The sequence below is a fragment of the Pyxicephalus adspersus genome, chromosome 2 (assembly GCF_032062135.1).
Source record: "Pyxicephalus adspersus chromosome 2, UCB_Pads_2.0, whole genome shotgun sequence".
Lineage (NCBI taxonomy): Eukaryota > Metazoa > Chordata > Amphibia > Anura > Pyxicephalidae > Pyxicephalus > Pyxicephalus adspersus.
The window spans coordinates 4,729,323-4,801,411 of record NC_092859.1 but is presented as its reverse complement, the minus strand read 5'-3'; the positions used below and the strand labels follow the sequence as shown (position 1 = coordinate 4,801,411).

At 39.5% G+C, this 72,089-nt stretch overlaps 3 protein-coding genes across 3 annotated transcripts; 2 read left to right on the top strand and 1 right to left on the bottom strand.

Moving 5' to 3' along the window:
* Window positions 1–34,958: 34,958 nt before the first annotated feature.
* Window positions 34,959–35,888, bottom strand: LOC140322254 (olfactory receptor 5G29-like). The gene has a single exon (XM_072398838.1). It carries the CDS (start codon window positions 35,886–35,888, stop codon window positions 34,959–34,961), a length of 930 nt encoding a protein of 309 aa, XP_072254939.1.
* A 15,530-nt stretch (window positions 35,889–51,418) lies between these two features.
* Window positions 51,419–52,354, top strand: LOC140322253 (olfactory receptor 10A7-like). The gene has a single exon (XM_072398837.1). It carries the CDS (start codon window positions 51,419–51,421, stop codon window positions 52,352–52,354), a length of 936 nt encoding a protein of 311 aa, XP_072254938.1.
* A 5,950-nt stretch (window positions 52,355–58,304) lies between these two features.
* LOC140322252 (olfactory receptor 5G9-like) lies at window positions 58,305–59,249 on the top strand. Its single transcript, XM_072398836.1, has one exon. The coding sequence runs from the start codon at window positions 58,305–58,307 to the stop codon at window positions 59,247–59,249; it is 945 nt and encodes a 314-aa protein (XP_072254937.1).
* The last annotated feature ends 12,840 nt before the right edge of the window (window positions 59,250–72,089 follow it).

Below are 72,089 nucleotides of genomic sequence, written 5' to 3'. Positions count from 1 at the left end.
GAGCATCCTAATCATTTTTAGTTAGTAGTGTGAATCTAAATTTATAGAAAAAGATGACTTATGAAAATATGTCAACGATGAATGATATATTTTTTCTGGGGTTCCCTGGACTTGGTGGGTTCAGATATCTTTTCTTCATTCTCATATTGCTAGCATGTACCATGACGGTGTTCCTTGATACTATTATTGTTATATTAGTGTCAACCAGAAGAAGTCTACATTCCCCCATGTACTTGTTCCTCAAAAATTTCCTAATATCAGAAATGTGTTTAGTGATTGTTATTGCCCCTAATATGTTACGTATTGTATGGTTGGATGGAGCTGACATATCTGTCAATGGATGCATCATACAAAGCTACTTGTTTGTATCTTCAGGTACTTCTGAATGTTATTTTCTTACTGCGATGTCCTATGACCGATACTTGGCCATATGTAAACCTTTACACTATACCACCATAATGAACCGCACACTTCAATATTTCCTGGTTATCTTTTGTTGGATGTTAGGCTTCTGTTTGACATTGGTAACACTGAGTTTTGTGGCTTTACTCAAGTTCTGTGGTCGGAATGTCATTGACCATTTTTTCTGTGATCTTGCTCCTTTGTTGGATATTGCATGTTCAGATACTACTGCTCTTCAAATTGATATATTTGTTTTATCTATCCCATCGGTTGCTGTGCCATTTTTATTAACTATTGTAAGTTATATGTGTATTTCTGTAGCCATCCTCAGAATGCCAACAATCGGCAGCAGGAAGAAAGCTTTCTCTACCTGTAGCTCCCACCTGTTGGTGGTGAGTATGTTTTATGGAGCCGTGTTAGTAAATTATTTCACTCCAGTAAAAGGACATTCCATGGCCATCAACAAGATGTTATCAGTTATATTTACTGTAGTAACTCCATTGTTCAATCCCATTATATACAGCCTGAGGAATCAGGAAATGCATGCTGCCATAAAAAGTTACAAACAGTGGTGGAAACAAAAATCTAAACACTTGTAAATAATAATAGAAATATGGGAAAAAAAGAGATGGAAATACAGCTATGGACCCTGCTGGAGTGCAAAACATGTTGTATAAAATGAGCACTGAATTCATCATCTTCAAAAAGGATTATGTATAAAACTGACTGTTGGCAAACCTTGATGGTGGTTGACTTTAAAATGCCTCTGAGGACCAGCAGGATTATTTCAGCTGGAGGTTGGAGCCAAGGGACCAGAAGGGAAGATAACATCACCTTGAGCAGAAAGATCACACCATACCAGATGTTAGGTATGGGGTTTGTATGTTGAAAAATCTACTTCAAAGACTTCTCCAATTATTCTGCCAGATGTATAAACATTACTGCTATCTGATAACACCCAATGGAGTTTGAACTAGCTGGACAGCTGAGTCAGGGGACTTGCCCCCCAGTGAAACAGTGACCTCCACTGGAGAATACTGGCAGGCACATATGTTCAGTGTATTTCCTGAAGTGCAGTTGGAAGGACACATGAGTAAGGTTGTAGCTGAATGTGATATACAGTCCTGGCTATGGTAAAAGGGACAACAGACCCCAATCTCTCTCTCTTCCTTTAAATCCTGTAACCAAGCTGTGGTCCAGAGGATACACACTTTGCGTAACGTATCGTTTTACTTTGTCTTTGTAACCATTCTACAGCTTCTATGGCTTTTCTTAAATAATTATTGTGTATTTGTTAATTATTTACTCTGTTAATAAATATCGTATTACTTTAGATCTGTGTGATTATTAAACTAATAGAGACATAGTAAAAATATTCTGTTTCTTTTATATTATCTACTTTCTTGAGAGCAGAACCTTTCTTTCAGACTCTTACAGAAGAGTCATAAAGCATTAATCCACATATACATTTTTTCTAAACTCAATTTATTGCATGCAATTTCAAGACATACTTCATAAAAGGACTGAGGCTTATTTATTGCATATTTCAGAATAAGAATACATTATCTGCAGAATATTCACTGTACAAAATTATTCCAAGGTTATTTAACTAAGGTGTTTATATATTATGACATAATAGATTAATGTTAAGTTTAACAATATTTAAAAAGATTATAATTGTCAGCACTTAATAAATACCTTGTGATAAAGTTTTTGCACATCCAAAACCAGTAGATACACCGTCCACAGGTGGCACAAGACAAACGTTTCTCTAAGCTGCAGCAAACTCTAAACATAAAAACCCAGAACAAGTTGTGGTAATGTTGGATTTCTACATTTAGAGAATACAAGTGTTACTAGGGGTGGTCTGATAGTCAATCCCAAATCAGGTTTGAGTTATTCCAACTTTAGATCAAAACTTGGAATGTGAGCAAGCCAAAGAAGAATTCCAAGATTGGATATCCCACTCCCCAGGGGAAAATAATCCAGTGACAAGCTGTCACATTGATGTGCCTGTCTCTTGTCTTCTACAGAGGGCTGACTTCAGGTCTAGACGGGACTAATAGGTAAATGTAGGTGCTAATGGGACACACAGTGCTTGCCAAGGTGCATTTTCTTGTAAATTTGTAAATCTTTATCACTAGTAGTTCAATAGTGGGTGATAGTGTAATCAGATCATCGATCCTCACTCAGGTTTGAATTATTCCAGCCTCAGGTCAGAACTCGAAATATGAGCAGTCTGTGGTCAACTTTCAAATTTTGATATCCCACTCATGGTAAAATAATCATAATCCATTGACAAGCTGCCACAGTAATATGGCTGTTTTCATCTTCTACAGAGGGCTTGACAGAGCGTGGAGCTAATAAACACTTAAATTAAAGGGTGTGTGCTTGCTGAGGGGTAATTTTGTGGCCATATGTAAAAGCTTACCCAAAAATGAATTACTAGTGCTAATCAGATAACCCATGCCAGCTCAGGTTTGAATTATTTCAGCCTCAGATCAGAACTTGGAATATGGGCAGTCAAAGGTCAAATTCCAAATCTAGATATTCCACTCAGGTGAATATAATTTGTTGCCAAGCTGCCACAGTGGTCTGGCTGTTTCCATCTTCTACAAAAAGCCGACATCGCTGCAACACTATAAAAGTGCACAGCTAGCTAAGGTGCCGCTTTATGCTAGTGAACTACGGATGTTGGAGCTAATAGGCAAAGGTAGGTGTTAAAGGGACCCACAGTGCTTGCCAAGGTGCAATGTTTTGTCCATATGTAATATTTAATCACCCAATAATGAACTACGAGTTGTAATCAGATAATCAATGTATAATTCACCTTACACTCTTATTGCTGGCTCTATTCCCTCTCCTATTCCCTCTCCTCCCCAGACGTCTTGTCTGATTGCTTCTTCGCTCTCCTGCTTACTCCCCTTCCCCCCACAGCTTCTCTCTTCCCTACCCTTTCAGCAAGATATACATTCCTCCTAATGTCATTCCCATACAGATTACCCATAAGTTCTCACCCCCTTTCCCTGGCAGTCCATGGAATTCCAGATCTGTTGGCAATAAATTAACCGCTATCCACAGCCTTCTCCTCTCTAAGGCCCTTATTTATTAAAGTTCTTCAAGGCTGGAGAGGATATACTTTCCAAAGTGAAGCTGGGTGATCCAACAAACCTTGAATAGGTTTCTTAAAAGTAATTTGCTATTTGTTAGCAAATGTTTTCAATCCTGGACCAGATCCATTCCAGGTATGCTGGATCACCCAGCTTCACTGTGGAAAGTGTATCCTCTCCAGCCTTGGAGAACTTTAATAAATCAGGCCTAAATATCTAAGCTTCTTGGCTGTCACTGAAACTTGGCTCACCTCCTCTGACTCTGCCTCTGCTGAGACACTTTCCTATGGAGGCCTGCACTTCACATATACACCTGGCAATAGAGTAGGGGTGGTATTGGTCTCATTCTCACCCCTAATTGTACATTCAGAAGCTTTCCTACCCCGTCCGCTCTCATTTTCACCTCTTTTGAAGTCCACTCTGTCCGTCTTTTCCACCCCCTACCCCTCATTTTTGTAGTTGTCTACCGCCCCCCGCCCAGTTTCACAATTTTTAAATTAACTTTGCCTCCTGGTTCCCACACATTCTTTCCCATGACTTGGTAAAAAAACTAGCCGCTCTCTTTACTCCTCCAATGACCTACTAATGACTTCCTCACTCATAACCTCATCACAAGCACGGCTCCAAGACATTTCTAGAGCTGCTCCAACTCTCTGGAATGGTCTTCCTCATCCTATTCGGCTTGCTCCTACTTTCTGCTCATTTAAAAGAGCACTTAAAACCAATTTTTTTCAAACTTGCCTACCCGTCTTTTTCTGTCTTTTGAAACCCTGACTACTCTCCCACCACTACATATCCCCCATCCTATTGTGTGATACTTCCCCTACATCCTAGATTGTAAGCTCTTTGGGGCAGAGTCCTCTCCTCCTCCTGTATCACTGTCCGTATCTGTCTGTCATTTGCAACCCCTATTTAATGTACAGCGCTGCATAATATGTGATAATATATAAATCCTGTTTATTATTAATAATAATAATAATAATAATAATAATCAATTATGTATTATTCATAATAATTAATAATATTATTAATATAATTATTCAATAATTAATTAACTAATATTAATAATCATATTCCATCCTCAAATCAGATGTGAGCAATCAGAGGTCAAATTTCAAATTTGGAAGCGTGGAGCTAATAGAGACCGATGAGTGGTAAAAATAGAGACATACAGTGCTTGCCAAGGTGCAATTTTCTTCTATTGATAGTCAGTGACAGAGCATGAAGCTAACAAGGAGAGACATAATTAAAAAAATGATAGGGGGAGGGGGGGTCACACTGTGCTTGCTAAGGTGCCATTTCCTGCAACTGCTAAAACTGGGAAAGATTATCGGGACTATTGTGGGACAAAAAGGCATTTTATTTTAATCCTCGCCATGGATCATGTTTGTCTCATATTGTGACTGTAACCCAAGCAAAATCTCAGCAATTACTTCAGTAATTCAGGCATTTTTCTCCCATTGTTGATAACTTTCAAAGGATACTTTTCTACACCCCTGATCTATTTTTAACCAATCACAACTCCCACCCACCTAAAAAATGGTCTATTCATATTGGTTGGCTGCTGAATTACCTTTAGAAGTTTTTCCTCCGGTCTGATAATCTTTATCTAATCAGGAATTGGATGGGAAATGATGTCTCAAGATATATTCTAGTTACAAATAATAAAAGTTTTCAAATGTTTCTTCCAGCACTTTGAAAAATCACACACAGAAACACACTGAACATTTGTTGTGGGGGAATCTAGGTGAAGCTTTTGTGTAAAGCAGAAGTTTGGGCAGTTTGCTGGTCTGTAGCATTCAGGTGTGTGTTAACACAAACCCAAGGAAGAAACTATCAGCAATATTCTTAGAGAAACAAATGTTTCTGCCCATTCATCTTGGAAGGGTAATAAGCCAGTTTCCAAACCAAAGTTCATCATTCTACAGTGAGAAAGACTGACATAAAGAAAATGTGTAATACAGATGGCAATTGTTTCAGGAGTGGATGTCCCAGCAAATTCAAGCCAAGGCAAGACCTAGCAATAAAAATTGCAAAAAACCCACAAGCTCCATATCTGACTCTACAGGCCTTAGCATGTTGAATGTTAAAACTCAAGACAGTATTTTTAGAAAAATACTGTGTCATGCATGGGGTGACAGAGCTACCTAGGGGCCCTGCTGCTTGCACAGAAATGGTGTGAGTCTAAGTAGAAACCAGGTCTTCTCAAGAGCCTCTAGTGGTGAGGATGTTGCACTTCTGGTTACCACCAGGTTGTGGTCCTTGGGCACACCAGAGTGGGCAGGAACATACACGGTACCAAATCACCAAGAAGAAAAATTAGAGAGCTGTATTTGGGAGACAAGGGGTTAATTAGGGCACTACATCCCTGATTATTTGAGACACATTTATAAAAAAAGGAGAAATTTCTTGTAATGGGACTTTGTAGGTGCTTGTACGAAAATGTGCATAAAGAAACAAAATGCTAATGCTAAATTTTTTTTTGTTTAAAAGAGAATATTTTAATAGAATTTTGTTATGGTAATACACAAATATTTATTTTAAAAGATCTTGCAAAACATTACAAATTGTCCATGTTTTCTTGCTAAGGTACAGAAGAAATGTCAAGGAAGACCGTGGTAAAGGCAGGCAGCAAGCAAAAGAGGTCAGGTCACAAGCCAGGGGTCAAATACCAGGAAATAGACACCAGTGACACAGGGGCCACATCAGACTCAGGGAACACAGGAGACACTGGAAGCTACAGGAGGCACAAGGATATCCACAGACAGAGAGGAGCACTGGAACAGCACAAGGGAATGATCTGAGAAACAACAGACTGGGCAACAAGGAGTTAACACAAGAGCTACATAAAGAAAACACAATTAGGCAACCGGTGTACAGGAACTGCTCAGCAGAGCTAGGGGGCTTGGCACTAGTGGAGTTATGCTGCACAAATTCTGAATGCTGAGTGCTGTGTCTGAGCTAGCTAAATAGCCAGGGATGATTAAGAGCCTATTTCCTGATTGGCCTGTGGGATGAGCGAAACTGATAAAACTTGGAAGAGCAGGCACGTCCAGCATCAGAACTACTTGCATACACAGGAAAGAGGCGCCTGCACTTCAGTGAGGAAGAGGTAAGTGTGACAGACTGAAGAATGGCTTGTTTAGAGGGGTTGACAGGAGAAAGTCTTTTCCCTTTGCTAAGCTAACCCATGCTGCCATGTTTTTTTTTAAAGATGAATCTGGATTAACCATGACTTTTGGAATATTTTCCTTTGAATAGATGAAACCAATAGACATATTTGCCCATAATGTACAGCCCCGCATTTGCCAAAAACCAAGAATATTAGCAATCACACCTCTTACCAACTGTCAAAGACGGCGATGAAGAAGGTATGATTTGGGTTTGTGTTGCTGCTAATGGACCTGAGCACCTTGGCGTCTTTTGACTCTGGAATAATTTGGTATACAGAAGAATTTATGGTTGATTCAATATCAGTCCATCCGTTTAACAGATTAAGGTTTTGCCAAATTTGGGTCATAAAACAGTAATCCCAAGCAACCACATACCAAAAAATCTACAACAGAACAAATAACCCCAAACCTGAATGAGATACTGTATATCAAGTTTGTAATGATAATAATGGGAACGACTGATGCAGCCATTCAGAAAACTATGAAGATAGAATAAAAAGATGTACTTTCTTTTTCTCATGACTGTATATAGTATATGATAGAAAACTGATTGTTTGTGACATGTTCTCATTGAACTGATTTGAGTCCAAAATAATGTACACTACTTATGATGTAACTTTTTCTCTTCTTTTAAAACCCCTAAAATTGGATCACATTTAATGTGGTAATTCTTCATAAACATAAATATTACTTTTTAGTGCAGAGAATTTTTACAAAGAGGCCCCCTGCTGACTCTGTCCACCATTGGTTGGAGCCAGCATATTCTGCTTTGGGTGCATAACTAAAAGTACTTGTTTGTGTCTCCAATACATGCCAATTGACTAATACTTGCCCATATGTAAATCTAAGAACTGGTCAATGAGGCTTTGCTGTGTTTTAGTAACAATAGGTATATCCAAATGTACAAAAACTAAACCAGTCTGAGAATCCCACAGGAAATACACATATATTAAATATATTCTGCTAAATGAAAATTCTAGATTCTCCATGGTGTAATTTTGCACGCATGGGATGTGTAGTCATTATGGAAATAATGAAACAAGAATATATAAAAGCCTTGTGATTTTTTTATTATTTTACAACAGTAGAAGAAATGCTTGAAGCTTAGTTTTACATATTTTTTCTATGATTAGAGTTGTTTTCCATGATTAAGCCTATGTAGAGGTATATAGGGAAAGTGCGGTACAAGGCTATTTTTTTTCCTTTTGTAGATATACTTTGTGGTATTTTCTTCTACTTTATTTTTCTTTTTATTCTTACAATTTGATTCTTTGTTTCTCAGCTGTCCTAACCATATTTTGTATTTATGTTTCATTCTTCTTGTTCAGATTTGTTAATAAAACAATTCAAATTATTATTTTTTTTTAATTCTTCTTTACAGACACTCCTTAAGCTACTATAATTCTGCTTCTTTTGTTATTGTCAGTATTGGTAGATTGTTATTTTTCCCTTTTGTATGGCACAATGTTCATGGAAAAAAAGGTAAAAGTAACCATAAAGAACATTTCTGAGTTATTTTTGATGTGTCTTGTTTTTTAAAAGTATGGGGAAAACTTTTTTATCTGTTTTATTTTGGCAGCAATGAGAGTTATTCTTTTATATTGATGGTATCAGGTTCAATCCTAAAGAAGAATTATCTGTCCGATGGTTGGTTGGGTAAAAGGTTCCAAGAGGCAAGGTGCTTAACAATGTGATCTGTGTAAAGAAGTATTCGGTTTATTTATCACCAGAATAAGTGTACCTGTTGGAAGATTTCCACCTTCTACTTGTACCAATGACAACTCACTTTTTGGATTCCTGTCTTGGTACCATTGCACAACAGAGCCATCAAAAACAAACCCCCACAGTGGTCACAATAAATACAACACAAAACAATTCCTTTGCCTAATTTTTTTTTGTACCTAACTGGGTATGTAAGGTAAATGCAGGTTAAGGTAAAAAAAATAATTTCATCTATTTAATTGAAACAGTAATTAAATTTTACAAAATTGGAATCTTGTGTATGAAAAAGTTGATAATGGTGGTACAAAGCTTGATGTTGACTTGCAAGTCAAGTGACTAGAAACTTCCGAACCACCACCCTGCCTATCAGTTCTGTCAGTGCTGGGTATGAATTGTTCCACTTTTTGTACATTGTGTGTATGCTTTTTGAGTTGCAATTAATACATACAGTTCACCAATTTTGTAAAGGGAAGGCAAATTGTGTGCAGTTTTGGTAGGCATTTTGTGACCATGAGATTTACGAAATTGCCATTGTAGATATGGAACTGCAAGTTGGACAGTCGTAACATGGAACAGTTTACCTAAAAATTAATAACTTTCTCTCTACCAGATGGTTATATTGAATTTTTTATGAAACTCTTACAAACCCTTACAAGTAGTGTAAATCTTAATTTATAGAAAACAATGACTTATGAAAATATGTCAACAATCAATGAATTATTTTTTCTGGGGTTCCCTGGACTTGGTGGGTTCAGATTTCTTCTCTTTATTCTCATTTTCCTAGCATGTACCATGACAGTGCTTCTTGATAATATGATTGCAGTATTAGTGTCAACCAAAGGAAGTCTCCATTCCCCAATGTACTTGTTCCTCAAGAATTTCTTACTATCAGAAATGTGTTTAGTGACTGTTATTGCCCCTAATATGTTACGTATTATATGGATGGATGGAGCTGCCATGACTATCCCTGGATGCATCATACAAAGCTACTTGTTTGTATCTTCAGGTACTTCTGAATGTTATTTTCTTACTGCGATGTCCTATGACCGATACTTGGCCATATGTAAACCTTTACATTATACCACCATAATGAGCCACACACTTCAATATTTCCTGGTTATCTTTTGTTGGATGTTAGGCTTCTGTTTGACATTGGTAACACTGAGTTTTGTGGCTTTACTCAAGTTCTGTGGTCGGAATGTCATTGACCATTATTTCTGTGATCTTGCTCCCTTGTTGGATATTGCATGTTCAGATACTACTGCTCTTCAAACTGATATATTTGTTTTATCAATTCCCTCGGTTGCTATGCCATTTCTATTAACTATTGTAAGTTATGTGTGTATTTCTGTAGCCATCCTCAGAATGCCAACAATCGGCAGCAGGAAGAAAGCTTTCTCTACCTGTAGCTCCCACCTCTTGGTGGTGAGTATGTTTTATGGAACTGTGTTAGTTAATTATTTTACTCCAGTAAAAGGACATTCCATGGCCATCAACAAGATGTTATCAGTTATATTTACTGTAGTGACTCCATTGTTCAATCCCATTATATACAGCCTGAGGAATCAGGAAATGCATGCTGTCATATGTAGTTATAAACAGTGGTGGAAAAAAAAATCCCAACGTTTGTAAATTTTGTTAGGATTATGGGAAAAAAGGTGATGGAAATGGACCCAGCTATGGACCCTTCCAGAAAAGTAAAAAAGCATTCATCTCCACATACATTTTTATAGATAGAAAGTCTTAGGTGAAATAAGTGTCTCCCAACTAGTATCTTACTGAACTTGGAGGTTTGCTGGATGTTTAGCTGAATTATATATGTTACAAAGGCATTGACCATTGTTTTAGATGTTGGTTTTAACATAATTTTCAATAAATTATAATTGTCAACACTTTATATCATGTGATAAAGTTTCTGCACATTCAAAACCAGTAGAAACCAGTAGATACAGCAATTCTAAACATAGAAATGAAGTGCTAGTTTTGGCAGGGTTGGCTTCCAACATTTGGAGAACATAAGTCTTACTAGTGGTGGTCTAATAGTTCATCCCAACTCAGGTTTGAGTTATTTCAACTTTAGATCGGAACTAAGAATGTGAGTAACCCAAATACAAATTTCAGGATTGGATACGTGACTCACAGGAATATTATTCAGTTAAAAGCTTCCACACTGATGTGCCTGTCTCTGTCTCCTACAGAGGGCTGACATCAGGTCTAGAGGTGCCACTTTCTGCTAGAGAACCTCCTGGCTTTGCCCCCTTCCAGGTGAAATAGAAAAATGAGTGCGGGGGCATATGACAGCCTAATATCTTAGTATGTAACTGTGCAAATATTAGGTCTTTGTGATTCTAAAAACTGTTTTTTATTTTAGTGGGAAGCTGTGATGGCAGGGCCACAAGCTAGTTTCACGTCGTGGAGTTACGGGCCATCATGAAGTTTTTGTTTCTCCAGGAAAAGTCAGCAAAGGACATGTCACAAACACTAGGGGGGGGGTCCTTCCTACAGCACTGTCAAAACCTGAATATCTTGTTTCAAGACTGGGCATTTCACCGTTGAAAATGAGCCCTGCAGTGGGAGCCCCCCAACCTCAACTGACCCGGCAACTTGCGATGCTGTCCATGAGCTGATTATTGAGGACCGGCGAATATCTGCAAAAAAAAATAGCCCAGGTACTTGACATCTCACGGGATCCTAGACACTATCCTAGACATGGCAAGCTTTCAGCCAAGTGGGTGCCGAAATGTTTGAACAGTGATCAGAAGAAGGAACGAGTTGAAGCATCCAAAGCCGTTTTGGCCCATTTTGAAGCGGTACAGGAATTTTTGGCTAGGTTAGGGACTGAGGATGAAACCTGGCTCCACATCTATGATCCTGAAACTAAGGAAAAGTAAAAGGAATGGCGCCACAGCGGGTCCCCACGGCTGAAGAAGTTCAGAACCCAGAAAACGGCCCAAAAAGTCATGGCGTCTGTTTTCTGGGACAAAGAGGATATTCTGTTGGTGGACTACCTACCTCAAGGCTCTAGTAACCCTTTACAGTATTATGCTAACTTTCTGGACCAGCTGAAGGAGACAAGACGAAATGCTGTGGAAAGTTGAGCAAAGGGCTGCTTTTTTTGCAGGACAATGCACCTGCACACACAAGTCCCACATTGTGGCTCCCAAATTTAACACCCTGGGTTTCCAATCGGTCCACCTACTCAACCAACCTGGCCCCTTCAGACTATGATCTGTACCTAAATTTGAAGAAACACCTGAAGGGAAATGTTTTTTCTGGACATTTCTGACGTCAAAGATGCTGCTATGAGCTGATTTGCAGCCCAACCAAAGAACTTATTTGAACGGACTAGAAAAGCTGCAACTACGCTGTACCAAGTGCATCAGTCTCGGGGGGGAATATGTTGAATAAATGTTTTATTTCATATCTCTGGTTCTCTTTTTTCTGGGCAGAGCCAGGAACTTCTCAGCACCCCCTCGTATGTAAACCATGACACTATCACCTAATAACGAAATACTAGTTGTAATCGGATTATCGATTTAACTCAGGCTTGAACTATTCCATACTCAGATAAGAACTCCTATTATAAGCAATCTAAACCAAATTCCAAGTTTGGATATCCCACTCATGGGAAAATAAGCTACTGACAAGCTGCACATTAACATGCCTGTTTCCATCTTCTACACAGAACTGACATCAGTGGAGCCCTCTAGAGAACACAATAAATAGCTAGCCAAGGTGCCACTTTCTGCTAGTGAACAACAGATTTGGAGGTAATAGATATGAATGGGTGTTAAATAGGGCCACACAGTGCTTGTAAAGGTCCAATTGTCTTCTACTGCTAGTCAGGGACCGGGCATGCAGCTAACAGAGACATATATAATTTAAAAAAGGAGGATGGGGGGGGGGGGGGGAGTACACAGTGCTTGCCAAGCAGCCAGTTACCGCTAGTTAGAGACGGAGCTTGGCACTATTCTAGGGACAGACAGGAGTCATAATTAGGATTTTAAAAAAAAAACATGTTTTCTCATGTTTTGACTGTAAAGTGAAATCTCAGCAATTGTTTACAGTTTTACACATTCCTTTTTCTCCCATTGTTGGTAATAAAATTGACTTGTTCGACTCATATTGTGACTGTTGATGTGTTTTTGTAAAATGCATCTGGTATCAATCTGGGATTTTTAAGACCTGTGACTTCAAAAAAAGAAAAAGTCTAAAAAATGTAAAATCCAATATTTTATTCACAGACATAATTAAAAGGGGACACATAAAGGCAATTCCATTACACGTGTAACACAATAAAAACACAGCTAGCTCTCCACCATATGAGGTTAATCATGCCCAACTCCTATTCCATGCTTATTTGTCCCAACAGACATTATTCCATTTTATTTTTTTTTTAACCTCATAATATAGCTCAATGCGTTTCACAGTTAGAACTGCTTCATCATGAGTATATGGTCAAGTTAAGTGATTTCTAAAACAAATAAATCACACATTGTATCAAACAGTATGTCAATATGGATCCATGAAAATAATATGGTATGTATTTACATAATACACATCACATACATATATAGAAATACATAGAGAAAAAACAAATACTCAAATTCAAATACACAAAATAAATAAATACTTATTAAATAAATTATTTATAATTATCAATAAATTAATTATTATTTAAAAAAATATTAATTTATTGTGTTACACATGTAATGGAAATGGCTTATATGTGTTCTGTTTTTAATGTTTGTAAATAAAATATTGGTTTTAAGATTTAAATAGACTTTTACTGTTTTGAAGATTCTTTGATTGCCTTAAAAATCCCAGATTATATGTAAAAAGCAATGTAGTTTTTTGTATCAAAGTGGAATGGAATGTACCCTTAAATCTTTGGGAATCACTTTATATTGTTGATGTGTGTATTCAGATTTGGTCTTTTTCAAATATCTAAATAAAAATACATAAAATAAAAATTGGGTCAAAAAAGACTGGCAACTGAAGTTGGCCAGACTTAGCCGCTAGAAAGAAAGCAATCTGATTACGGTACATGTATTGTGTGTTTAAATGACCAAGTAAAACTAGTGTACATTCAATAGATATTTGACAACACACCTGAACTATCCATTATCAATTGCACCCCCCCATAATCCATTATGGTGGGTTTCCTAATGGTGACCAAAATGGACCATGCATACATACTATGCAGGAAAATGGGCCAACTCTGACCTTTGCAGAACTAGGTCTTAGGTTTAAATCTTGGCCTGGACAATATCTGCATGCAGGTTCTCCCCGTGTTTGCGTGGGTTTCCTCTGGGTACTTTGCTGTCCTCCCACATTCCAAAAAACATGCAGTTATGCTAATTGGCTTCCCCACAAAATTGAGCTTGGACTGTATTAAAGACATATGATTGGGATAGGAATGTTAGTGACATGACTATGGACTTTGTAAAGCACTGCATAATATGTAGGCACTATATAAATATTGTATAATAATACTAGTTATTATTACACAGTATTTATAAAGCTCCATCCTGTTACGCAGCGCTGTACAAAGTTCATAGTCATGTCACTATCTGTCCCTTAAAGGGGCTCACAATCTAATGTCCCTACCTCAGTTATATGTCTTTATTACAGTCTAAAGTACATTTTTTGGTGAAGCCAATTTATCTAACAGCATGTTTTTGGGACATGGGAGGAAACCGGAGTACCTGGAGGAAACTCACACAAACATGGAGACAACCTGCAAACTCCATGCAGATAGAGCCAAGGCCAAGAGCCACCTGCTGCCTAACAATTTTTCAGTTTGAATAGCTGGTAGTCAAAGACAAAGCACTGTCACCCTACAACAAAAAACATAAACAAGGGTTTTAAATTGACTAAGGAGTAGTATAATAAAAGCTACATTTAAAATATTAATAAAAAACAACATTTTTTAATCACATGAACGTATCAAAACTTTTGCCTGTAAGCACTCTTTGGTGCCCAAAGCAAGGCAATTTATCTAGAATCACCCAATCCTAACTTATAGGGGGGGGGGGGGGGGGGGGATATGTAGTGATGGGAGTTAGTGACCGTTTCAAAATACAGAAGAAGATGGGTTGGCAAGTTTGAAAAATTGGGTTTTGAGTGCTCTTCTAAATGAGCAGAAAGTAGGAGCAAGCCGATTAGGATGAGAAAGACCATTCCAGAGAGTCAGGGCAGCTCTGGAAAAATCTTAGAGCCGTGCGGTAGATGAGGTTATGAGTGAGGAATTTATTAGTAGGTCATCGGAAGAGCGGAGAGAGCGGCTGGGGGAGTATTTTTTACCAGATAAAAAATGTAAGTGGGACAAGAACCGTGGAGGAATTTGAAGGCAAAACACAGGAGCTTGAATTTGATTCTAAGGTGAAATAGAAGCCAGTGTAGAGATCTGCAAAGAGATGCAGCGGAAGAGGAGCAGTGGGAAGGATGGATGAGTCTGGCTGCAGCATTCATATTGGATTGTAGAGGAGAGAGTCGGGTTAGTGGAATACCAGAGAGAAGGATGTTACAGTAGTCCAGACGAGAGATGATAAGAGCGTGTACAAGGAGTTTGGTGGTCTCAGGGAACATGTAAGGGCGGATTTTGGAGATGTTGCGTAGGTAAAAGTGACAGGACCTGGAAATGTTCTGAATATGGGGGGTAAATGGGAGAGCAGAATAAAAGGTGACACCAAGACAAGGTGCCTGAGGGGAGGGCCGAATAACAGTGTTGTTAACAGTTAGATTTATGCCAGGGGGAAATTTTGAATTTGAAGCGGAGAAGATGATGAGTTCTGTTTTATCCAGGTTGAGTTTCAGGAATCGGTCAGACATCCATGATGAAATGGCTGACAGGCAGCATGAGACCTTATCCAGGACTGAGGGAGACAGGTCAGGGGTGGACAGATAAATTTGAGTGTCATCAGCATACAGATGGTACTGTAAGCCAAAGGAGGATATGAGACTACTGGGAGAGGAGGTGTACAGAGAAAAGAGAACCGGTCCAAAGACTGACCCCTGGGAACACCAACAAGGAGGAGAGTAGGAGTGGAGGAATTATCATTTAAAGAAACTTGAAAGGAGCGGTCAGGCAGATAGGAAACAAACCAAGAGAGAGCAGTGTCACTGATACCAATGGATCGCATGATTTGTATTAGAAGTGGGTGATCAACAGTGTCGTAAACAGAGGAAAGATCAAAGAGAAGGAGGATGGAAAAGTTGCCTTGAGACTTAGCTCTGATGAGGTCATTGGCCACTTTAGTAAGGGCTGTTTCAGTGGAATGGGCAGCTCGAAAACCAGACTGGAAGGGGTGAAGGAGAGAGTTGGTGCTCAGGTAATTGTTGAGTCTTTTGTAGACAAGGCACTCAAGAAGTTTGGAGACATATGGGAGAAAGGGAGATAGGACGGAAGCTTAAAGGTATGGAGAGGTCTAGTGAGGGTTTCTTCAGGATAGGGAGAATTATGGCATGTTTGAAAGTGGAGGAGTATATACCAGTAGAAAGGGAGAAGTTAAATAGCTTAGTTAGGGCAGGGGTCAGGGTGGAGGAATGGGCACGGAGTAGATCAGAGGGAATTGGAACAAGCGGACATGTAGTAGATAGAGATAATGAGAAGAGACTTCATCCACAGTAACGACTGAGGGAGGCCAGTGAGTATGGTTAGAGTGGCCTGGTGAGCAGAGACATTATCTCTGATTGTGTCAATTTTCTCTCTGAAGTAGGTGGCAATGTCTTGGGCAGTGAAAGTTGTTGTGGGGGGGAGCAGGAGTAGGGTTTAGGAGGGGGTCAGTTGTTGAGAAGAGGCTGTGTGGGTTGGAAGCTTGGGAGGTAATGACAGCGGAGAAGTAATACCTGGAAATCCAAGTATTAAGAACTCAGTGACGGCTGTCTCATTGCCTTAATTCATATTTTAGAGACCTGAAAATGCTTAACGTGGGTTTCTGATGATGATGCCATTGGTGATGGTGACATTGCATTATTTAATACATCTTTACATGCGTTTAAAAACAAGCAGTGTAATACCTTGTTCAGATTGGGTATCAGACTTCTGCAGTGCTTGTACTGAAGAGATTGGACTAGGAAAATAAGAAGCAGCACAGGAAGCTTATGTACTAACAAGGAACATGCTGGTTGGATAAGAGTAGAATGGCAAAGACATAAACTCATTGGGCAGTGATAGGATAATCAGTGGGCCAATACCAGATAGATGAAGGTTCAGACGTATAAGTATTTCTTAACGTGAGAAGAATCTGGTCTCCTGCTCTAATAATAAAAACAGAAAAGAAATTGGGAAGGGGAGCACGAGGGTTAAAGAGAAGACATTTAAAAGGGAGGATAGGAACAAAAGGTGGAGAGATGAGGCAGATTAAAAGAAGGTTGAAGAAAAGTTGAGTACGAGAAAGAAAGGGGGAGACGTTAGGCGATAAGAAGAACATTAATACAGATAAAAGTGAGAAGAGGAGATGCAAAGAAACAAGACAAGGAGAGGAGAGAAAGATGTAGAGAAAGAAAGAGGACGAGTAAAAGGGAGAGATGAGGAACAAGAAAGTGGAGGAAAGGAAGTGAGAAAAAAGTAATGGAAAAGGAGAGGGCAGAAGAAACGAGAGAAAGGTGAAAAAAAGAGAAAAAAGCAGTAAAATGGAAAAGTTAAGAACGTGGGAGAGGGAGAAGATACAAAGAAAAAAAAGAAAGTCTGGAGATGAGGGGACAGTGAAAGCACAGAGAAGAACATGGATGGGGAAGGAGGAGGAAAGTAAAATGAGAGGAGGGGAAAAGAAGAAGTAAAGAATAATGCAAGATAGGAAATAAAAAATATAAGAGGAAAAAAGGTAAAAAGATAGTCATTAGTGGAAAGGACAAGGGAATAGAGGTAAAGCAGGGTAAGATCGAAAAGAAAAGGAAGAAACATTGGAGTGAAAATGAGGTGGGGATAAAAAGTATTTATTGTGTTTTTTTCATTAATAAAACTTATTTTATTCAGGGTGTTTGTTGACTAGTGCTATGGCCCTCGCCCAATTATCAATTTCTTGCCAGAATGTGAAAGGTTGCCTTTAGGGATGAGCGAGCGAAATTTTAAAATTCGATTTTAAGACAAATTGGGACGTTAATCGCTGTGTAAATTTGTCCGTCGAGATCAAATTTTTGGGACCTGCAAGAGCAATCAGGGGAGCGGAGCTGACAGCTCCACTTCCTTGATTGCTCTTGCAGCCCTGTAGTATTCTTGTAGTGTTCTTGGATAGAGAACACAGGAGTCACGTTGCTTGCCCTCATTTAAACTCTAGTGCCCGGGGATCGTGCACAGGAGGATTTCCATGGCTGCATTCATAAATGCAGCCATAGTACTCCTGTAATGATTTCCTCGATCTTCCGATGGGTTCACGAAATCGGTTCGCCGAAATTTCACGGACCCATCAGAAGTTCGAGCAAATTTTCACGAGAGTATATCAGAGGCATTCTCGCTCATCCACTTCTGCACAAATTGCAATCCTGGATATAAAAAGACCCATTTTGCTCTTAGCCTTTATATGTTTCTATATACTATATGTACTATACCATCAGTGGATCTCAATGGACCGCTTCTCGTTTTTTAATTGGGGCAAAAGCAGAGGACGATGAATTGGTTAAATTCTCCAATAGAAATTGTATTTTTTTTGTTTTCATAATAACAAAATTTTATACAAGATGCCTGATGATCAAAATTTATCTGCTGACCCCTTTTAACCATATAACTGTCTTACTGGTTTAGCTTGGACTTATGTAATCAAGAATTTATGACCCTGTTCTCCTTTCCCAGCCAATACATTCTAGCTTCTGTATCTATCTAGGCCTTTTTTCCTACTGTTCTTTTTCTGGTCTTGTGTGATTTATTTTTGTTACCAATTTATTTGCTTTTTTGCTTCTCATTCTAATCTCTGGTTATCTGCCATCCTTTCTCCTCTCATTTTTCCCCTATGCATTAGAGTATTACCCCATATCCTACTTTAAGATTGGCCAGTGATTATACATAACCTGGTGGCTGTGCAATCTGTTTCATGTAGTTACTTTTATTGTTCATAATATTTCCTTGGGTTAGTTTGATGCTGTACTATTTGCTATTTTGCATGCCTCCTTATGCCTCCTTCTATTTCCCACTGACAAAAAAGTGTTTTTTTCCCCATTTTATTTATTTTTTTCCTATGTAATTGGTATGTTGTCAGTAATTATCCTCCCTCTGTTTTTTTTTTTTATATATACTTTTGTTTTTTATATGAATTCCTGTATGAATATGAATACTGTAAATCGGTATTTGCCCTTTGTCTCTCCTATCTTGTTGTTTAAAATGTATTGAAGTTGTATTGAAATGCTGATACTGAAATAGAGTATTTAGAGACTGGAACAATACGGGGGCTAAGAAATGCTGATTTCTCCTGCTAGGGGGACTGGCCGCACTCAGTATTATTCTACATGCAGGATATGTAGAACTTACTGCAGTCTGAGTTTATGTGGGGCAGGGACTATAGGGTAATAGAGCTGTAGAGTACAAAGCTGTGTTGTAATGTAGTCATCTCCTTCCTTGCTTTGTGTTGTCACTGTAGCTCATTCAACTAAATTAATTGTAGTATACTGTATGTTAGAGCAGTCATTAAGCATTATTACCTCTTCTAGTCTTCAAATTATGTTTTTTGTTTTGAGGTTATTTCTTTGTTTTGTTGACCACTTTGTGTCACCAGTTCTATAATATCCATAAAGCCAAGGCAACATAAAACAAAACTGTGTTTAAGGCAAAATCAAGGGTCAGTAGCAAAAAGAATTCAATATGGAATTGCATTTTTATTTTATGTACTGTCTAGTACTCCTAATATTAGAACTGTATAGTGCAGTTCCCTAAAAGGACTTGTAAGGTCCCAAAGGATAACAAAAGCCTGTATTCTTAGAGAAGAATTTCCCCAATATTCTGATTTTTCATTAACACCTGCTTGTATATACAGTTTGTACAGTTCCTATGAAGGAGTTTTCTCATCTCACTCATTTTTTATTGTGTAATGTGTCTCAACAATCACTCTAAAAAACCACACTGAGAAAGACAAATAAAAGATACAACTTACATTTTATTGTAGCTTTGTAAAAATGTGCTAAACAAGCAATACCGCACTCATGAGCACCTTGGTGCGGGAAAGAATGAACATGCAATACAGTTATCTAATTCTGGCCTGGTCAGGTTAGTCAAAGAGCACAAACCAAGAAAAAAAACTAGGCAAAGATGTCAGCACAACTCTGAGAACAAGGGGAGGTGTGTCTGGTTCTGCTTTAGAATCTGCTATCTGTTCCAATGCTTACTAAATTCCTCAAAGTGACCCTCATTTCCTGATTTCTTAAACAGTAAATAATTGGATTGAACAGTGGTGTCACCACAATGTACATCAAGACCATGACTTTGTTTTTGGACAAGGAATGTCCTTTAGCGGGCACCAGGTAAATGGCAAGTACAGTCCCATAATACAAAGACACAACCGAGAGGTGAGAACTGCAGGTGGAGAAAGCTTTGCTCCTCCCAGTGGTGGTGGAGATTCCCAATATGTTTATGAAAACACAAATGTAGCTGGTGAGAATTAACACAAATGGTATAACAGCAATGGGAAATGTAAGAACCAATATTTCACTCTGTAATTCATTTTTATGATTGCATGCTAGTTCTACAAAGGGGACAAGATCACAGAAGAAATGGTCTATGATGTTCGGACCACAAAACTTTAGATGGCACAGAAAAATAAGTGTGATTGATGTGATGACAAACCCGGACACCCAGGATGAGATGGACAGAAGGTGTTGCCGTTTGTGGTCCATGATGGTGGCATAAAGGAGTGGGTTACAGATGGCTAAATATCGATCATAAGCCATTGCTGTCAAAAGGTAACATTCTGTGCTTCCTAGTGCTAGGTAAAGATATGTTTGAGTAATGCAGCCAGTTGTTGGGATTGAAGCTCCTTCCCACCATATGACATTTAACATGTTGGGGACGACTGTGGTCAGAAAAGCCATTTCTGTTAGAGACAAGTGTTTGAGGAAGAAGTACATTGGAAAGTTGAGCCTTCCTGTGGTTGAAACCAAGACAATGATTATAAGGTTAATGGTTAACGTGACCACATATGTTGTCAAAATAAGGAGGAAGAATACAGGCCTGAATCCCTTAATTCCTGGAAATCCAAGAAGTACGAACTCAGTGACGGCTGTCTCATTGCCTTTGAACATCTTCAACTCTCTGAAAATGTATTAGGGTTTTTAATGAAGGTGTATGAGTTAAAAAGGCATTGTATTCATAAATACATTTTCCATGAGTTTTATTTAAATGGAAGCATTGTAATACGTAAATTAGATTTAGTGTCAGCCTTTTACAGTCGTTTTACCAAAGAGTTAAGCCTAGGAAAACAAAGAAGTACGAGAAGCTACTGTTCTGTATTATTAAGAAACATGTTGCATGGAAGGGAGATCAGAATAGTAAAGACAAGGTCTCATTGGTTTGTTGTTTCTCTTTTCATTGGCCAATCACAAATATGCGATAGTTCAGACCAGGTGCAAAGAAGAATCTGGTCTCTTGTCCTATCAAGCAGGTCTACAGTGTATTCTTTGTAAATTTTAGAAATCTGTGTACAGAAGTACAAATCATTTGGTGAGCAAAACAATTCTTTATATCTATTTCATCTGTATATTTGTCTGTTTGTCTGGATGACCTTTAAATTATAATCTCCAGGTATGGAAAAGCTAATACATGTGGAATATGTTTTTTTCGAGCAGATTAAAGAAATCAAAAAGCCTCAACAAAAATCTTCTTACCATTGATGCCCCATTACTTTTACCTTTTTTTGGTGTTTCTCCTGGTTAGGTCTCTTCTGGCTCTGCTATTGGGTAGCCACTGATGATGAAACTCCTATGTATGTGTGCTGAGGGTACATCATCCTCACACCCAGGTTTATTGCACGCATCTATTTACATAAATTGACTCCATAGATTCCAATGTTTTAAAACCTTGATTCCCAAATAGTGTTGGTTGAACAGCTGAGTGTTCGATTCGGCAGCTATTCGATCGAATTGCCTGATATTTATCAGGTGATTGAATGCCGAATTCGAACACCATTAAAGTCTGTGGGGGGGGGGGGATTTGGGTTTTTTTGGGACTGTTTAGAACTGCAAAAGCAATCAGGGGAGCGGAGCTGACAGCCCCCTCCCCTGATTGCTCTTGCAGCCCTAGCGTGACTGTAGTATGGGTTCTTGAATAGAGATTCTCTATCCAAGAACAGAGTGTTTTTGGATAGAGATTCTCTATCCAAGAACACAGCTGTGACTGCAGATGAACTGCTGTTCCATATATTTGGAAGCACTCGCCTGCCTCCTCCAATCAGCTGTGACCGCAAAGTTCCCACGGTCACCAGGCTGTACTTATCAGAAACTGATAAGAGAAACTACGATGAGAGTTCATCTGCAGTCACAGCTGATAGAAAGGACTTGCATACCTCCTATCAGCGGTGACTGACAGTTCCCGGGCTGTACTTATCAATGATAAGTACAGCCCGGTGACCATGGCAACTGAACTCAGATGAACTCTCAATGGAGAAACTCCATTGAGAGTTCATCTGCAGTTCCACTGTTATCCCGGGGCACTAGAAGTAATTAACCTCTAGTGCCCAGGTGATCACAAACAGGAGGCTTCCCTTGCAGCCCTGGGAATCCTCCAGGGCTGCAAGGGAATCCTCTTGTTTGCAATCCCCGGGCACTAGTGGTTAATTAACCTCTAGTGCCTGGGGATTGCAGTGGATTCCTAGGGCTGCAATCATTCTTGCATCCCTGGAAATCCTCCTGTTTAATTAAGGTTAATTACACTCTAGTGCCTAGGAATCGCAGTAGAACTGCAGCACAGGAGTGCTTCCAGCCAGCTGTGACTGCAGATGAACTCTCAATAGAGTTTGTCCATTGAGAGTTCATCTGCAGTTCAGTTCCCATGGTCACCAGGCTGATAAGTACAGCCCGGTGACCGTTGAAATGCAGTTCCACTTTGATGCTGGGGCACTAGATGTTAATAACCTCTAGTGCCCTGGGATCGCAGTGGATTCTCGGGGTTGCAATCATCCCTGGGAATCCTCCAGTTTGCGCCTGTGCACTAGAAGTTTTACTAGAGGTTAATTAACCGAGCTGATCACCGAACAGTTTTGATGTTTGATTATTTTGCCTGGAATGAATAAAGTTAATGTTCAAGTCGAATTTGGCAAAGACCTGAAGTCGAACACTTGAATATGTTTTGTTTTGTACAGTACAGTGCATGAAAATTATTGAATTATTATAAAAACTAAGCAATAAAATAAAAATATTTTTTTATTAAAAAAGCTGGCCTAATTAGTTTGTGAATCTAGGTAGAATGAATAGATGAATAATAAAATACCCCAGGTAAACATAAAGGAGGCAGTAAGCAAAGGCAATTGATTTGGCAGATAATGCTCAGTTTATTACTAATCCCTCATTTCAAGTGAAGTGTATAAGTGTAAAATTACTTATTGGCTTCACTTTTCATAAGCTCCTAGTTAACATTTTTCTTATTTTTTTTGACTAGAGTATTTTTTTTAATGTTTGCTATTCTTGTTAAATGCATTTAAAATTTGTAGCAAAGTGGAAAGTTTTACATGCAGAATAATAATGCTTTTCAACAGAACATAATTAGAACAAATAAGGTGCTAATGGTGTGGGAAGACATAAAAGAGGAGTGAAGAAGGAAATGAGAAGAAAAAAGATAGCAGGAAATAATGCAAAGCGAGCAGCGATGAGAGGATATAAAGAGAGCAGAAGAGAAGTGAAGAACAGGGGTAACAAGGAAATGGAGGTAAAAGGGGAAACGGAGAAGAAAATAAATAGATAAATGGAAGATAACGGCAGAATAAATAGGGGCAATAGAAGGGAGGAAGGGAGCAAAAGGGAGAAGAGAAGAAATTTAAAGGGGAGGAAAGGGGGGAGGTGAGGAAGAATGAAAAGAAGGGAAGTGAAGGGAAAGACTGAGAAAAGAAAGAAGGAAAGTAAAGGATCGGAAAAGAAGGAGAGACGTGAAGGGATGAGAAAAAGAGTAGTAGTGAAAAAATGAAGGAAAAGAGATGAGGAGATGCAGAGAAAAATAACAAGGCATGCAGAAAAGAGGAGGACAGAGAGGAAAAGAAGGGAAAGTGAAGCAAGGGGGGGAAACACAAGGAAGAGCTAAAGGGGTGCACAGGAGAAAAAATAAGGAGAGGTGTGAAATAGAGAAAGGAAAGGAAGACGCGAACAAGAGTGAAGGAAGAGGGAGTAAGAAAATGAAGGACAACATAAGAAAGAGTACGTGGTGAGAACGAGTGCAATGAAGGGAATGGGGAAATGTGGGAAAAGAGAAAAAGGAGTAAAAAGATGGATGGAGAGGGAGGAGATGGAAAAAAAAAAGAGAGGGATACAGGAATTAATGGGACAAAAGAAGAACAGGAATTGGGAAAGGGAAATGAGAGGAAGGAAAGAGGAGAGGCAGAGAACATGGAAATAAAAACTAGGGGGAAAATTATAGTTAGTAGAGAAGTCAAGACAAATGGTAAAAGGTAAAAGAGGATAATATGGAAGAAAAAAAAGAAACAGTACAAAGAAAAGAGGGAATGTGAAGAAAACAATAAATAATTTATTATTGTAAAATTCTCACTTTATTCAGAATATATATTGTTAGTAACTTGCATAACAATATTATTAATGATATTATTCCTACCTCAACCTGAGTCTATCCGTAACATCCTAGCCCAATCATCAAATTATTATCAGAATGTAGCATCACCACTTCTGCACATAATGAGATCCTGGATGTAAGACCCATTTTGCATTTAGCTTTTATATGTTTCTGTAGATTAAGTTAATGGATCTCTGTGGACCGATTCTCATTTTTATAATTGGGGCACGAGGGGGGACAATGATACAATTTCCATTGGAGAATTTAACCAATTAATTTTTTTGTTTTCATAATAAACATTTTTGCATTAACATAATTAACCGAATACAGAAATGTCTGATGTCATAATTCTGCTGTAGTACACCTGTAATACTAAAAGAAACAAAACCTAAAAAATGAAGGAGTTTAGACTCTAATCCTCTGATTTCTTACATTCTTGTTCCAGCTTTGTTACCTGTATGTACTAAGGTTAGAGACAAGAATCAAATAAGGTTGATATTGAATAATTATTCTGCTTTTGGGATATTTGGAGACCAGTTTGCTAAAGAGATTGAGAACTGCTGATTAGGGATGAGCAAGAAGGCCTCTGACAGTCTCACGAAAATTTCCTTGAACGTCGGATGGGTCCGCAAACTTTTGGCGACCTGATTTCGTGAATTCCATTAAAGTCAATGGGCCTGAGTTTAAACATTAATAGCAAAGCCCCTATACATGTTAGAACCACCAAATTTGCTAGGTATGTGTAGGAGAACAGTGGCAACAAGGAAAAAATACAAAAGCTCCAAAAGACCTTTGTGGTTTTCCAGAAAATGGCATGCAAAGTGACAGCAGGCAAATAGGATTTTTGTGTGATGGACAGCGTACAGAAGGCAGCATAAACATTAGGACATTGAGGGTGGTGCTATGTGTGAACTCAACCCATTAGCAGTAGTCTCTACCATCAAAACAGCAGGAGACTGCATTGCTAGCTGGCATCATGACCTGGATGACATGTGTTAGGAATGCCACCTATAAAGTTGTGGAGAAGTATGCAGTGATATTAGGCAAAAAGATGGAGGACCAGAGATGGAGCGTGGGTCAGCGAGAGCAGTAGCAGTGTGTGGCCTCAGGTCAGCTATCGCCAGAGAGACCGCATTGGTAAGTTTCATGGAGAGCTGAGTGTAGTGCATCGTCAATGCCACCCAGAAGTGTCTAATACATTTTTAGTGAATGGAGTACTGACAGGCGGCAACAACAGCAGGAGGAAGAGGTTGGTGGGCCCTGAGAAGGAGCAGGGATCGCATTGGTAACTGGCATCTAGAGCTGGGTGTAGTGCATCGTCAATGCCACACAGAAGTGTGTAATACAAAAATCTGATCTGTGGTGCCAGAAGCAGTAGGAAGGTAGATGATATTGCTAGTTTGTATCATAAAGTGGATGACATGAATGCCAACCCTCAATCTTACAATACTTAGGTACCTTTGCTTAATTTTTCAGCTATCAGTGTGGCAGTACTGGGGGCTTTCATGTGCAGCTTGTTGGCCTCCTGGAAGCAGCAGAAATGTAAAGTATATTGCTAACTGGCACAATGGCAAGCATGCGATGAATGCCACCCCTATACATTGCGATAACTAGCAGAAAAATTCAACCAAGGCAGGCTCAGCTGACAGGGTGTTGGTGATAGCCAGCCACAGACTCAGCACAGGAGCAGTGTGGGTTCAGGGAGGCATCTTGGTTGGCCAGTGAGTCCTTGTGTCAGCCGATCAGTGACATCTGCAGTGGGGGTATGATAGTTGTAAGTAACCCACCTTTCGTTCATTTTCAAAAAGGTGAGGCAATTGACATTTTCCGGCGACAGTCTAGATCGGTTGTCAGTGACCACTCCACCAGCGGCACTGAAGGTTGCAGAACACTGGATGCCAGGCAGGAAAGAAGCTTGATGGGATGCTGTGCAAACTGCGGGCAGATTTCAAGCCTGTTGACCCAAAAATTAATGGCGTCACTACTGTCAGGACAGGCATCCTCCTCATAACTCCTGTCGTCAACACCACCACCAACAGCAAGAAAAGAGCCAACGTGCACCATGCGCTTCATGCATTCTTGATGGTTATGCCCCCGCACTTCACTTGTTTGAGGTGGCTGCATCAGGTTTCACAAGGCATTCAGAAAATCTTCTGCACCACCAGGTTCAGTACGTGGGCAAGTCACATGTGTTATGCGGCCCATGCGCAGTCCTTGTGGGTTCAGGGAGGCATCTTGGTTGGCCAGTGAGTCCTTGTGTCAGCCAATCAGTGACATCTGCAGTGGGGATATGATAGTTGTAAGTAACCCACCTTTCGTTCATTTTCAGGTGAGGCAATTGACATTTTCTGGTGACAGTCGTGATCGGTTGTCAATGACCACTCCGCCAGCGGCACTGAAGGTTGCAGAACACTGGATGTCAGGCATGAAAGAAGCTTGATGAGATACTGTGCAAACTGCGGGCAGATTTCAAGCCTGTTGACCCAAAAATTAATGGCGTCACTACTGTCAGGACAGGCATCCTCCCCATAACTCCTGTCGTCAACACCACCACCAACAGCAAGAAAAGAGCCAACGTGCACCATGCGCTTCATGCGTTCTTGATGGTTATGCCCCCGCACTTCACTTGTTTGAGGTGGCCGCATCAGGTTTCACAAGGCATTCAGAAAATCTTCTGCACCACCAGGTTCAGTACGTGGGCAAGTCACATGTGTTATGCGGCCCATGCGCAGCCCCGTTGTCGCACACTACATTGCCTGATGTGAGCCGGGAGGTCGTCAACCAAGCCTCAACCTCCCTGTGCAAAGCGGACAAGAGTTCTTTGGCAGTGTGACTTTTCTCCCCCAAGGACACTAATTTAAGCACTGCATGGCAACGCATGTGCTTGAGGGAGCTGTAGTGGCATGCCTGCTTAACCACAGTGTCCTGTGGTGGAGAGGGGTTGATGGTAAAAGGAATGGAGTAGGAGGTATAAAAGGACTGGGGTGGCCCATGCTTTTCCACCACATCCTTTGGCAGGGGTACCAGGTGCTGTAATGCCTCTTGCAGACTACCGCCCACTGAGCTATGCAAGGCCACCCAGTGAGCGGTGAAGGACAGGTAGCGTCCCACTCCATGCCTGGTTGTCCAGCTGTCCATGCTAACATGCATTTGGCTAGACGCTGAGAATGCCAATGACATGCTGAGGAGATGTTTTCCATTAAGTGTCCATGTAAACTGGGTACAGCTGTGTGGGAGCAGTAATGCCTGCTTGGTATAATCCACCACCGCTCGGCACAGGCCATCAGGTCACAGAAGGGAGCCAAGTCGACAAGGCTGTATGGCAGTAGCTGCAAGACCAATAGTTTGGCTAGATGTGAATTGAGATCAATGACTCTTTTGTTGGTTGGGCCCATAGCCTGATGCCTTGCGCAGAACTCTGGTAGAGTGGGCTGAAGAGCTGGAAGCTAGGGGAGCTGAAGGGGTCACTGGAGTATCCATCTTGTGGCGACAAACGTCGTCTGATGCCACCAAACCTGCGGGCAGAAGCTGATACTTCCTTTCCGCTAGAAGTCTGGCTGGCACCAGCCTCCTGAGACGTAGTAGCAATGAGAGTTGGAGGTGGAGAAGGAGTCAATTGAGGGAAAAGAAGAAAGGATGACGTGGTTGCACCTCCTTTAGGAGAATACAAGTACTGGTCCCACTTTGGTTTGTGGTTCTTGCGCATGTGGGAAAGAAGGGATGTTGTACCCAAATGTGATCCAACTGTCCTCTGCGGATCGGCCTGTGGCACAGGATGCAGATTGATACGCACCGGTCATCGTCTTTCAGTGTGAAAAAGGACCACACTGGAGAGATGCGTGCAACCACTTTGCTGCTCTTTTTCTTTGCCTGCCTCTGCGTCTGCTGGGTGCGCTGTGTCTGCTCCTGCTACATCTCCCCCATGGTCACATTGTCTGACTGTTCCCCTGCTTGTGCTCACTCTTTTGTCTCTTCTTTGGGACACACATGAGGCAGACTTGCAGCCCTTTCCATCCCCAGTCTGTTGCTGCTGCTGCCTTTCCTCTACGTCTGTTTCGGAACTGCTGCTAGCCCTTACACATACCGGTGGTTCCCAGGTGACAGCACATTCATCATCATCATCCTCATTTTCTTCTAAGCCAACCTCTGCAAATGCAGCCACTGATCCAGAACCCTCACCCAGAAAGTCCTCACCACTTTCTCCAAGGGTTTCAAAGTCTGCCTCCTGCTCTGAACTTCGAACTGACAGATCTTCAGGCTGATCGTCAAACAACATGGGAGAGTCATCGGGAGGTACAAGCACATTAGCCACACTAATTCCTGTGTTCCTGCTCCTGTCACGGCTGTGCTGGTTCCTGCTGCTGCAGGAGAAGAGCCTGCTGCACTTAAGGTCCCTGGGACTCAGTCCATAATACTCTTTACATGACATCTACCAGTGTACTGGTGCTCCGCACACATCTCAGACCCGTTTGACAACTTGTTCTGCTGCCTCCAACAGTATGCTGCTGCTGCTGCTGTCCTACAGTGGCGGATTCCCCCTGCCAAATGTGGCTGGTCGCCCAACACCACTCCTTCCCCTGGGTCTACCTCTTATCTTTTACTTATTCTGGCAAAAATGCACCTGTACCAGACGGTAAATAGGAACTGGTATTAAATACTAAAATATCTGTATTTATTTTATAGTAGGACAGAAATTTCACTGTACCAAAATGTCTTCTTTGGTAAATAGGAACAAGTATCAAACACTGAAATATCTGGTACAGTGAAATTTCTGTGCTACTGGAAAATAAATACAAACACCCTTTTTTGGTAAATAGGAACTGCAAATGATTTTATTTAACTTTAGTGAATGTAAAGTGTGAAAAAAAGATGACTAACAGTGTCTTCGCTAATACACAATATAGATTACACTAAATGTGCTGACTGCTGACAAAGCTGACTAGCTATGCGTGGCACTACAAGTAGCAGAAACCACAGTTGTACCTTCAGCGCATGTGCAGTCAGTGAACAGTACCTAAGAGTGTAATATACACAATATAACTTGCCTTAAATGTGCTGACTGCTGACAATTTAACTAAAATGACTTGCAGGTAGCTCGTGTACAAGTAAATGCCCTATAAAACACAGAACTATGCAGCTAACAATTAACTAAGAGACTCCTACACTGTCCCTGTAACACTACACGTCTCTCCCTGAGTCTATCCTCTACACAGGACACAAGATGGAGTTACTAACCCTTCCCTCCTTTCCTGTATTTATATGCCTGTGCTCAGATCTCTCCTGATTGGCTGCTGGGCCTTGCTGTGCATCCTACCACGATTCCCGCAAAAATTTCTCACCGTTATCACCCGCTGCTTTTTCCCTCGTTCGTTCAGCGAGAACACATCCTCATGGCGAATCACAAGGCCGCTCTCGCTTACATGTTTGGTAAGCGAGAAACGCCCGATTCGCAGAGGGATTGAATTTAAAAATCTCGCTCGCTCATCCCTACGGTTGATTTCTCTTGCTGAGAGCCTGGGGGAGCTCGGTGTTATTGTACTTGCAAGTTACGTAGAACTTACTGCAGAGCAGGTTTATATTGGGCAGGGACGATAGTGTTATAGAGCTGTAGAATACAGAGCTATGTTGTAGTGTAGTCATCATCTTTCTCCTTTTGCTTTGTGTTGTCACTGGGTCTCATTCCACTAAGTTAGTTGCAGGATATGTTACAGCAATCATTGAATACTGCTTCTTACATTCTTTACATTAGCCCACCAACAGCAATGCTTTATGTTGTTTGTGAGTCAAGTAGCGAGAAGAACATTCAACATACAGACAACTCCTAGATACGAACAAGGATTCCCTGCTCGTTCGTGTGCAGGGCAGAGGCTTGATCGGATGGCGGGGTGTTGTTTGCATGACTTGTAGAAGAAATGGAGGTGGAAGAAGAAGTGGGTGATCCTAAGAGTTGAGCTGATCTGTAACATTTTGTAACTCTTTAATGACCAAGACAAACTCTGCAGTTGTTTCTTCCTGCATATCAAAATAGAGTTTGCTCCAAAAGTCAATGAAATTCTAGGCTCCATAAACTTTTTTGTTTGTTTGTGATTAACTCACAGTGAGGATTTTATACAGTATCTGACACCACACTGCCTAATCATATGTTGAGACAAACATCTTTTGCTCCCCTATTTACCACGGCAAGAGTTGATATTCTGCCCCCATGGTAAATAGGGAGAGGTCCCTGAAGGTAAATCCCTTTCCTACGCAATGCATACGGAGGAAAGGGATTTTACTTCAGGAGGCATTCCCTGGTGGTGGCCGGAGCCATTGAGTCCGGCCTATTGTACTCCCTCCCACCTCATAAATGGCCTAGTGGCCAAAAAAGTTTGCCGACCCCTGCTCTAAAACCTGCAACTTTTGTTACATTTTAAAACAGCTCTATGTGTTTCATAATTTTACACAAAAAAAGTTTGGGTAAAAAAAGTAGCATGAATTATATTATATTTTTGTAAAAAAATATTAGATATCTGGGTTTAACTATGTTATGTGCCCAATAAATTAAACCAGCTGATTCCCTGAATATACTGAATATTCTGTTTTTTCTATCAATTGATTTTTTTTTCCCTGATGGCGCTAACAAGATGACAATGGTAGGATGCATTGGGATAAAAATGTGGTTCAGCAAACATGTGACATCATTGTCACACATGGATTGGCCACCACAGAGTCCAGACCTTAGCCCCATGTAGAAGCACTGGGTTGTGATGATGAAAACTTTACACTTTGCCTGACTCTCCCATTACTAATACAAGATCTTGGGGAAAAACTAATGCAATTCTGGACAAAATAAATCTTAATAGGTTTGTGCACAATATGATACAATGGTGAATGAATGCCATAATCAAAGCTAAAGGGGATCCAACTAAATTTTATTGCCTGACATTTTTTTGGCCAGATGACAGAATAAATGTAACATTTTGCTATCACATTTTTAACAAGCTTTATTGGCTGATATGTAAGAGTTTACATATAAAAGGCCTGTAGGGGTGTTTTATGGTGACATCAAGTGTCTATTAGACTTTAATTTCTACCTAGGAAACCTAAGAGAAAGGCTTATATGACAAGGTTTGGAGGGTGCAAGAGCCACAATAGGTTACAGAAAGGATAAAACGGGCTGAGGTTTTGTGTGTATACCTCCAAACGTTGTAAAAGGTAGCAGGTCCAATGGGGGCTTCCCAGTGCACAGTAAAGGTAGCACAGTGTCAGGAAAACTTTATAACTCCTTTATAAAATTTAGAAATGGCATAATTAAAACATATAGCATTTAATGTGTATTTCCTCACTATTTAGCACCTGGTTGGGCTCCAAATGTACTTGAAGTTCACAAATGTTTAAGCAGGTTAGATGAACATAGAGCATTTGAGATGAAATCCCTTTGCTATGTTGATATTGGTGTCAACATTTTATCTGGTGGTATGGCAAAAAAATCTCCCTTTCGGGTACAGTGAATAGAAAGCTACTTTGTATGGACCCAGATACAATTTTTTTGGCCATGGCTTTATAGAACTTTTAACATACCACTTTAAATATCTGTAATTGGTAATATCTTTGTATTTGGATTTACTTAATAAAAAGCTGATGTTGCTACCAAAAAATACAGCCCTTTGTGTGGTCTTGTTTTTTGGGTTCTGTTGAAAAAGGGAGGATTTGCCAAAGTGTAAAATGTTGGCTAAAATGTCATCCACATCAATTCAAAGAGATAGCTAAAAATCTCCCTTGTTACCCTCATTGACTACAGAGAAGATTGCTACCTAATCACAGATATGTGTGGCAGGTAAAGGAAAATCTCTATTCAATCTCTTCCATGCTATGTTAAAAATGCAATGCTAACATACAATACAAGGGCTAACATACAATAAAAGTTTCCACATTACAACATCCTACTTGCCCTCACCCCTAATAGAATGATACATTTATTTTCCATATACACATTTATTCATAGCTTCTCTTATTTCCACGTTCCGTAAACTATATACAGCAGGATTCAGTATCGGTGTAAACATGGTATATAAGAGTGAGATAATTTTGTTGATATTTTGTGAATTGCTGGAAGGAGATGCTGTGTATTTAGCAGTTAGGGTTCCATAGTATATTGTGACTACTATGATGTGTGAACTACAGGTGGAGAAGGCTTTCATTCTTCCATAAGTGGTGGAAATCTTTAGGATAGCGAAGACGATTCTAACATACGTCACCATCACAAACACAAAGGGAAGAAGCACGATGGGTATGGAAAATACAATAGTTTCTATTTCTAAGATGTAGGTGTCTGAACAAGATGCATCAAGAAGAGGAGCAAGATCACAGTAAATGTGATCAATGATGTTGCAACCACAAAACTCCAAAAAAGATACTGGAATTACCGAGGTCAGGCTGAGAAGAAACCCAAGTGACCAAGACCAAGCAATGAGTTGGAAACGGACTTTAAAATCCATCATTGTAATATAGTGTAACGGAATACAGATGGCCAAGTATCTATCATAAGACATTGCTGTCAGGAGAAAACATTCAGAAATGGTGGAAGAGCAACCAAAATAGTACTGTGTCACACATGCACTCACCATCATTGGTCTGGCTGTTCTTAATAAGGTACACAATAGGTACGGAACCACATTTGTAGACAGTAAGATGTCTGAAAGGGATAAATGACACAAAAAATAATACATTGGAGTGTGAAGCTTGTCATATCCCAATATCAGCACAATAATCAGGATGTTCCCAGCTACGGTGAAAATGTAGGTGAGGGAAAACAGAACAAAAAGTGCAGAATTTAGACTTGCAGAACATTGAATCCCCAGTAAAACGAATTCAGTGATTATTGTCTGGTTGCAAGTAATCATGATAACAGAAAACCATGAACAGATTTCAGTAGAAAAAATTGCATGAACCCATAAGCTCTTGTAGCAAAAACACAACAGGAGGTGTTCCTTCTATTATATTTCAATCCTTGGCTAGCAAAAAGCACCACTCAGCTCTAGATGTCTTGGTTGCCTAGTTTTCCTTTACTACATTTATCTCTTCTAGGCCTTCAGCTTCTTAAGAAGTCCATCTAGGATGAAATGCATAGAGCAATTGTAAGGTACTTACCCCACCAGCGATCCTGCGTCGTTCACGCCCGCGGGGACCCCAGGGATCATGGGCAATGAAGAGGAAACTGCTGCAGCATTCAATTAGACCCTGACATTAGCTCCTTGCCTGGTATAGCCTCTGTGTTATAGTGTGCTTTGGTGCATTCTTCTGTTGGATTTCCGTGTTAACCTCTGTTGTCTTCCCTCGTGTCTTGTTACCAGCTCAGACTTATTACCACAGCAATCCGGTCTGATTATTGACTATTGCATGGACTCTGCCTGCCCTGACTTTGTATTGTCCCTGACTACGCCTTCTGCCTCATCCTTCTGTACTTCACTTTATCAGATTGATCTCTGGTGTTTGACCTTGGCCTGTAACTGGATTACGCAATAAAGGTTGTTGAAAATACTTCCTGGAGTTGGTTGTGATTTGTGTGCCCAGACGCATTACAGCAATAAGTCGGTGCAGGTTTTTTATAGAGTTACATGTGTTAAAGTGGAAACAATGGGATGAGCCCACAAGCCCTTGTGGCAACAACACAGCAGGGGGTGTTCCTTCAATTGTATGCCGATCCTTGGCTAGCCAAAAGTTGTTGTCATAATATCAGGCCTTCCTACATTTAGCACCCCCCAAATTCTATATGTTTGGGTTGCTTTATAAGTCTGCTTTTACCACATGCTTTTCTTCTTGGCCTGCAGCTTCTTCATAAGCTTCCTAAGAAGTCTATCTAGGATGAAATTCATGGAGCAGAAGTCTATTCTCTGATGTAAAGATGTAGAAACTGTGTCTGAAATGTAGCTCCTGGAAAATTCAAACAATTGGGCATGACAATGAAGCAATTGTGAATAAATGGGAGCACATTATATAGCAATCTATTGATTCCACTTGGGTTTGTTTTATGCTACCGTTCCCAAAGTGTCTAATTAGGAATTAAAGGAAAATCAATTATTTTGAAATATTATTTCTTACTGTACATAAGAGAATCTTGATGATAAAAAGTCTTGAAAACCCTTGTTTTCTTATGTGTGTGTATTATATATTCTCATATACGATGAAATATGGTGGACTGGTAGTGTTGTGTATTTTTTATGTTTTTGGGCTGGACATCTAAAAAAAAATAAAAAATGAGATATGTTTTAACTGTCTCACTCTTTAATAAGTTTTCTTCTTATCGGATAATAGAAATGCTCTCTCTGTTTGGCACTTCTATTATGGATTTGAAATCAGCAACTCCTATGAACATTGAGGTGCCACCCAAGTCAGGCTGTCAGAATCCTGCCATTGCCTTCACAAATACCCAATTACCAGGTCTTGTATGCTTATGATGGGTCAGCAGGAAAGGGGGCTTCTTGTACAATGCCACTGCCTGATTTATTAAAGCTCTCTAACATCAAAGAAGAAGAAAGTGGGTGATTCAGCAAACCGGAAATGGATTTCTTAAAATCATTTGATAATATTTGGAAAATGTTTTCAATTCTGGGCCAGATCCATCTTGGAGGGCTTTAAAAATTCAGGCCAATGGGGGGTTTTGTAAGAAGTGTAAGGAGTCATGAGGAAACGCCAATGATAAGGAGGTTAGGAGTTTCATTACGATGGTGATTTATCATCACTGGAGATGTCTAAAAGCTATGGTGAGTATCATCTTTGTCCTTCCTACAACTTTGCTCAGAATGAAAAGTCAAACGTGGTCACAGGGTCTATTTACAAAAAAAAAAAAATAAACCCAGTTTCCCATTCAAAATGTTACATAACATTAATGAATTTATGCATAGCTTCTTTTATATCACGATTCCGTAGACTATATACAACAGGATTCAGCAGTGGTGTAAACGCGGTATATAGAAGTGAGATCATTTTGTTGATATTTAGTGTATTCCCAGAAGCAGGTGCTGTGTATTTAGAAACTAGGGTCCCATAGTATATTGCCACAACTATGATGTGAGAACTGCAGGTGGAAAAAGCTTTCTTTCTTTCCGAGGCAGTGGAAATCTTCAAGATGGTGTAGAAAATTCTAACGTAAGATACCATCACAAACATGAAAGGAAATAGAACTATAGGTATAGAAAATATAATAGTTTCCAGTTCTATGATGTAGGTGTTTGAGCAGGAGGCACTGAGGAGAGGAGCGTGGTCACAGTAGAGGTCATCAATAATATTACAACCACAGAACTCCATTTGAGCCATAGGAATAACAGAGGACAGGTTAAGGAGAAACCCAAGAGACCAGGACCAAACAACAAGATGAACACAGACCTTAGTACCCATTATGTTATTATAGTATAATGGCCTACAAATGGCCAAATATCGATCATAAGACATTGCTGTTAGGAGAAAACATTCAGAAACCGTTGCAGAGGAACCAAAAAAGTACTGTGTTAGGCAGGAACTCACCAACATAGTTTTACATTTGCCTAATAGCATACACAGTAGATATGGAACCACATTGGTAGACATTAGGATGTCAGAAAAAGATAAATGACACAAAAAGAAATACATTGGGGTATGAAGCTTTTCACTTCTCAAAATCAGCGCAATGATGAGGACGTTACCGGCTGTTGTTAAAATGTAGATTATAGAAAGTATGACGAAAAGTGAGTATTTAAGAGTTAGAGAGCCTTGGATCCCCAGCAGAACAAACTCAGTGATTCTTGTCTGGTTGCAGGAATTCATCATGTTATGAAGAATGTGGTCAGATTTTTGTGGTCTGTAGAAATCAACTAGACTTAAGGTTTCTTCATTTCATATTTACTATGAGACAAAAGAAATAGTAAGTCAGCATTTCTAGGTGATCAGCATTTGGTCTATTTAATTAAAATAAGTCTAAATCAATCTTCTGCAGAGGACCTTTCACCTCAGTGACTATGTCAAATTATTCAAATGGCCCCCCCACTAAAACTAAAAGTTTAAAAACATGTGTGTGTGTGGTGGTAGCATAGTTACCTTTACCAAGCTAGATCTCAAAGAATGTTGAATAGATTTTTACTATTATTAACTTAACTATAATTAACTATTATTATTATTAACTAGTATTTATATAGCGCTAACAAATTACGCATCGCCATAGTAATGTCACTGGATTGTGAGCCCCTTTGAGGGACAGCTAAAGTCTCTACCATAGCTATATATATATCTTAAATATATATACCTGGGACCTAGCACTGCAAAGCCCAGAGTGCTAACCTCTGCTTTCCATAGAGTGCCATCATCCACTCCCTAGGTAGATCTCAGAGAATGTTGTGTATCTATCTACTGAACTTGGGTTGGGAAACACTGATTTAGAATATAAGAATAAAAATAGTATAAGAATATTAGGAGAATATAAGAATAAAAACACAAGCATTGTTTAGATGTTTGCTATATGTTGAAAGAAGTAAATTTTATGATGTGCACTTACTTCTTTACATAAATTTACTTAGACACCCAATAAAACATATGAGTATTAGACTCTTCATTTAAAACGCTTGGACTTGAATAAGTCAAAGGTAAGTATTCTCCATGATTCAGGACTCTGCGTTGAATATATTTTATTTTCTCAGAACCCCTTTCAGTGTGGGTAGGAACACATCTCAAGACAAGAGTTTCTCTACTGCATTCATTCTAGTTGTGTAGCTGTAAAAATGTAGAATGACCATATATTATAACAAATTATTGTACACGTAATGATATATAGCTTTTCACAGGTTGTCCCTAACATAGACTCACTTTGCCCCCAAATAAAAGTTCCCCTTTTACCAACTGAGGTCTTTGCCACTAAGTCAGGTCCCAGTATCCTAAGTGTGAAATAAAATCAGAGAAGGACCCAGAGGAGGATTTTCTTGGTTCACAAAGGCAATGAAAGGCCATTCCTATTCACACATATTGGGCCTGATATATTAAAGACTGTAGAAGACAGACTGTCATAGGAGGCCATGGTTCAGCCAGCAAACCAAAGCAAAATAAATGAATTAATTAAAAAATAATTTACTATTAGTTGACAAATGTTTTCATTCTTGGAGCAGATCGATTCCAGGTTTGCTGGATCACCCAAACTCTCCCATGATAGTCTATGTTCTCCAGTCTTGGGGACATTAATAAATAAGTCCCACTATGCTTCACATCATTACTGTGGACACAGCTTCCTAGTAGTGACAATATTGGACTATACCTAAGTAATCTATTACAGTAATGCCATTCTAACCTGTTAAATGATCATGGGAACACAATTGGGAGGTAGATGCAGATTTGAATAGAATACATAGAAAAGGTTGAAGTCATTTTTTTTAACCCCCCTAGTGGTAATCCCGAGTGTGACTCAGGGTGGAAAAAACTTGCAGAAAGCGGTAACCCCGGGGCCACACTTGGGGTAACTTTGGACGCCCCCCTTACCTCTGGCCCGCTGTGATGCCGGGGCGCCTCTTCATTGGGGGGCGTGCCCCGGGTGGGATATTTAAAAGAAGATTATTGAGTAATCTGCTGTTAAATGCCGGCCGGGTCCCGGGCCACCCCGCTGCTCGCATCTGCAGTTAGATGTGATTCACCATGCAGGATTTCTACGTAATCTGCTTTTAAATTTTTTTTACAGTAACATTAACAAAAAAACACAAAAGAAAAGTATAAAAACACATTTTAGTGCACCAGGCATCATGCCCAGTGCTCTGATTTACATTTTGCCCACTATTAGCCCTGACCTTGATCTGTCCTTTTGATGGCTTTTAAATCACTTCCTGAATGTATCATTTCATCACTTTGTCTTTGACCTTGATTGTGATTGATTCACCAGGCACCAGGGATGAAAATTGAGGCTGAATGCGACGCCCCCCTGGCATTCCTGATCTTGTTTTTGACTGGTTAAGTTTTTGAAAAAAATGTTGCAGAGACAAACAGCTAAGCAGCTCTTGTGTTTTCTAACTTTTTGAATTTTTTTGCCAAGTTTTTTATTTGCCAACATATATGTTGCTCTGTGTTTGCTAACTTTTTAAAATTTTAGAAATTTTTTGCTAATTTTTTTTTTTTTTTTTTATGTTGCTCTGTGTTTGCTAACTTTTTAAAATTTTAGAAATTTTTTGCTAATTTTTTTTTTTTTTTTATGCAAACATGTATTCTGCTCTGTGTTTGCTAACATATTACTTATAACATATCCTAAAATGCATTTTATATTCTGTTTTATGCAGGTACGCTGGACAACAGCAAGGTGCTCCACACCTGAGGTTTGCAAGAAGCAGAAAGTGGGAACCTGTGACCAAGGATGACATTTGGCTGTTTTTGGGCTTGGCGATCCTGCAGGGAGTTGTGGGCAAACCCATGCAGAAGTGGTATTGGTCCAAGAACAAAATGATTGCCACTCCATTCTTAGGCACAGTCATGCCAGAATACCGCTTTTCCCTCATCATGAAGTACCTGCACTTCGCAAACAATGAAGAATTTGATGAGACTACCCATCCTGCACCAAAACTGAAGAAAATTTGGGAAGTGTCTCAGATGATTCTACAATATTTCCAGCAAACCTATGTGCCAGAAAGAGATGTCAGCATTGACAAAAGTCTAATGGCTTGCAAGGGGAGGCTCAGCTGGGTGCAGTACATTGCGTCAAAGAGGGCACGATTTGGCGTGAAAATGTTTATGCTGTGCGAATCCTCATCTGGCTACATCTGGAATACAGTACTTTACACTGAAAAAGGGACACAGTTCAACCCCAGATACAGCCATTAGGATTGGCAACATCTTCAGTGCTATCCCTCATTGAGCCATTGCTAGGTCAGGGCTATTGTGTCATAACAATTTCTACACCTCTCCTGAGCCTTAGGAGTTCCTTCTGCAACACGGAACAGATGGCTATGGAACCCTTTGGGCTAACCGGCGCAACCTGCCATCATTGTTTGCAAACTGGAAGCTGAAGACAGGAGGTTGTCAACCCAGAACGCCTGACCGGTTGTCACTTCACCGAATACATTCCACCAACCCAGAAAAAGGCGGCACCTACAAGGATGTGCGTGGTTTGCTGCTCAAAGACTGATGAGAGAGGAAGGAAGAAACGCAAAGAAACCAGGTTCTACTGTCCTGACTGTAATGTGGGACACCCTGCTTCAAAATCTATCACACTCGGGATGTCTACTAAAAATGTAAATATTATTCTTTTCTAAAATCTGCATTTATTTTATATTATTATTTATCAATAATATTGCATCCTTGTTTGAAAAATTTCAGTGAGAACATTTTGATAAAAGATTTTTTTTTGATAAATTACATTGTTGCGGTCTATTTCATTCTTTTTTATAATGATGATTTAAATTATTTATTATATTATAATTTATGATTATATTATAATAAATAAATATAATTATTATACCCGGAAGTTAGCCACTGCTAACCTCCAGCCTTGATGGCTGATTTGACAATAATATTTCCTGAGTTACTGACCTGGAAAATATTCAAATCAGGAAAGTCAATTATATGTCAGAAGTCCTTATTTGCATAATTATATAAAATGCAAATGTAAACTTAAAACTATTTGAAGTATGATTGGTGTTATGCAAATATTTTTTAGTGAATCTGCAAAAAAATACTATACATTGAGACATAAGTCTTATGCTTGCCTCTATCTAAACTTTCTCTTGCAGCTGACAGTGCTAAGCCAGTGTCTGATGGACTGCCAGTCTGCTTGTAAGCTCCTTTGGTCGGCTGTTGTGCAGCCTCCCATTCAAACCTAATAGGCAGCACAATGGTCCCTGGGGTTGTGCTCACAGCAAGCTGACAAGGGTGTTGTGATGGAACCAGGAGATGTTGTTTCTGGCATGATCTCAAAGTAAGCCTCAGCACTAGATTTACAAAAAATGATTTGCTTTGGAAATCTATAAACACTAATACCAGTAATATTAAAAAAAAACATGCGAGTTTACATATACTTTATGCATGGTGTAGGTTGTGTCAGCCCTGCTGGCAACAGCTAATAGTTAATATACCAATCTTCTCACCTTGAACCCCATTGGTTCCATTTTTCACAATAGAAAGTAAGTTAACTTCATAAAGATAATAACATGCTCCTGCAAAAGTATTAACCATTCCCATTTACTGCAAAATACCAATGAGAACTTATTTGAGGATAATCTTATATAGTTAACGCCCTCTTCCCATTGGGATTCTTACCATATTATTAATCCCAAAGGGTCCAATTAACTATTAAGAGGATGTAAAAAAACATCATTTTTAGATTAGCTATCCTTAAGATAATAAAAATTAATGCAATAGTAACAACTTAGTTAATTTGCTAATCATATAATTTATTGTAAAAATGTTACATTCATTCAGTTGTAGATAAGAACACAAGGTAGGGCTCACAAAGCATTTCCAGGAAACAATCATATGTGTTGGGGTTGAATTACTAAAGTTAAATGGGGAGTTCACTTAGTCTGGTGAATTATTATCTCCTTGCAAGTAGTAAATAAGATAAGGCTCAGATGACTTTCATCCATGTAAATATCCTATTTCTTAAGTTGGGTATTGTTTGCAAAGTTAATTTTCACTGCATGAAATGCAGAATTATCCCTTGCAAAGATTTTGTGCCATGAACAGAAGAAGGTCATAATTCACTTAAGTGAACAACCTAAACTTTTTATTAAATCAACCCCATTCTGAAAGTTTGCTGCTTGCCCTTTACTCATCATTTTATGTCAGCCAGATTTAGAATGCTTTGTACAAAGCTTCTTGGTATGACTGCAGACTCTTGGAATATGATTCTATGTTTTAAAAAGATTATTCCCAAGTCTTGAAGTCAGTACTGGTCGTAGTGCTCATGGTGTTGAAAACAATTATAAAGTGAAGTTTTATAAGAAAGATCCTAATTTTAACCCGGCCTTATTTCATTAACAAATATTGCATCAATTTTGGGAAAACATCTTTAGCTGTATTTCTAAAAAGAAATACAATGCATAGATAAATATAATGGTAAACCTTTTATTTAATGTAAAAATATCATTTTTTACATTTTGATAAAATTCTTTGGGGAGGTCCCCTCTTCCATTTTTACTGTTATGATGGTAAAGACCAAAGTGGAAACCCACAGCCACCTGAGATACATACGTCACATATGCCAAGAGTCTTTAGGGTGTTTTTTCTTCACATGCCCAATATCAGGCATTCGCCATAAGGGGCTTTCCTGGAATATAAAAAAAAGTGCTTGAGGTCACACACGTGCGCAGCGAGAAGCAGAAGCTGCAAGTAGAAAGAAAAGGATAGTTGCTCTTGCTGTCCAGTCCCAAGAAGAAGGAAGCCAGGGTGACACGGGGCCTACCAGTTTGCAGATGATTTTATGGCTTTTTATCAGTAAACTTGAGTGTTATTATTATTATTTTTATTAATAAAAATAATGAAAGTTCTACTTTAGAAACTGGAGACATGGAGGGATACCCCCTTTTAATTGTCAGCAGAACCAATTTCCTTGTTTACATTTGGTTCCTTCTTCCAGGTGTCCATGTCACTTCCTTTGTGACAGTTCAACTCTCATTGAACATGTATTTTTGAGAGGAAAGCAATATGAGGTATCTACTCATCATAATATATATCATAGAAAAATAATAAATAATCATAAAAGAGGAACCATCTTCTTCCTATAGACTACCAAACTTTTGTGTTCAGTCTTTAAATTAGGCACATATTTATTGCCTCCAGAACATTGCAGGTCCGGGGTAGAGCTTTCCCTGATATGGACCTTACTTGGTCAATCCAAGAAAAGTTCCAAGGTAAACTCCTCCATATATGAGCCTCAGTGCCGCTGTTGTGGTCCTGGTTTCCCAGAGTGGACAGCAGATCCTGGGGACCATTAGACTTAGGTTGACCAGAACATTTAATCTCCCCAGGGTTTGATACTGTTCTAAACTAGTGAATCTTGAATTTAGCACTGACTCATAACTGCCTCATGGATTTTGATCCTGGGTAGAGCCTCACAGCAACAACCATTAGTGCTCACCATTAGACATCCCCTTTCAGTGTTTGGGCAAGGCATCCAGCCTCCATTGGGTCTTGCATACATGCAGAATAAAAGTATTGGAAATAAAACTGGCATAGTGACTGATAGATGACCAGGGAAACTGCTACATGGACAGGGCTGTAGGTAGATGCCGATAAAGGGCATGGTAAAAGCTAGCCCAGGTATTGATGCTGAGGGTCATAAATAGGAAAACAGAGATCTGTGCAGATAATCCAAGAGGTCAAATAGTTTGACTTTGTCTGCATAACCTTATTCTCTTCAACTTCAGTTAGTCAGGCAGATAATTTTTTTAGAAGAGGTCAGAACGTTTGGAGGGCAAAGTAGGGTAAAAGTAGCTAAAAGGCAGGTCTTTGGGACTGTGTTCACCTTTTCTGCCCGGGGGAAACAGAGAACCACCTGAGAATATCTAGGGAAGGCAGAGGGATGTGTGTGTATTAATCAGAACGTACTCCTAAACCAACAAATGGGAGTATGAGGTGAGAATCTAGTGGCAACCTCAAACACTCGTAAATTCACCTTTTCTTCTCCATCCATTAGCAATATCTCCAATGATGCTAGTGAAACAGCTGGTGGTACCTGTTTGTGTTGCCATTAAACTGTTATACTACTGGTCAGGCTTTACCTATTGAGGTCTTTTATTATTTTAAGAGGAGGCATTTGTGCCTTCACATTTAGTCTTGTCATTACTGCAAAATTGTGCAAAAGGCCAATGTTGTTTTACCCCAAACACAGGTGCTACGTGCTTATTTTTGTTCCCTGCTCCTTGTGTGTTCACATTTAGGCCTCTTCACATTGCTATCAAGCTAATTTGCATGTGATTTTTTTTTTTACCCCATGTTTAACCTTATGGTTGTAAGCTGCTACTTACTGGCCAATTTCTACTTTACCCAAAATTTATAAGCCAAGCCTTTCATTTTTACAGTAAATAAGGCCTGTTTGTGCCGCCATCAAACTTTGGAGCCAATTGCCAATTTTTCCCAACCACATAGCAACAGATACCTTAGCCAACTTCACATTCTTCACTCTGTGTGTATAAAATCTTTATAATATATAAGTTTCATATTTTAAATTTAATAAATTAACTTTTCAATGATATTCTAATTTATTGAGATGCACCTGTACAAAGAAGTCTATTTTTAAATGTTTTCATCCAAAATACACTCAACTTTTAAACAAAACATTCATATTTTTCACTTTGGGTTCAACTAGCAAAATGATGAATTATGATTCAGAGTGAAAATTATGTAAGTTTTGGGTAAAAGTTTTTTGGTGAATCCTGTATGACAACATTTATAAATAAACATCTTAGTGAGAAGTCAAGCTGACACCACTCAAATCTATTTCTGATCCCTTCTGCCCATGTGATATTCTGACCATATATTTTGTGAGCTTTCTACTTTGCCCCATATCTAGTAACTCTATGAATTTTATTGCTTGATGAAGCACAAACTACAGGACATATAATTTTATTGTTTGCTTTTTTATTAATGTATTATACTTTATATTTTAAGTTATTTCTTATTTCAAGTTATTATTTTGGTGGAATAAACCTTTAATATAATATTGCAAAATAAAATTGCAAAAAAAGAGAAACTATATAACTAAAGCTTATGAAAGAATTAGAAAATATACATTTACAATAGGAATCATTTCAATGTTAGGTTCAAATAAAATAAAATAGAAAAAGAGAATTATGTTTTGATAACCGTTAACATATCAAGGGATTAGACAATGCTTTTAATTAAACTTATGTCAATATTAGCATTCCCTGAAGCTCAGGTGACTTCTTCCAAATAAAGCCCTCGGGGTTATTGTGAAATTAGCAAACAATTCTTCTAACGAGTAGCCGATAATCCGCAGAGGCTTCAGTGTTTGTTATGTTACAAATAAACTAACGAGTGTAAAATGAGCTCCCAGGATAGCTCTGTGCTAAGGATCTCCTTGTGGAATCGTTGTTTCTGTAACATTGTTAGTGTAGCACTAAGCTTCCAATATTGATTACAAAGAGATTCTGTCTATGCAATGTCTATTGATCCAACACAGTGCTAATATTAAATGTCATTTATGTGTAAATATATGAATATATAGACTACATAATTCCCATAATATTAACTAGTCTCAAGAACAAAAAAAAAAATCTATAAAAGAAAAAACTTTTTTTATTATATTATACCCAATATATTTTATTATTTGTCTCAATATATGCAGCTACAGCTACCATACTTTTCTTTTTTTCAAGTATATTCTTTAGACTCGCCTACTATGCCAAGCATGGGCAAACTAGAACCCACAGGCCATAACTGGCCCATTGGGCTTATTAATCCGGGCCACTTTTACACGTAAATTATATCAGTTCATACAGACACTCTCCATCCATCTGGTACTGGCCTGGGCCATCTTTCAGATTAAAAAACGTATTGTGGACCTGAGCCAAAAAGTTTGCCCTGTGCTATGCAGTCCAGTACTGGTCCTCTTCTAGTTTAATTAATGCTCAATTCATTAATGCCTATTTGCCATTCAAACCAATTCCTGTGAAAACAGGTGTCACGTGACTTATGTAAATACATATATTCATCTTATAAATATAAACATATATTCTCACTTATATAAATATATAAATCATATACATAGGATGGGTACTGGTAGGTGAGTAATGGAAGACGGATTTGGATTTAAACAGATATTGTTCCCTTTTCCAAAATTTTAAGAATGAAGATAAGAAAGGCTAGCTTTATTGAACGTGTCTTGCATTTTATTAGATCAGTCTATAGAACGTCCCCTGTATTGCCACCAATTACGTTGTTACAACAAGGCAACGCCTTGTCTATTTGGCAGATTTAAAAAACAGGCTAAGCTCTTCTGGGTGAGGTCTTCACAAGATTTTGTGTGTTTATGGGAAGGTCTGCTCAATTAGCCAAAAGATCATGGTAAGCTACCTATGTTGAATAAGAAGAGCTTGCTCACAATTAGCATTATTATTGTTATACAAAATGTATATAGCGCCGACTCATTACAGTGCTCTGCAAAGGCCATAGTAATGTCACTAGCTGTACCTCAAAGGGGTTCACAATTTATGTCCCTACCATAGTCATATGTCATTAATACAGTCTAATGACACAGTTAAACCTAACTGCATGTTTTTGAAATGTGGGAGGAGTACCAAGAGGAAACAATCACAAACACAAAATCTGCAAACTCCATGCAGATAGCATTAGCGCTGCTAAGGCCAGTGCTAACCTCTGAGCCACCGCGCTGCCTATTTTATCACATGGGTGTTTATTATGGTTGAGGTTTTGGAGGACAACCAAGGGCCCCAATACAAAATTAGGCCAACTATGTATTTATTGAGGTGGCTTTGTACAGCCATGCCAGAACAGCAAGGACCCTGCTGCTCATAGAACGATGCTAGAAGAAATACAAAAAGTGTGTTCATATGTCTAAAAAGCCTCTTCTAAGGATACTTTAGTTTCATGCTGCTTTACACATGTATTTACCTCTGAAACAGCCCAATTTTAAAATTAAATTTAAAAATAAAGGACTCCCACACAGAGACATCTAATCAAAGTTACATTGTTTTACTGTAAGGCCATTCACACCTTCAGCCATGTAAATCAGTGGTCAAAACCTATGCAGACTTCCTGACACCAAGGATAGGGTTATCATAACAGAACAAGGTGATTCAACAAATTCCACATCACCTGGTCCTGGACAATCAGTATCTGCAATGTCACATTCCATGGTGATTGGATTGGGGTGCGTGCGATCTACATATACATGCTGATGTATTGCACTGATAGAATGGATGAAGCATCTCAAAAGGCTGACAAATGTCTTGAACATTTCCAGTTGAATGTGACTAATGGCTACTACATATCCCAACAAGTGTTTTCTGTAATATTTACAGGAAAACCTATTTTTTGTAAGTATGCTACAATAAATGTCATATGAATTACAATATTTTGCCTCAATTTGAGTAATTCATCTTCTCTGAAACAGAATCCATGTGTTACGGGCTTTGCTTCCCCCTGACAAGTAAAACCTGCACACCCCACAAGCAGCAATGGGCTGGTGACCCTAGCGGCTTCTAGCCTACTTTGCAATACGAAGGCTTTCCCCAGCAGGGGGTGACAAAGTTCACATGACTTCAGCTTAGCAATGGAGAGGTAGTTGAACAGGCCAAGGTCAGGTGGCAGGCAGGGGTTGTTGCAGGCAGGGGTTGTTGCAGGCAGTAGACAAGGCAATGTAAGGTAACAGGCTGAGGTCAGGGCAGGCAGCGGACAAGGCAATGTCAGGTAAGAGGCTGACATCAGGGCAGGCAGAAGACAAGGCAATTTCAGGTAACAGGCCAAGGTCAAGGCAGTCAGCAAACAAGGCATTGTAAGGTAACAGGCAAAGGTAAGGGCAGGCAGCAGACAAGGCAATGTTAAATACCAGGCTGAGATAAGGGCAGTTAATGGTCAAGGCAGAGTTGAAAACAGAGAACTAATTGGCGTTAATGCACAAAGGATCCAGCAACCTGAACCTGGAACTGAGGAGGTTTAAAAAGGTCCATTCCAGAATCCCCTTCAGCTGTGCACAGCCCCAGTATCTGTGCAGGGGATAAAGAGAACGTGGAGAATTGCATATGCTTAAAAAGTTACAGAGTTGCAGGTAATGTTGCAGCCAAATGGAAATGGAAGTCAAAGAAGAGATCTACAAATTCAAACTCCTGTGCTTTGCCTTTAAATCCCTCAAACAGTCCTTGAACCACCTTTCCAACCTGATAGAAAAACAGACCCATAGCCACTTTTACAGGTTTCCTTCCCCTGGCAGGTGACCCAGGATTACCTGAGGCGCAGAATCTAAGTGACCCCTGGGTCTTCATCAGAGCACCCCACAAGGAGTAATGGGCTGGTGACCCTAGTGGCCAACGGACTACTTTGCTGCAAGGGGGTCACCAGGTCATAGCCCCCAGGTTCTCCCCACCAGGAGGTGACACGGATCAGAAGACTGCGGCTTTGGAATGGTGATGAGGTTTGAAAACAGCCAGTCAAGGTAGCTGGACTGGCCGAGTTCAGGGCAGGCGCCAGGCGGAAGGCAAGGTGAGATCAAGTAACAGGCCGAGGTCAAGTTAGGTGAGGTCAGGTAACAGGCCAAAGTCTGCCTTGCTTGATGCCTGTACTGATTCAGGTAACAGGTTGAGGTAAAACACAGAAAATCCAAACAGACGACTAGCTGGCAGAGAGGGAGGAAGTGCACTGAGCATTCAGCAACCTGAATCTGGAACTGGAGAGGTTTAAAAAGGCCCAACAGCCATTGGCAGGACAGAGGTGAACAATCTGTAAATTGGTTGCAGCACCTTCTCCAGAATCCCATTTAGCTTTGCACAACCTCAGTTTCTGTGCAGCGGGTGGCAAGAATGGTGGAAAATTCATAGCTACATGCTGAGCAGATGGTCGATGGGTAGAGTTGTAACAGCCCCTCTCTTTGCTTCTCCAATGACCTACTAATGACTTCCTTGCTCATAATCTCATCACATGCACGGCTCCAAGACTTTTCTAGAGCTGCCTGGAATGTTCTTCCACATCACATTTGGCGTTCTACTTTCTGCTCCTTTAAAAGAGTCCTTAAAACCCATCTTTTCAAACTTGCTTTCTCCTCTTCTTCTGTCACTTAAACCCTCACTACTCACCCACCACTCCATATCTCCCCTCCTATTGTTTGCTGCTTTCCCACCTCTTAGATTGTAAGCTTTTCAGGGCAGGGTCCTCTCCTCCTCATGCGTCACTGTCTGTATCTGTCTGTCATTTGCAGCCCTTATTTAATGTACAGTGCCGTGTGATATGTTGGTGCCATATATATACTGTTTATTAATAATAATAATAATGTAAATGCTGCCGGATCAGGGTTATCATACATGCCTCCATACCAAAATAACAAAAACATAGAGAAAAGGTCTGATGGGTGCTCTCATCAAGCTTGTTTCAGTTTGGTGACCCAAAAAAGATAAATTTTAAGCATTTTTGTGTTTGATCTAGAAAAACAAATCAACTCCATTATTTCTGTCCTCACAACTTTACATACAACAGATTACAATAAACATTGATGATGATGATCAATCAAAACAACATGGGGGGGGATTCTAACCAGTTGTTTTCTTAGTGTTAATGAGACACGGATGTAAATAAAGTTGTTGTTGATGTAGATGCCCCTGGGAATTTCTGGTGATGACTTTCCTAATTTGAATCCCTAAAGACTTCTTCTCTCTATAAAAGCAACCATAAATGTGGCATGAATGATAATTGTATTGAACTTCCCATGAATATGACACTAGAGACAAAACTTGGGAGATCTTATGTTGCTTAATGTGAGTAGAATTCATTGGCTGCTTTGTGCAAGGCCTTCAAATACCAAATCCCAGTATCACAATGTTGTAACTATGGTCAAAAAACATGCATGATACATCTCTAGAGATAACAAACAGGATTATGTTACAAAAAAACAAACCCCATTACCTCTCAATCTTAGCATCAGATCTATTGACTTTCCACTATTATTCGTGAGACAACACTATTGGTTCATCAGGCAGCAGTGTTGTCATCCTTTGAGTAAACTACGAATAGTGCATCTAAACCTACATGCCTATCTAATACTAAACAACAATTTATATAGAAAAACAACCCCAATTAATATATTTACATTTAAAATACTGCCATATGTAAAAAGTTGACTGATGTAAGCATCCCTGGCCATGTGGTATTGGTTTGTCCCAAAACCTTGAATTACCTCTTTTGCTCCAGCATGGCCTGTTATAGGGAATGGAAAGGTAATACAATTACCTTTTATGGGGGACTCCTAAAAACTTGGGGTATAAATGGTCTCCCAGTGCTGGGGTTCTCCCACAACACAAAACACAAGGTGAACTGGTACATAACCAAGATGGCTCCAGTGTATGTAAAAGTGTGATGGGAACATTAAAGCGTAAATGATGGGACCTAATTTGAGTGATTCTATGCAGAGGCTTATGTATTCCTCTTAGATTCGAAACTTTTTATTACACTGAGAGTATTCTGTAACTGATAACCGTCCTGAGATTTGACTCCAGCTCTTTGATACTGTCTACTCTATCCCCCCCACTTACCTGTTGAGGGGTCCCAGGCTCCGTAGCCGTTGCATGGCTATAGTTACATCACACATTCTAAATATTCTATAATATCCTACAGCACAATATAAATACAAGAGAAAGAAGTACTTGACAAAAACTGTCCAAAGATCCCATGCCTAATAAACAATCCTTGAACTCATTTGTAATTTAATAATTTTTGAATTCTGCATTTACATTCACAATTGTCACATTCACTGGCCTGGAGAATAATTCATTGTTGCTTATAATGAATATGTGCCGATATGCTGATCTCAAGTCTTGATGATTTATTCTAAGGAAGCACTATCCATGCACTCTTCTGTTTGGGTCATACGCCTTGGCAATGACACAATTATAATTTCTGTAACTGCATCCATCCACTTTATTACCGATTATCCTCCTCCTTTTTTACATGCACCCTTTCCCAAACCTAATGGGAAGGACCAACTTATGGAAAAACAATTATATGTCCACAATCTGACAACTTCAGCCTTGTCATCTGGGCTTGATTTGGTTTGATTTGGTTTGATTTGGTATGATCCATTCATTATTCTTAGTAGTCCTAAATTGTATGACTGATCTCAAATCACACAGTGATTCAATGATTTAGAATCAGAACCTAAAAAGTGTACATACAGTTGACTCCATCATCATTACATATAAAGATAAAGGGGTAAAAGTCATCTTAAGGTGTCAGTTACTTTCATATACTTGCATCCTTTAGGCAAAAGATTAAGGAAAACCTGAACAATTATAAGTTAGAGGAAATCACCCCAGACTAAGGGTAATTCTCCTCTTAAATAATTGTCCCCAAATGATTCCCTTTACCTCTTGTTCTGGGGACAAGCCTGATTTATCGTCAGTTTTTGTTTCAATGACAATGATGACCAATACTATTTGATGGATTAATGTCCCTTATGACAGCACAGGTATCGATAAAGGATGGACGGAGTATATTTTTCTTGAATACTCTATGCAATAGATGCAACATGCTTGATGTTGTCTTATAATTGAGCATATTATCTTCCTGAAGCCATTTTTAAAGTTGTAAAGTAATGTTTCTGGCTGAAACCTAGCTAAAGTTCTCTTAAAAACTCAAAAAATCATTAAAAAAAAACAAGTCATCATTTGTTTATATGATGGCTACATTTTTTTTTTAATTTTTAGAACATTTATAGTACAGTAAAAACCTGCTCATCTATCCAGATATATAAGGCCTGGTTTATTACAGTTCCCCAAGGCTGGAGAGGATACACTTTTATCAGTTAAACTGGATTAAACTGGTTAATCCAGCAAACCTGGAATGTATTTCCTAAAAGTGACTTGCTATTTGTTAGCAAATGTTTCTAATCCTGGACCAGATCCATTCCAGCTTTGCTGGATCACCCAGCTTCTCTGATGAAAGTGCATCCTCTCCAGCCGTGGAGAGCTTTATTAAATCAGGCCAAAAGTGTCCAATATACATTCTGAGCTGAAGATGAAGCGTAAGAATTCATCCCATTCATTCTTAAAAAATCATCAACACACTATGTAATGGAGATAAACAAAGTCCAGCCATTGTGAAACCATAGCTTGCTTCATTGATGAGGAGTGAGCATCGCTACTCAGGGCATTATTTGCAGGAGAACCGGGTAAAAGTAAAGGGTTTCAAACTGATGGGTTTAAGTAACTATTTCTAAGGACGACCATCTCTTTTTTTTTTTGTATACATGCAATTACCTATATTTGTTAATAACATATACAGGCCATGATTCTTTTACAGTGCTATACAATGGTTTAGAATTAGTGGTCTCATTTCTAAAGTTCTATGGATCATTTAAAGCACTCAACATGTGGCTGGCTTTCAAAATTGCAGTTTATTTCCATTAACATTTTATTATATCACTGTAACAGTGTGTTATTAATATGGGGACACTGCAGTGTGTTATTATATGTCATCTTCAACAAACCTAGCCTGCATTGAATTGCTTTATTAATAATTAATAATACACTTTTTAGAATATTAGTAATGAATCATTGACATATAAAATGTGATAAATAAGAAACAAAATTTTTAATGTATAAAAATGTATTATTTCCATGAAAACCTAATTCCTATGCTTTTATTTTTAATAGAGAATGTGTAAGGGCAATCAAACTGAAGTAACGCATTTCCTACTTCTTGGGTTTCAAGGTCTTCATGAATTAAAAATTCTGCTCTTCTTAGTGTTTCTGCTGGTCTATATTTTCATAATATTTGGAAATATCCTCATAATTGTCTTGGTGGGAGATGGTGATCATCTCAAGATTCCAATGTTTGTCTTCCTTCAACATCTGGCCACTGCAGATGTCCTACTAACCACCACTGTGGTGCCATTGATGCTAAATATCATCATATTAAATGAAAAGAGCATTTCTATCAGAGACTGCATCACTCAAATGCATTTCATTTTCACTTTTGGGTTTGTGCAGTGTTTTTTTATTGCTATAATGTCATTTGATCGATGCCTGGCTATTTTTAATCTGATGCATTACACTTCAATAATGAGACCTCAAATTTGCTTTCGTTTGATTGGAGGGTCTTGGGTTTTGGTCGTTTTCATATCAACTGAGATCATTTTAGTAGGCCAGTTGCGTTTTTGTGGCCTCAACAACATTGACCATTTCTTTTGTGACTTTGGACCGACGGTAGAGTTAGCTACTTCGGATACCTCCCTTTTATTGCAGGTTGACTTAGTTGTTTCAGTTTTTATGGTCTTCTTTCCTTTTGCTTTTACTGTCCTAACCTATGCCATAATTTTGTTCACCATTCTGAATATGTCCTCCAACAGTGGAAGAAGGAAAGCCTTCTCCACTTGTAGCTCCCACTTAACCACTGTATGTGCATATTATGGGACATTGATCACGGTGTCGTTAAACTCAGCCAAGCAGACCTCCAACAACTTAAACAAATTTAGTTCACTTTTGTATATTGTTGTCACTCCTCTACTGAATCCCATAATCTACAGCCTGAGGAACCATGAGATCAAAAGAACTTTACAAATATCTTTTAGGCTCTTTAAGATCAATAATTAAAGAAAGAATAAAAATGAAAATAGTGCATGGGCAATATGGGCCCATGAAACTGTCCACAGGTAAACTCCCCAGGCTTTTACACTTATTGACCCAACCATGCTCCCTCACCACCATCTTTCTGCAACATCGAAGCCCTTCTGTGTCCTGGTGTCATGTCTTCAGAAATAACATCAAACCCATTATGCCAGTGTTTAACTCTAGTGACCGGACCCTCAGATCCGGGTAAAATTCTTTGTCATACCCATTAGACGGATCTAATTATGAGGGCTGTGGGAGCGGGGCTCGGGAAGTATACATGCTTAGAAAAGGTAGTGTAGTAGTACACGGTAAATGTTACAGTATATGTTTAAAGAAAATAAAAAATGCTTCCAATATAAAATGTTATTGTATCAGTGTGTTTTTTGGGTTCTTGGTCTTGTGTACTGATTTCACAGGATTCTATCTGAATGGAATATGAATCTGCTCCCTTGATTATATTAGTTATCTATCTGTTTGTCCTTTAAAAGTTACACATGGAAGTAGTTTGTCTAATTTATTGTTTTAAACAGGTACAGGAACCCTCAAAAAGTATGGAGGGGGGAAAAGAAAGGGGGGGTCCTCTATTAAAATAAATCTGCATGGCAAAGCACATGTGTTCTGTAGTCGTGTCTTAGGTGCCAATGGTGCTTCTCCATAGATACAATACATCAAGCACGATTTTTTAAAGTTCTTCAAGGATGGAGAAGATACACTTTCATCAGTGAGGCTGGGTGATCCAACAAATATGAAAGAGATCTGGTCCAGGATTCAAAACATTTGCTAGCAAAAAGCAAATGACTTTGAAGAAAACCATTCCAGGTTTGCTGGATCACCCAGCTTCACTGATGAAAATGTATCCTCCTCAACCTTGGAGAGCTTCAATAAATCAGGCCCATTGAGTCACAGTAGGGCAAAAAGTGTGGCATTGTTAAAATCATTAGTTAAAAACCATTTCAGAACCACAGTGTTCTGCTGCAGGCTCAACCATGGTCACAACCTTTGCCATTCAAGTAAATGAAAGTGGTTGGGGACCATCTTTTGCATGTTGCTTCTACTGCGGTTCTAGAAATTGACCAACTTGCTTTTGGAGCATGGTTGCATTTGGAAGAACCCCCTATGTGGCCAACTGGGCCGGTAAATTGCAATATCTTGCTTTTGTTTTGTATTACCATATGTATTACGAAATTGTTGTTCTCCATAATGGTAAACTCCACATGTCTCCTATATGGACTCAAGGGCCCTTCCATGATTATAAAGGCAGATCAGCATAATGCGTACCCCAGTCATCAGTTCATGGTGTGGCCACGCAGGGATGGTAAATGTGTTTTTGATGCTTTATTTTGGTTTTAGTTTTATTACGCTTAATACGCAGTTAAGAAATGTTAGTAGTTGCTGTTAGTAGTTGCAGCAAATGTTGCTGTTTTCCTAAATTCATCCTGAATTTTGCCCATTCAACTTCCTAATTTTTGTAATCAGAAAAGGTTTTTAATTACCCTACATTGTAAAAATCTCCCATCACTAATTTCTAATAATCTCCTAGAGCTTGAGTTGCAATATTTTGCAACATACAGCTCATAACTGACTGAGGTTTCAGTGTTTAATTATCAGTAGTTAATGGTTTTGTTGTCACTTAACAAAGTCCCTGGATATCTCTGTAATACTCTGTGTTATGTCTCTATGGAATTCATGTATATTGTTGATGTGCTAACAAAAAATAAATTGAGACATTTTTATTAGACACAACAAGAAAGTAGAAAAATAAAATGTATATATAGTATATTTATTCTTTTTAGTTCTTTTTTGGTCAGGGGGAGACCAGATTCTTTCTAAATCCTGAAAACATACTAGAAAGTTAATTGGCTTCCCCCTAAAATTGGTGTTAGACTGTTTAACCTCCTGAGTGGTAACCCCGGGTCACACTCGGGGTAGCTAAAACAGTGAAATACAATATTAAATAGAGCCTCACCTGATCCGCCGGCGTCCTCCCTCACATCCTCTGGCTGGCGTCCTCTGCATTCGATGAGTCAGCGAAGGTCCAGGTGACATCGGTATGTGCGGCCATTGCGTTGGGGGAGTGGCGGGAATTTCAAATCTATTTGTATTGCATTTAATACAAAATAACTGTTTAATGGAATACAGTGGATTTATATGTGTAAAAGCAGTACATTGTCTTTCATGAACATTTATTTTACAGTATATTATAATAGTATGAGTATATTTATTTATTTACTTTTTAATGTATTATTTTGACATGATTTTGTGTTTTCAGCATTATTATACTCATACTATTATATTATACTGTAAAACAAATTTTTATGAAAAACAATGTACCGCTTTTAGACATATAAATCTGGACAGAAATGAACCACCCAGGTTAATGACTATGGTTGGAACATTAAATTGTGAAACCCTTTGAGGGACATTTAGTGAAAAGACTTGTGTATTATAAATACAAAAACCAATATTATTCCCTTTCATATCTCACTCATACCCTCAAGTTTTCCCGTTGCCCAAAAAAATTGGCAGGGCAAAAAATGAGGTGAAATCCCAAATTTTTGTTGTCCCCATTACAAGAGTTGAGTGAGATCTTCCAATAGGACACCCGCTTTACTGACACCTGCTCTACTGTCAACAGTAAATGGTGAATTCCCATCCCCTTTCTTTTATTTATACTTCTTTATCTATATATGCACAATGGTGTTATCCAGAGAAGGTTACAGAATATTCGCAAAGACATCAGGCAGGCTGCACCCCTTTTTCATCCAGGATTCTATGGCGGCACATTGGCTCTGCTTGGAATCCATTATTCATCTGCAATAAAGAAAAATATTCTAAAACATCTGTACAGAGTTACTCTTCCAACATTTGAACAACCTATATTTTGTCACCAAGACCCAAAGTGAGCTCACGATAGTGATGAATCCAGACATCCCTATTAAAATTGAATCCTTGGTATTTTTGAATCTCAAACTTTGCCAGTTCACCAAGATAAATAAGAAACAACTTATAAAGATTTTTAAGTCAACTGAATCACAAAAGCCAGTTATTTAAGTAATGGATGATTCAAACCTATTTGTTTAAATAAAACATGCATTGACTAAGCCCACCTAAGTGTTAGGTAGATCTAATCTGACAGTTCTACGTGGAAAAAGATAATATGTTTTTTTAATCATTTGTAATTTTGACATTGGTAAATTAGTACCCTAGTACCCCTTCCCCATGGTCCCTGGCTTCCTATGCCTTTGAATTGCTTTTTAGCCTTACAAATGACTTGAATTGGATAAGCAATCAAACAATTTACCCCTTATGGTTTTCAATGGGGTTTCTCACAAAATCTTGTGGGCAATATCCACACCATTCACAAACCAAACCCAGGCACATTCATTCATCTCTGGGAGTGAAAGGGCAAATCTCCCCATTGGGACAAAAAAAGAAACTGAAAAGAGTTTTAATAACTTTAAACAGGTTTGATGGATCACGCAGGTCCACTGATGAAAGTGTATCTTCTCTAGCATTGGAAAGCTTTAATTAATTGGGTCCAATGTCTTAATCATTACAGGGCCAGTCCAGATAAATATGACACAAATGCCCACAGGGCTAAAAGATATGTGCCCTTATTAGCTACTCTTACCTTGAATACCTCTCCAGCCATCTTCGCTGTCCATTTAACTCCTGGTTCCCATGTTGTGCCTACTTCCTGGCCTGTAGCATGTGACTCCAGGAAAACCACCTACTTGCATCTACTAGGAGTAGAATCTTCTGCAGACGTGCTCCATCTGATGATATTTGGCATCTCCCATGCATTTCAGCCTTAAAATCTCTCTTTTGCAGGGTGAAGTATATGTTCCTCTGAACCCTGATCTTGGCTTTATCCTGTCCCAACCCCTGAAATTTGGACTACGCTACTGCTGCCTGATCATGTATTATGCATTGGTTTCACTATTGTCCAGCGTGCGCTGGTGAAGTGAGCATTGTAAAAAATGTAAACCCAACCTTGGCTTCTATTGTGTCCATGAGTTTGTTTGCCTGCTGTCATCATTTTAGCTGTGAAAAGGGCTGAAGCCCAACTCCAAACAGCTTTTCCCACAGCATTAAAGTGAAGTAAAAACAAAAAAGTGGTTGTAGCTGTAACCTCACATTGGGCCTGATTTATTAAAGCTCTCCAAGGCTGGAGAGGATATACTTTTATCAGTAAGGCTGGGTGACCCAGCAAACCTAAAATGGATTTCTCCAAAGTCATTTGCTATTTGTTAGCAAATGTTTTCAATCCTGGACCAGATCCATTCAAGGTTTTCTGGATCACCCATTGTCTCTGACTCTGTCCCCTGAAGTAATGCTAATCCACTATTAGATATCCACAGTTTTCAGGAAGATTTAGGCTCAGCACTCATAGAACCTGAAAGATTTGTAAAATGGCAATCATGGGCATTTGATAATGGCTAAGGACAGGCTAGAAAGAACATTTAGTGATTAAATGATGCCAATACCTAGTGTCCCATTTTGTCATTCCAACTGGAAGGCTGACAACATCTAGGGTCAGAAAAGCATTATTGGGCACTGGTCATTGGGCATCATTTAATCTCACACAGTGAGATTATACAGTCAAATACAATTAAGTGAGATTGCTTATACAGTCAAATAATATTAATTAGTCATATTCATAATGCTCAGGTGCCATGCTGGTATGCTCAGGGGGTTGTCATATCATTAATAAAATCCCTAGGAGCGCTCCCTTCCGACATGAACAGTATAAAGTCTCCTCCACACCTGACAATTATCTGAATTTGTCTGAGAAAACAGAAAACCGAACACCTCTGCTTTTTATCACAGAAAGTGAAGACTGTGAATAGGAAAAGATAACTTTGAAACACAGGTATTAAATGGCAATATTGAAAATATTTGTCTACACCGTTTATATGGCGGCAAGGTACATTGTGTTGGTTGATGCGTCAGTTCTTCTAGATCAGCCATCAACATTAAATGGTAACCTGGATCTCATTTTATCAATTGTAATGGCAGGGCTGATCTAGTTTTAAGTCTATTTAGGTGGTTCATTGGAGGACTAATATGAAATGCTTTATGGATCTTCAGAAAAAAGACACCACAACCACACCACATTTAAATGCCCATGAAAATGGGTTTTGAACAACCGGCCTTAATTTTAACGATATTCAGAACTTTGGGTGGTTCAGCATCGACTCCAAAGCTGTGAGCCTCAGTGTTACCTCTTGGTATAGCCTAGGGGCAGCACGGTAACTCAGTGGTTAGCACTCTGGCCTTTGCAGCACTGAGTCCCAGGTTCGGATCTCGGCCAGGGCACTGTATGAATGGAGTTGGCAGGTTCTCCCCGTGTCTGAATGGCTTTCCTCCCAAAAAATGCAGGTAGGTTAATTGGCTTTCCCCAAAATGGACCTTAGACTACAATAATGACATATGATCATGGTAGGGACATTAGCTTGTGAGCCCTTTTGAGGGACAGTGTCACAGTCCCTTCCATGACTGAGGTTAGAAGATCTGTGAGACAAGCTGCACGTGAGGTCTGACAGTCTCTTTGTTTTCACTTGTTTAAACTGGAACTCTACATATAAACAGCTAGTAGCTGTTACTACTGTGTACTCAAGAAAAGGCACCACTGACCTAAAACTGTCCCAAGTCCCAATATTACATTACTTTCCGTACTGGTTAGTAAGCAGATAACTATGAATTCCTAAAAATTCTGTAATATATTATTTTGTATTATCAAGGGCTGATGGACCAAAACGGGGCACAAATGGGGTGTTGTAGCCATTTCCTACTCTTTTTAAAACAAGAGCATTATGATAAAAATGAGATAAATGAATATTATGTAAGTGTTCTATCATTATACATTTCTATTTTTACAGGACAAAAAAAATACTTATTCAGTATCCTGGAATAGTGTAAAATATAAAGAATGTGTGAGTTCAACCAGACTCAGGTGACACATATTAAACTACTTGGATTTCGAGGTCTTTATAAATTCCGATTTTTTCTCTTTTTTGCTTTCCTTTTGACTTATATAATGATACTAAGTGGAAATATTTTAATCATTGTTTTAGTATCAGTTATTGATCAGCTTAAAATTCCAATGTTTTTCTTTCTCAAGTATTTGGCCATATCCGATGTCTTACTGACCACCACTGTCTTGCCCGTGACACTGGAGGTCATCATCAAAGATAAAGTAGAAATACCTCTAGCTGGTTGTATTACGCAGCTTTATTCTGCTGGTTTTTTCAGCTCTTTACAATGTTTTCTGTTTGCTATCATGTCCTATGATCGGTATTTAGCTATCTGCAATCCATTACGTTATCCATCACTCATGAACGCTTATATTTGTCTTCAGGTGATCATCGGGTTATATGTCTTTGTTTTTATTTTAGTGTCAAGTGAAATAATTGTGATATACAGATTAAATTATTGTGGCCTGAATTATATAGACCACTTTTTCTGTGACTTGGGACCAGTTGTTGAATTGTCCACCTCCGACATTTCTGGCTTGATGCTCCAAGATTTTATTTCTTCGTCCATCGCCATATTTCTACCATTTGCTTTTATTATTACAACATACATCTGGATCTTAGTCACTATTCTGAAGATATCTTCTGCTAATGGCCGAAGAAAAGCGTTTTCAACTTGCAGTTCCCACATGGCTACAGTTTGTGCTTTCTATGGGACATTAATCGTCGTCTACATGGCACCATCTGACGAGAGCTCAAGCTACATGAACAAGTACAAATCGTTGTTGTACATTGTGGTGTCTCCACTGTTAAATCCAATCATTTATAGTTTAAGAAACAATGAGATCAGGAGGGTTCTGCACAAAACACTGGTTAAATTTAGGACTTTTGCCAGGAAATAAGGAACTGTGGCTTAAGGCACTATCACATTCTAAAAAATGACATGACTCGGCTGTTTATGCTAAGCTGTTCTATTGGCCATTTACCAGAACTTGTAGTCTCTTGCAAAGCAAAGCTACCAACAGAATTTTTACATTTTTTTGGGTGTGTCTGATAACTGTATCCCCTGCCATATGCAGTGGTTACATCAGCTAGACTTTATCACTGTGATTTCCTGTAGTGATATATTTGGCCAACAGATGGAACCATCAGGAGCTTAAGGTACATGCAGGCATTGGACACCTTCTGGAGGTCATAGCTCTGCAGGATTTCAAAGACTCACAGACTGTGAGACGGGCAAGGAAAAACAGTATTCTTTTTTTAGGTTGTTCGCAAGTGTCCCCATTGCATTTCCATTCTGGAAAATTCCAAAATGTTGGAATCCCAATACTTTTACTGCTTTAGTGACAATGACCATCAAGAGTCAAACTCAGTTTAAACTTACCAGAGGTTAAACAATAATATGTTATACTATAATATGGCTATACGTACTCTTTAAAATCTGTGAAAAACAATCTAGTATTAAAACAAATATAGCAGCACAGATCTAAATCAAAGAATACCTCTTTAAGTACATTCTGGTCATTAAAGGGTTCACAAAATCTACTTTTTGAAATGTACAATAAAGGGTTCATAAAATCTACTTGAAATGTACAATCTAAGTTTGCCTTGCATTTACAAAATACAATTTTGTTCTCAGGTATATAATATGTCTTCAAGGCTTCAAGTAAATATTATGTCCTTAAAGCTTCAAAGTTTATATCATTTCACCTATTGGGTAAATGGGGAAAAAGTGGGGGGAGGGGGTTCAGGCAGAAATAAAAATACAGTACAGCAGTATTAAAAATATTCCAAACTTTTAATTCCATATAATAAAACCCAATAAATATACAACAATTCCTAATACTTTTTGGTGTCTCAGTTATAACACGTTTCACAGAAGATATCCGCTTCATCAGGATTTGAAATCAGATCTACAAGAAATTTTTGCACATATTAAACATTTTGTTATGTTTATTGGAAATGGTTGTGTTATTTTTATTGGGTTTTAATACATTGAATTAAAAGTTTGAAATATTTTTAATACTGCTGTATTGTATGTCTTTCTGCCTGAAAAGTCCCCCCTTCTCTTTTTTTTGTCATTACCCTACGTAACAATGAGATGTGGCAGTTGTTAGAGGAATGGTGAATTATGTCTGGGACAATTATACCATTAATATAATTAACATTTCCCCAATTAGCAATAACATTTTCATTTTACAACAATCTGATGTGCGCTTGCATGAATCTAATATGGATCTGTAATTAACACGTACAGTACAGAATATCCACTACAATAAATGCTCACTCACTCACTACTGAATTGTGCTGCTATTTCATTGAAGTGTAGTAAAAATAACAATACCTAACTCCAGAGCTAACTCCAATGCCGTAGGCACACTGTATCAGAGACCCACCTATGGGGCGCCATCATTTATTATTCAAAATTATGCAGAGAGCTGTGTTGACAACACCATTGTTAAGGTATCATGGTTTGCAAGAGGAAGTGAAGAAGTCCCTGAGCTTAAAGTAACTTGGGTGAAGGCATTGGGAGACTTTAGGTTTCTTTTTAACCAAACAGTTATGTACAAAAACCAGAGCGGATGCCACAGAGTAAAGCTACGTACACACTTCCAATTATTATCGTTGGAAAACGAACGACGAACGATCCTGCACGATATCTACGAACGATCGTATAGCACCGATCCTGCACATAGAGATAACGACACGATCGTTCGTAGATATTGTACACACAATAGATACGATCGTTTGAGCGATAGAGGAACTATGTGCATGACAGGAAAGTGAACGAACGTTCGTTCATTACGCATGCTCAGACCATGGACGATCAACGAACGATCGTACACACGAACGAATGTTCAACGATCGTCGTCCAATCCGATCCGCCGGTCCGGTCGTTCGTTTCCAACGACTTTCCTCGTTCGTCGGCGTCGTTGGTTACTTTTTTTACGAACGATTTTTGCCCAATCGATCGTTCGTCGTTCGTTCGTCGTTCGTTTTGAACGATAAAAATTGGAAGTGTGTACGCACCTTAACTCTTCTCCCAGATAAATAATCACTGACCCGGATGATCTCTTTGCTTAGCGTCTTCTGAGCACCAAGATAAAGGTGTACTTTACCCAACGAAAGGATACAACAATAGTCCTAACCTTTAGGTTAATGAAGAGAAGGACCTGACTGTCACACTGATAGCTTAGTTCTACAGATTACAAAGAGAATGGGGGTCACCATGTGTAATTAGCAATGCCCTGTTATCATTATGACATCCAAAAGGTCCACTGTGCTCTGGATATCAGGAGCTGTGTCAGCCCTCCTGATTCCCCCTGCAATGGTGTTCATGGATGATAAGTTTTTTTCTTCAACATAAAAGTGTGAAAGATGGCTCTGCCACCAACCCGCAGCGCTGTACATTAAAATAGGGGTTGCAAATGACAGATGAATACAGACTGTGACTCGGGAAGAGCAGACCTAAACCAAAGAGCTTACAATAAAGGAAGTGGGGTAAGTAACAAACAATAGGATTGGAGATATGTAGTGGTGGGAAGTAGTGATGGTTTCAAAAGACAAAAGAAGATTGGTAGACAAGTTTGAAAAAAATGGGTTTTGAGCGCTCTTTTAAATGAGCAGAAAGTAGGAGCAAGCTGAATAGGATGGGAAGACCATTCCAGAGAGCCGGGGCGGCTCTAGAAAAGTCCTGGAGCTGTGCGTGAGGTGAGGTTATGAGTGAGGAAGTCAGTTGTAGGTCATTGGAAGAGTGAAGAGGGGAGTATTTTCTTTTTACCAGGTCAGAAAGTAAGTGGGACAAGAACTGTGTAGGGATTTGAAGGCAAAGCACAGGAAATTGAATTTTATTCTAAGGTGAAATGGAAGCCACTGAAGAGAACTACAGAGAGATGCAGAAGAAGAAGAGCATGGTAGTGGGAAGGATGGATGAGTCTGGCTGCAGCATTCAAAACAGATTGTAGAAGAGCGAGTCAGGTTAGTGGAAAGAGGATGTTACAGTAGGCCAGAGATAATGTCAGAATCTCCCTAAGAGAGAGCATGGAATCACCCAAGGCTTGGAGTTTGACACCAGGTATTCACCAGGGCACCCCGCAAGGGGCGATGGGTCAGTAGCCTGGAGGCAACTGGGCTTTTTGCTGCTGGGGGTCACCCTATCTGAAGAGGAAGTCTGGAGCAGTGTTGGAGAGACAGGTGGCAGGTGAATGCAGTACGGGGCCAAGCGAGGGTCAGGGCAGGCTGCAGAAAGATGTGGTTAGATTCCAGGCACAAGTCAGGGCAGGCGGCAGACAGGTATGGTCAGACTCCAGGCACAGGTCAGGGCAGGCAGCAGACAGATGTGGTCAGGTTCCAGGCTCAGGGCAAGTCAGAAATTGCAAGGATTGTGATTGCAGGGTATAAAGGTAGATGGTGCAAAGTCACAGCACCAGCCTTCATTACAGCTAAGATTAAATAGCCCCTGCCTCTTTAAGGAGCTCCTTCTCCCTGTGCTGTGTCATTGGGAGCAAGACAGGAAGTTCTGCATGCTCCTTTTTTAGTGCCTTTTTCATTTTTCATTGTCTACATGATACTATCTGACGATGGCTGAATGCAAATGGATTTTTGGCTTCCTCAGGCCCTCCTCATTTTGTGTCTCTAAGTTGTCTGTGGATGACAAATTGTTGGAACAGATGTGATATTGGACTTTATCAATTCAATATCTGTATATTATTTGCATGGAACCTTTTTCACTAATATATTGACATTATATTTTAGAATATGCATGATTGCTCTGTTGACCGTATCCACTTGAAGAAGCAGCTTTTTTTTATATTTCAATATTTTTATTAATTTTTGAACACAATAAAAGTCAACATACAGTATATAAGACAAGACAATCAGCTTCAGTAACAATAAAAGATCATCCAATCAAACAAAACGTCAAAAGGAAAAGCTTGCATAAAGGACATACAATATTTTAGCTGATATTATTAGCCAATGAACAATTTTATAGCAAGGGGATCCGAACCAGTATAAACAAACAAAACAAGACAAGACCAGACCAGACAGGATATTAATGCACTAAAACCACCGAGGGCCTAAAACAAAATGAGATAGAAACGCATTTAAATGGGGGAGTTGGCGCATGGGCGGGCCAGCCTGATGTTAGCGTCTTGAGCTGGCTCCGCTCTACACTGGGACAGACAGGGCTGTAGTGGGCATATCAAGTGGCGGTTTGGGCTCCACGAGGCTCCCTGAGTGGGAGCAGTGCAGAGGGAGGCTTGCAGCAAGAAAACGGGGATGCTGACTCACGGTAAGAGCCGGCAGCCACGTATGGTAGCACAGGCAGCCTCAACATGTAGGAAAGCCGAGATGACGGATTCCTCTCCCCTCATGTGTCAGGAGAGGAGTGGTTGCTCCAGCGAACCAGAGATGTATACAGGGAGCTCTCCTTCAAAACTAGCATCAATTGTGCAACAACATGTTGCATACGGCATTGGAAAGTACTACTAAGAAAATTACTGAGCATTTTATAACAGAGCTAGGAAAGCTGGGCCTGCGTACAGTACAGCTAGAGGGTCGAGTAGATGATGTCACCACTGTGATAGAGGGCCATAAAGAGGACATTGAGTATCTGAAGCAGGAGGTATAGTTTTTACATCATAAATTAGAGGACTCCAACCTCCGTATAGGTGGTTTACCAAAAAGTATGATTGACCTTAATACAACAGTGATCACCCTTTTCCGTGAAATATGCCCTGAGATAGCGGTGGTAAAGTTGGAATTGGATTGCTGTAAGAAATTTTCCTGTTTCCCTTATCCCTTTTCTTGAATGTCAGCATCTCCACTAAGTCTCTATTAGCTAAATAATCACACAGATCTTAAATAACAAGATATTTATTAACAATGAAAACAGAATTAATCAACAATTATTCCAGTTAAGCTAAACAATATTCATATATAGACAAAGTAAATGATACGTTACGCAAAGAGTCCGTCCTCTGTACCCTGTACCTTTGGAAGAGAAAAGAGAGAGATTGGGGGCAGTTGCCCCTTTTTATACACCTCCAGGACCCCCGTCCACATCCAGTCACACCCATACATCCACCCCTTTCTCAGGTGTCCTCCCACTTCTGGAGACACCCTACTCCCAGGTGTCCACTGATATTCTCCAGTAGGTGGTGCTGCTGTATTGAGGGCAAGTCCTTTGAGTTGGTCCTGGCTTTCTTGATGTCATCCTTCCTTGATGTTTACACACCTGCCAGGATATTCCTGCTCACAGAGGTGTTATCTCAACCTCCCACTGTCATTCCTAGAGGCTTTTCAGAGTCAACCCCCAACAGGTTCCACCAACAGCCAGTTTGCATATGAGTGCTAATTTCATGCCACCCATGTTGCGCATTCCAACAATTGTGCACACCACAAGTTAGTAAAACCAAAAGTTTATGGTCCACCAAGGGATATTGTGGTAAAATTACATCACCTTTATGTTAAAGATGTGATAATGAAGGCAGCCAGAAAGAACGAACCTCTCACTTTTCAAGTTCACTACCAACTTTTTATGGCTCCAGCAATGATATTGTGCGGCAGAGAGATTAAACCATTTCTCCAGATTCTACAGAATCAGCAGATCCCCTGTAGATGTGGTTAATCCTTTAAATTGCTATTGACATATGGGGGCAAGTTACAAGTTAGCTCTTCGCTAGAGGAGGCCAGAAATTGTCTTCAAGAAATGGTACTTTATGTTGGTGATGAACATGGGAAACCAGGCATTATGGAAAACCCCAATCCTCCAATATCTCCATTATCCGCTATACATCAGCAAAAGAGGACTAAGAAACGTAAGGCCACATATTCACCTAAACGCCTGAGATCCTCTCAGAGCAGTATTTGAACATTTGTTTTAGCTTCTATTTTTTCCCCATTTTCTTTTTGGGCTATGAAAATAATGTCAATCTATAAAGTATGAATGCTTACTTTTAAATAAATATATTATTCTGATGAGCTTGAATTTTAACCTCCTAGCTCATCTGGGATGTTAAGCATTTATCTGTTAGGAGTAAAAACAGCCTTTTAAAATTGCTAGTTAAATATTTGGAGACTTGCTTGATGTTACTCAGTGTTTATTATTGTGCCTTGGTCCTGTTGTAGAAGTCACTGCGCATTCCTATAAGTTGCCAGGGATATCCCACACTAAATATTCAGGGGTTATGCTTGACAACATTTTTGGGGCAACAGAAAAGAATCTGTCTTCTCTTGTTCACACTATTTTATTGTATTATCAGAAAGGGCGCATGTGGGGCGAGAGCAGGTCTCGGCTCTACACACCCTGGGCGCATATTTAATGTATAGTATTTAGTGTATTGTTTGTTTGGTGCCTCCTTTGTCTTGGTCTATATCTTTTTTCCTTTTGTTTCTGATGTTGGGCAGGCAGTGTACTGTACAAATATCTGTGATAGGAATAGGATACATATGAATAGGTGTTTGGAAAATCTAGAGAAATGGTAATCTCCATACTCTCCCCAAGGTCTCAATTCCCCAGTTAAAAGGTCACAAGCATTTCATTACTTTCATACACGTAATCAGATGTATTATGTCTCCATGACACACTTCTCTACTTCTTGTCCAAAATATTTTCATGTGGCTTATCCTACTGTTTTTAAAGCAAATGCAGCTGTAAAACATAGAGGGGTACTCACTGGTTTTAGGAAAACCGTGTCATTCCAATTGGACAGAGAGGTGGTAGATTAAGATGGCCGATACTTTATATTGGTTGGAACATTAAATGACGCTAAAGTGACACTGGTGCCTTATTATGCTTGTCATGATGATCAACTATGTTTTTTTGTACAGCTGATAACTTTGTTGCATAAAAATACATAAGGCTATTTGGGGATGTGTGGTGTTCCACTAATACCACGTATACATTTAAAAAAATATCTATGTATTATGTTTTATCTGTGGATGTTACACTATCGAATAAATTGCTTGAACTGGTTAGATCTGAAATGTTGTCAGATGTGTGGAGGGAGCTACACCCTAAAGAAATGGAGTACACATATTTCTCTCATCCCCCATCAATTATTTACCCATATAAACCATATTTTAATACATCAAAAGCACTGCCTTTTGATGTTTTAAAGCACTGGTTTTGTCTTGTGATATACTGGCGGCTTCATGGTCTGATCATGACGCAGTTTGGGCCATGTTGTCTTCCCTGATGGTCACTTAATGATTCCTTGCTCAGTAACCCTGAGGTGGATCAAAAACTACAAGGGATCTTGGTTGAGTATTTTTCTTTAAACCAACAACCTATGACATCACCTTCCATGCTATGGACAGCACATAAGACAGTTGTACAAGAACGGCTTATTCAGAATAAAAAGAAATGTAGGGCAAAGATAATGAAGTTAGAATCCAAATATAAAGAGCCGGGTATTCAGTATAAAGCCTCATTAAATAAGAGTATTGTCACAGATTCCCGCAAGTCCAGGTCACCTGTGGCTCCTTCCTGCTCACCTTCCTTTCAGTCCCCTGCTGCCAGCACCACCTCCGCCTCTGGATCCAGCACTCTGTTTACTTCCTGCTCCAAGCCAGGTGATTATCTGTCAGCTGCTCCCTTGCGAGAACCAGAGTATTTCCCAGACACTCTACCTCTGCTGGTCAACATCTAAATACCACCTGAGACCATCCCAGCAACAGCACTCCCTCTGCTGGTTGGAGTGATATGATCCACACCCATCTTCCTTCTTCTGCCCAGAAAGTGACCTGGCAACAGGAAGTTGCCAGAACCAGGAATTCCTTTGGCTCTGCTTCCAGGTTACTGTTGTTTATCTTTATTGTTCCTTTTTCTCCATGTACCCACCCTGGCTCATTCCTGACTACTCCTGCTTTCTGCCCATCCTGACCTCTTGCCTGTTTCCTGACCATCCTTGTGCGCTGACGGTCCTGACCTTTTGGCTTGTCTGACTACCCTTCTGGATTTCCTTTTGTGCTACACTTGTTGGCAGTTACCTGCCTTGGCGGACACAGGGACCGCAACCTGGCAGTAGCTTACCACACAACATCCTCACCTCCTGAGGCTCTGGAGAAAACCAAACTACTGCTTAGACCCTGTGGCCCGTGCACTTCTCCACCCATAGGGTGGATGACACAGTGGGTCCACCACTTTGCCTTGTGGAGCTGTGACAAGTATAAGGCGACAAATGGAGGAAGTCCTTACTCAATTGAATCTCTGTGCAGCATCTATTGGTGAGAAAAGGTTGGAATGGTCAAATAATACATTTTATAGATACAGTAATAAAATGCATATATTATTGGCAAATTGGCTAAGACACTCAGAAAGACACCCTAATACTTATAGACTTAGGGTCAATGTGATTGGACCCACTAGTAATCCATCATATATTTTGCAGGAATTTTATAAACACTTGCAAGCTATACCAATCTCCTTGTTCTTTTGATAAGATAGCTTGGGATAAACTTTTTAGTCCATAAATCTTCCAAAACTTACTTCTAGTAGACTGGACATTATGGAAGCCCCCATCACTTTGCTAGAAGTGAGCAAGGCTATAAGGGGTCTTATTAAACCTGATAAAAGACCAGGACCGGATGGGTTCACGGCAGTATACTATAAAAAATACCAGCAAATATTAGGACCTAATCTGATGGAGACATTTAATGGGGTTCTGAAGGGGGAAGTCCTTGATCCTAGCACCTTGGAGGAAGCTACCAAAAGCCTTCTACTGCCACGAGGGATTGGTCTAAATTTTAGGCCAATCTCTCTTCTCAATCTGGATGTCAAGATTTTGGCAACAATCTTGGCGCCATGACTGGAAGGACGTATAAGTAATATCATGTCAGCTGATAAAACAGGTTTTATACCCAGACAACAAGCAGGCCATAGCATAAAGGGCGAATTGCTCTTAATCCAACAAGCTAAACAAAATAAGACTCCAGCTTTTTTGTTGAGCTTGGATATAAGTAAAGCATTTGATTCAGTATTTTGGCCATACCCTATGTCATTATTAAATAGGGCCTTGGACCGAACTTTTGTAAATGGGTATCTTCATTTTATGATTCCCCTAAGGCATTTATACAGTATATAGGTTATCGTTCAAAACGTTTTTCTATAGGTAGGGGCGCTAGGCAGGGTTGCCCACTGTCGCCACTCCTTTTTGCATTGGCAGTTGAACCCTGGCCATAGCCGTTCCAAATCATATTGGCATTCAGGGTATAGAGGTAAATTTGGAGCAGCATAAGCTTTGCTTTTTGGATGATATTCCCTTAGTTTGGTGAATCCCATGGTAACTTTGCCTAATTTGATGGAGGTACTGGAGGGTTTTCAGGCTTCCCAGGGCTTCAGTTAAATAGTTCAAAATGTAAGGCCTTAATAATAATTTATTAACGGAAGTGGAGAAACTGCTCAAAGAATATTTCCCCTTTCAATGGGAGTCAAAAAGACTTTGGGTATAAATATCCTCTTATCATATGATCTCTTGTACACTGGTAAATTCCTTAAATTAGTGAAACACTTGATAGGTCTATTAGAAACATGGAAACGCATGCAAATCAAATTTCATGTTTGGGCCGTATAGCCTCTATAAAGATGTCCTGGTTCCCGAAGTTCTTATATCCTATGAGAGTTCTCACATTAGCTATGCCTAATCATGTCTTAAAAATGTTACAAAGTAAAATGTCAGCATCTAAATAAAGTGTTTTAAAATGTAACACTTTATTTCGATCTAGGAGGGCAATCTATCGGTACTGCATTCAAGTTCATACTACAAAGCTGGCCAGGTTACTCCTTTTTTACAATATCATGCCAAAAAAAATTTCTAAATGGGTATCCATTGAAAAAGCAGTGGTGGCACCATATCAGTGGAAGCGTTACTCTGGATCCAAGAAGTGCAATGGCGTCATATTAATAATGCAATATTGAGACATACATTAAAAATGTGGGATTCTTTTAAACATAGGGGGGGCCTTATGTCTGGTCATAGTTCAGTGGTGTCTATAATTGGAAACCCGTTGTTCCCCCCTGGTGTGGAGGAGCCGAGGTCTTTCTCCTGGTGTGTAGAGAAGAATCTATATAGAATTCATAATTTGATTAACTTGGCTGTGATTTCTCCTTTTAGTGAGTTTAGAGAAAAATACGAAGCACCACCGGAGGAATTCTTTAGGTATCTCCAAATCAGGCATTTTGTACAAACTAGTCTGAGATTAGCTGCTGGAACATATAATATGACGTGGTTTAAGAGGCTGTGTGTACAGAATGCAAAGGTAAAAGGAGTCTTATTGGCTTTGTATAATAATTTAGTACAAACCAGTTTGGCAATTCAATCCTATATATCCAAATGGGAGGTAGATATGAGCATGTTTTTGAAACAGGAGGATTGGAATCAGATATGTTTATATGTATAAGATGATGAGAGCAATACTGTCTACTTCGGTTTCTAAATTCCAAAAATATGGTCACCATGGATCGAGCTATATATGCCTAAGGGCTGGGATCGGTCAATGTTGACCATATAGTTGCATCATTGATCATGTAGGATGTTACATATGTTCCTGTAATGCGCCTGGGCACGCAAACCACAGCCAACTCCAGATATCCTTTTATTAAGTTTTAATATTGTCATAAAACAAGACAAGGGTTAAGTCTGATAAGCGTAATACAGGAGGGTAAGGCAAAGACAGGTCAGGAACAATCCGAGGTTAGGGCAGGCAGCAGACAAGAATGGTCACTAACAACCCGAGGTCAGGGCAGGCAGCAGACAAGAATGGTCACTAACAACCCGAGGTAAGGGCAGGCAGCAGACAAGAATGGTCACTAACAACCCGAGGTCAGGGCAGGCAGCAGACAAGAATGGTCACTAACAACCCGAGGTCAGGGCAGGCAGCAGACAAGAATGGTTACAAACAATCCGAGGTCAGGGCAGGCAGAGTTCAGGCAAGAGTCAGGTTTCAGACCAGGTCGCTATAGAAATGAAAATTGGGATTAACATAAACCCAAGGACGCACCCAAGCACACTGTGTTCACAGAGGCTTATAGCAGGCAATGGTGGTCAGGACAGGTTGTTCAAAGTCTCCTTGAATGGCCAATGAGTGACCAATGACCTTGCACCACCTAGTTTTTTTTCCTCTTTTTTTTCTTTTTTATATGACGACACCATTAAAAACAAAAAATGTGTTTGTATAAATATGTTGTAATGGAGGAAAAATTGATAAATCTTTTCTCCCTTTATCTCTAAGGTAATTACACTTTTGTTTTGGGTAAGATAATAGTTAAAGGTTTACAATAGATAATTCTGCTCTTACTGCTGCAGCCTGCCCACTGCCCAGTACCCAGCTCTAGATGCCAGACTAGACTCAAGCTCAACAGGGTCGTTTTTCCCCGTTGATTCCACCAAGCCCATTTCCTTTCATGTGGTTTTGCTACACAGTAGATAGGGACAGATTGGAATCTCGTTCATCCATTCATGTTTCCAATAGCTACAGCTATGGTCTCAGGAACCACCGCCTCCTCCTCATGCTGTTACTGATACTGCCTGCCCAGTAACCAGCTCTAGATGGCAGTTACCAATGCTGTCAATGCTCCGTCTCAGAGCCCACCGTCTCTTCTTCCTGCTGTTCCTGCTGCACGCCCCAGGCTTGATCAATATGAGCCAACAGGATCCAGGTATAGTTCCGATGAGCCAGCTGATTCGAGTGGGTGGCATCTTTAACCCTGGAATGCAGCTCGAAGCATAAGTGGAGATGCACATCAATCACATCCAATTGGTACAAATCTGCCAGTGTGGCACTGTAGATATTCCCTTCTATGATGTCCCAGTGCACATTAGGAATTAGGTGCATTAGCACTTCACCAGCTTTGAATCCAACAGACATGAACATGTTGCATATCACAAGACATTTGGGGCTCAGCACCCCGGTGGGCCGAATAAACAGGTGGTCCAGGTTGGTTTTTCAAACTGGCTCCAAAAGGTTGCTGCTTCCTTGTACTGTATTGGTGCAGTCCTGAAATCTACTGTACTCAGGTAGAGTGTTTCACTGTTAGCTAGATAGATAGATAGATAGATAGATAGATAGATACATAGATAGATAGATAGATACATAGATAGATAGATACATAGATAGATAGATAGTCAGTCAGTGTTACATACACGTAGCCAGAGGCAGGGTACCCTCCCTGACTGCATGCACAGTATCACAGTTGTACTGCGGCACAGACACTCAGACGCTGTGTATATTGCAGTATACATTTTGTTTACTGTGCTGCATATTACAAGTGTCCCCAATGAAGGGAAGTGCTGCATACAAAACACACACAGCCCACTTGCTACAAGGTAAAAAACGTAATGCTCGGCTACATGCCCCACTCAAATTGCTGGCACCAGCATGGATAACTTTAGTGGCAGAAGGAGGAAAGGCAGCGGAGGAAGATCGAGCAGTTTGAGCTTGCTTCTTGGGCCCAGGTGGTCGTACAGAGCTCTGTGCTTTGACCAGTGTTCCCGCCAGGTTACCGGGTGGTGGCTTTTCGAATGTGTGCTCATGCAACTTTTTCCAAGTTTGTTTGGGTTTTTGCCTAGTTTCAAGTGTTGAGCACACAGTTTGCAGATGACCATAGTGTTGTCATCACTATGGACATTATTATATGCTCACACGGGCGAACATCTAACTGTGCCGAAAGGTGCTCCGGAGCTGGTGCTCATGGTGGTGGTCCGCGGTTGTTGAGGCATAGCTGTGGTGACAGGCAGCTT

Coding starts and splice junctions, on each gene's coding strand:
- LOC140322254 (XM_072398838.1), bottom strand. CDS start 35,888: ATGATGAATTCCTGCAACCAGACAAGAATCACTGAGTTTGTTCTGCTG.
- LOC140322253 (XM_072398837.1), top strand. CDS start 51,419: ATGTGTAAGGGCAATCAAACTGAAGTAACGCATTTCCTACTTCTTGGG.
- LOC140322252 (XM_072398836.1), top strand. CDS start 58,305: ATGTGTGAGTTCAACCAGACTCAGGTGACACATATTAAACTACTTGGA.